Genomic DNA, 72,089 nt, shown 5'->3' with positions numbered 1-72,089 from the left:
ATATCTATATATGTATTTAATGAGAAATTCCAATATCACATTAATCTTTCAAACACTAGAACATTCACCAGCTGTCTGGTTAAATTTATTATAAAATATCAGGTAGATTTATATTGTTTAGTACTTAGTGTTCTTGAAACATAGTTCATCAATAATATTAAATTCATTTTTTAAGTCTCTTGTTTAATTGAGATTAGTTCAGTTTTCGTTGTACGATGTATAAATCAATTTTAATTATTACAGAATGGTTTTTGGTAGAATTGTAAAATTATTTACAAGAATAAGCTGTATTATCATTTTGTTCAACGATATTATTCGTTTCGAATTAAACAGTAAATTTTGTTGTTCCTTTAAATTAACTTAAATTAATTAATTAAATTAAATTCTTCTTTATATTAACGTACATGCGATTTTTAATTTATTATTTAAATCTTGTACGGAAATTAGATGGTGCTGACCTGAATCTAGCTTCCTTCCTAACTGTATTTCGACTGGGAATTCTTTCATATCTCTGAATCATATTTCTCAACACTCTTTAATAGTCATAATAAAAAAAGGAAGGAAATTTTAATAATTTTCTAAATAGAAGCAAATTGTGCCGTTTATACGCGTTTATAGCATACGTTTAGATTAATTTGGCCGAGCATTATAACGGAACTAAAGCAACAGTGGAAACGTTAACCCAGCACTATTATTTTTGTGCCACTTTTTGTAGAATCTATCGGCCTGTAAAATTTCCTGCCTCATATTAATAGAAACTTACAAATTTTAATCAATATTTAAGCTTTGGCCGAAATTATACGGTGACTGGTACAGTATCTAAACGACTGATCTTCAGCGTCATTAGCCTGCAGTCTACGAATTTTTATATCGGAATCACGATCTCGCTTCAACAGAGAAAAAGATGATTAACGTTTTACCAAAGTCTCTAGAAAAAAATTTTGTTATGTGCTGCGGTCTCCGAATTTTTATGTCTGCATCACGATCTCGTTTTAACAGATATAACGATAATCAACGTTCTAACAAAATTCCTAGTGTAAAATTGAAACAAAAAATCACATATACCAATTAAGGACTATTTCATGTTTTCTTTAAACTTAAGAAATTTATTACGACTAGCGCAACATTTATTATCAATACAATACAGAATACGAAATTGATATGAAATTTGTCAATGATACAGCATAAAATGTATTGTATTGTATTGTATTTCGTTACACGTGCTGCGGTCTCCGAATTTTTATGTCTGCATCACGATCTCGCTTTACTATACAGATGATTAAAATGTTTTATCACAATTCCTAACAAAAAATGGAAACAAAGTATCACACATTTTACATTACGACTACCTCAATTTTTCTTTAAATATAGAACGTACGATTGATATAAAATTTGCAATATGGTATAGGATGCGAAAATCGTTTATTGTACCGAGATCTGTGCCTGTTACAATCGTTTCATATATGTAGCCGCTTGTTGCATTTTGTTTCTATTTTATTTCGTTCCCTAAAGCTAAATCTTACTTCCCTATTTGTTTGAGTACATCTATATCTTCATTTACCATACAGCTCACTGTATATATGTCACTCTTTGATGTGTTCTTCTTGTTCGTTCTTCTTTGGTTTCTCCATTCGTTTATGCAGAAAGCTTTCAGCTTCGCGTTTCCCTTTATGAAGTTAGCTAGTCCCCATATTTGTTTTTCTGTTTTTACTGTTATTATTCCTGTCTATTTCTTATTTTTCAATGTGATTGGTCTGGTTTCTGTATATATTGCGCAGTCTCTTAGTACGTGCTGTCTAAAATATTTTCTATTTCCCCGATCCTTGATTTGTAAATTCTTTCCTATTTTATATTCCATTCCTTGTCATATCGTCACATTTCAACCTAACTTGTCAGTTAATCTTGGTTAGACAATAATTCTTTCCATCGACAGTGATGTATTTAAGGTAGCTTTTTGGTTGCTGTTTTATTCCCATTTCTTCTTTCTTCTTCATTGGACCACTTTTCAAATTTATTAATCATCACAAAGCGTATCTATAACATTCTAAAAATCACTATCTTCCAGAAAATCCGAAGAAGTTTGTTGCTCTGTTTTCATCGTCTTCTCATACTTCTCTCTATCTACTTTCTATCACGATTTACTGCGTCTTCTATTCCCTGGAATGAATTGGTAATTTTATATCTGATTTACCGTAATCTACACCGCAGCTGGGTGGTCCAGTTTCTCTTCTACGATAAAAAATATAAAATCGATATGAGATTTCTCAATAATATAACACAGAAAAAACACAATCGGTTAGGGAATCTTTAGAAGCAATCTTTGTCCCCTCGAGACCAAGTGGCTCGCAGAAAGTCCATCTATAAAATTCGACGAGTATCGCATAGCATATTCATGCGGTGTTGATCGATCGAACAGCTTTGCATACGTAATCTGCAAGTTTGTAATTCGCGCGAACCTCTTTCTTTTCGGCACGTATGATGTATATTGCGTGGGCATGTCCCGCGAAATAATTCAGCTGCCGTAGGCGTCAGGCGAAATGTAATTTATAACTTCCGAGTGTATCCGTCCGCGCAGCCGAAGCGTAATCCTCGCGTCAACGAGCGGCAGACAACGCGGATGTAGAACAACATCTTGCTGTCATAAAGATAGCTAGCCGTATTGATGCAACCGGCTGTTGCTTTAGAGTTCGTTCTCTCTACTTTCATCCCCTCTGTCTTTTGCATTTCGCGTTACAACTGATATCGCCGACGTAAATGTCCGCCCTCGCGCAATGACGTTTTCCCATTTTACTGCGCCTCGCAAGCGTATCGCTGCAGTTCTAGCGGTTGTTTCCGTCTCAGTGTTTCCGAACGACACGCTCGATGGTTAATCTAATCCGCGCTATCGATCCATTAGTTCGTTTGCAGCGAAATTTATTGCCGCAAATCGTTTCTCGCTTAAACCGAAACTGTCAGCTGCGTTATATCCTGCGCGAACTGTACGTCGGAATATATATAGGTTCATAAACGTATCCGGACGTTTGTGGCTACGTTTTATGATTATACACTGCTTGACGTAAGTGTTCAGACACTTGGTCATGTTAATTGAGATTGAATATCTTTCACTGATTTTATTTTTTTATTTCGTTGTGTATCTGTGTTAATTCATTCGTGTCGTGTGCGTCTTATACAGGGTGGCTGGTAATTGGCGGTACAAATGGAAAGGGGGTGATTCTACGCGAAAGAAGAAGTCGAAAATATAGAATAAAAATTTTTTTTTCTTTTTTTTTAAATTTCTCCATCGAGATAACGATCTACACTGAGATCCGTTACAACGAGACGTGATAAAGTGCCCGCGTACCGAGCGAAAATTCAAAGTCGATTTTCTCGAAAGCAAAGCCTCAAACGAAAAATTTTTATTGTATATTTTCGACTTCTTTTTTCGCGTAGAATCACCCCCTTTATGCTTGTATCACCAGTTACCAACCACCCTGTATAATACGAAATACCAAACAAAGTAAAATGTATTATGCTTCTGCAATTACTGTAACGAGTAGCAGGTGTTCTAACATGTAAAACGTGTGTTATAGGAGAAAAATCTGAAAATGCGTATAGAAATTGCAAGGCATCTGGTACAAGCGTATACTGCGCAGAAATTACAAAAATGTTTAAACGATCAATTATGTGCATTATGTTAATAAATCTGAGAATGTGTGTACGTAGAAATTACAAGATATTTAGTACATTTCGCGGAAATTACAAAAATATTTAAGCAGGCAATTATATCCATTACATTGTTGAATCTCAATGTTCTTTTAAATTTAGACCACAGTTAATACATATTATACGCTTAAAATGACCATTCATGCTGTATACTAGATTTTTACTAAATATTTTATTACTTAACTTACAAATATTTTATTGTCTAAATTGTTTACTAAACATATTGGTTTCAAATTTAACCAATATGATCATCATGTACAGTAGCGTCTCATTACATTCTTATTGAAACTCCAAAATATTATTAAAATTTCAAAATTTATCAATGTTCAATAGAATACATGTACAATATGCAATAAATGTTTTCTATGTATACTTATATTTCTTTCTTTTTTTTTATTATTTAATTTGTACTTTACAATTTGTCCAACTGGACATTCGGTAAATTTTTCTAGCTTTATTGCTAATTAACGTGTGGATGGCTGCCCCCAATGGGATACCATCTTCCAGTTTTTTTTTTTAATTATTTAATTTGTTCTTTACAATTCGTCCAGCATTACTTATGTGTATACATATAAGTATATATACTATATATTAGTATTACATACAAGTATTATAGCATATATAGTAATTGCACATACGTAAAGAGAATTCGTAGATATTACAATGGCTTTTGTAAATTATTTTCTAGTTACTGATATGTTAACCAACACCGTGCAATATTTCTGATTGATAGATACATATGTTTGTCCATTGGTGACATGTTTCTCTTGTTTAAAAATTAGTCGCTACCACCTATTCGCTTTTGCTGCGTTCTACCTCTGCCATGTAAATTCTAAGCATTTTAATTATGGTCGCCGATGACCATTATACGATGCGACAGTTAATAAAGTAATAGTAATAATAAATTACTTTATGTTGTCGCGAAATCGGTGGAAATTGAACGCAGGCGAATCAATTTGTGCGCCAATTATATTGTTTGCATATTCGACTTTCCATTTACATCACGACAACGATGTTTACCGTTTTCGATTTCATACGGTGTGCACGCAGCTCTGAAAAGTATTACGTTGGAAACACCTGTGCAAAATTACTCGATGGACACTGTAATTATCCAGGGAACAAACAAGGATAAACCTACGAAACCTCTCTTTGCTCGTCGTTAATCACACCTTGCCCTTATCCGTAATTATTCATATCCTGTGCGTGAAATTCCTCCCTGCCAACGTGTTTTCGTTTTATTCAGTAAACCGAGAGCATGTTCATTTCGCAACGAAGGAATTTCGTATCTTCTAGCGAAAAAGACGTCGTCCCAGAGTCTCGGCGTGCACGTTCCGTGCGGTATCGTCGGCCGGTGTTCGCATTCCGGCGTAATTGCGATTAGAAAGGCTTGACGAGGGTTCGAGCAGCGCTCGAGAGGATTAAAAAGTTGTCGCCGGGAATGAAAAGGGGCAAGGATGAGCGTAGGCCGCAGAATGAAAACTGACAGCGGAACGGGCCGTGTAGGACCGCGGCGCAATTTTCCGCGGTTCGCCGCCGTGGACCGCGCCATTATCCTGAAAGCTTGATATATCGCATGGCATAATTACGGGTAATTAGCTGTTACGCGCAATTGGTAATAATGGCCCATGCTCGCCGTCATTCCGCTCTTTTCAGATGTACGCGCGGTAAAATATCGACACTTTCGAGGAACATTGCGCACCGATTTTGCCTGCTTTTTATCTCGTTGATCCGACAAATTAGGACTTGGATAAATTAGCATAATTAGAACAGGAATAATAACGTGGAGTTTTCGGCGAAATGAAATTTTTAAATCGCACGAGTATTTTCATCCTCGAGGTAGACACTGTACGTTCATAGTTGCGATAAAACGACGAAACGACGATGATTATCGAATGTTAAAATATTTTTCCTGCGTTTGAACGAATCTAAGAAGTTTAATATTTCTCAATTGAACTTATAATCTGGTTACCTTTATCGTCTAATCTAAGTAATATTACTCATTGAAGGAAATTCATTGTTTTTGATAAAGTAGTAATAAAACGAGGACAATTATCAAGCGAAAAGTAAAAATAGTTGAAGGTACGATGAAATATCTTTTTTTAAAACCTGTTCGTTTGAATAGATTTAGGAACTTAAATATTTCTTTATTGGATTTCAACTTATCGTGTAGTCCGAAATAATTAATTGGAAGAAGAATTGTTTTATTTATTCAGCCGTAATTACAGGAACAACAGAAAAGAAATTGGCAATAAACGTTGGCGTGCCGTATCAACTGCAGTACTCGATAATATTGCCAATTACCAGTGCTTTCTAGAGTTGCCAACTTTTCGCGAACCAAACGCTCGAAAACTTTTGCTCCATAGTTACGCTACTGTTCTTGCTAATTGTTTTAACGGGTTTCACGAAGAAACTTTCCTGTCGTTACAGACATTGTCGAAGATCGCACGCGCCAGAAAACATTTCGAACAAGCAACATCTTCAACCGAGAAAATATACTTTTCTGTGAAAGATCGCAACCAGCTTCGAGCGTATCAGGTCAAAGTAATTCTGCAATGATTATTCAGCTCGTTTAACGCGTACCTTGTATTATGGCCGGCTTGAAATCGATATTCGCGATTGAATTTAATTCACCAAGAAATTATTTCCAACCTTTAACGATCGATAAATAAACGCATAAATAAATTCATAACGGATAGTAATTAGTGTTAACCGTTGTTGCTATTTCTACGCGTGCATATATAATTACTGATCATTACAAATAATTAAATTTGGTTTACAAATGTGCAGATGCAAGCTGAGGCACGTTGATGAATTTATGAGGATATAGTAATTCAAAAGCGTGAATGGAATGATTCAGGAATACGGAAAAAGAATGTAACGTGTATTGTAATAATTTGTAATAGATAACATCTCGGTTCTATTTTAATGAAATGTTTTCCTTTCCTTGTTAGAATATTATTAAAACAGTTCAAAATTATTCTGTCGTTCGAAATTTTATCGTTAGATCGAGACAGATAGAGATCGTAGAAGCTTAGGTAGATGTATACAAGATCCATATACATATTCAATATCACAATACAAATTTCAGCTTTATGATAATAAGAATTTTTTCCTCTTTACGTTCACCGCGATTCTCGATCATTGCTTTGGCCAGTTTTACCACTCGAATTATTCATTTTCTTATCGTATTTGTTATTTAGTTTATCTTTAGTAGATCTTAGGTATGTAAACTTGTCTGAATTTGGACCGTGAAGAACACCGTGTAACTCGAACGATCAGTTTATCGTATTTCTTGCGTAGATGTCATAAATAATATTTATAAATTGTTATATCAGTATTTTGTATAAATTCGACATTTTGATCGATTTTAATCGTATCTTGAATAATTTGAAGCAATTACTATCTTCTGTGTAAAATACGTAATTATTCTGTATATACCAGGTGTACAATTTACGGCACAATAATCCTCAGAGTACAGAGTAAACGAATTACCAATTCAATACAAATTATTTGTACATTACCTATAAAGAAATAAAACAAATCTCTCGATATTTATTTTTACGAGTATCTTAGTTTTGTATATCATTACTACTGCTGATAATTACTTCATAATAGCAATAATAAGGATCCAGCAACTTTTCTCAGGGAGAACATGAGTAAACGATAAACATTACTTTCTTGAAGGAGGGAGAACCAGCGGTGAATGTGAAGGAAAATGTTATCGGTAATCGATATGCAATTAAAGTGTCTCCCTTCGTATTCAAAGAGCCATACAATTTAAAACAATTTATCCTTCCTGTGCTATTATATCGTTTACTGTGATTCAGAAGAAATACTATCCTCGTAATATATGTATCTCTTAAATGAATAATCATACGTTTGCTACATCTGGAATCATAAAGTTTCACGCAACTCTATTTCGGGAAACGAGGAATATAAGACGATATTTGTTAGTTGACACAGTTTCCTTGATTTTTATGTAATTTCTATTCAACGAAAATAGATAGTCTCCTTTTATCAAATTCCTGTAATCGTTCAATGACTGCGAGCACATCGTAAACATCAGGCTCATCTAGAATATATAATTTACAATATTTCTTTAGAATATTTTAATGCAAATAATTATTAGTTTCATTAATGTTTACTAATTTTTATGGTATAAGATATAAAGAAAAAGCTCTGTTCAATTCGTACATGTTTTAAAATCTTCTTATGGAAACATTTATTTGTGCAGTGTAAAAACTACATTGTACTTTTATTGATTTATTATTGGAAAGTTTTAGATTTATTTTGCATTTTAATCTCTATCCGCGCGAAATGCAATGAAAAATACTACGAACATATATTCGACACAGTTGCATGTTAAATATATTTTACGAGAGAATCCACGAGTAACATTTCCATTCCCAAGATTGCTATTTTATTGCTACTAATTAAAGCTGTGGCAGGTAGAAAAACCTGAAAGACGGGTCATCTGATTTAAACGGTATTTAAATTAGTTTGAAGTTCGCTTTAAAAATACTCCGGTGTCCAAAGCTCAATTGCGAAAATCGACGCAACAGCGAGCGAATTAAGATCGATCGCACTTTCGCAATTTCGGCATTCCTATCGATTTAGAGTGGCGGCGACTTATCGGCTGGTATTTAGGTCAGCTCAGGTAATTAGATGACATCAGGCACGTGCGTAATCTGCTTATGAGTGAATGTACACAATACGTCTTGCAACACAGTGTCAGCTGAGTTTCGTGTCATCTATGGCGTTTATTGCATTATTCGAACGCCTCCTTAGTTGCAAAAATATATTATGTATTTCACGGTCCACCTTTACCGTTATATCTTGCTCCAATTCGTATTCCTTTTTCAGCCGTATTAATTGTAGCGTGGAAAACAGCAATCCATTATTTCCGACCGGAGCTATTTGCGACGTTATTGTAGCGGCCAAGTATTCTTTCTCTAATACATGTATTCTAATTAATTAAAAATGCCTTAGGAAGTCGGAAGTTGCTCGATTTTTTTCTACGCTTTAATGATGCATTTTAGTAATCAATTATTTTTTACTTAGCGGTAAGAGAACGAAGTTTCTGTTTCTAATAACGTATAGGAATTATTAGAAGTTCGAAAAAGAAAGGAGAGCAACACCGATGTGCGAGTAGAGGAAAATGTGGTAGGAGTGGTTAACAAATTTTTCTGATGAAAAGAAGGATCAAAGGATAAAAGAGATTTTGGATAGCGCAAGAAATCGTCATAATTAGGTGTAAAAATACTACATAATTAGGTAAAAAATAATTTGCTTCGGAGGGAAATAACTTTTCCAAAGATATGCAAATACTTGATTTTACCAATGAATTGAATTTTATTATATGATCTTGATTTTTTAAACGTGTGTAGTATTAAAATATACTACTTTTCCATTTTTATAATTTCTTCCCAGTTATCGAATAATATTTTCTTATTGTTTGGACCGTAAGTGTGCTCTAATATTAATTGCAAACGTTATACATACAGTAAAGCTTAGACAGAATTTGTTAATAATAATCTTCTCTGCTAGTCCACGTTTCTTCTGATAGAAAAATAAAGAAATGTATGGTTTTGAAATAAGTTCATCATCTGACTTTCCTTAATTCTTCTTGAAAAGCGAAGATGAAGTTGACAGATTTGTATACAACATATTTAAAGTAAGAAAATATTCTTCAAAAGTATCTCATAATTTCTTTCAAGTATGACACGATATTATCGTCTTATAGAGATTGTACCAAGTTCGATTATTTATTTTCAGAATAAGTATACGTCTTTTTAATTATTTCTCTCTACATTGTAGTATATCTATTGTTACATCATCTATTAAATGTATTACTGTTCACACTGTACATTTGGAATATTTTGTTATAATAGAAATATGCATATATTTGCACGATAAGTTCGTACATAATTCTCAATCAATTAGAAACTCAATTCTCGTCGAAAATTGCTAACAATTACTTTCGCATTTATCCGATGAAATTCTAAAGTATCGAAGAGATACTAAACGTCGTGTCAAACATGTCTACTCTTACAGTATCTGTTTTCTAGCACATTTGTCGTACTTACGTGCATCATCAACTTTCTTCTCTTGCATGTTACAAATAACATCGATTCGAATGATACTGTTCCGAATGATACATGGCGATGTTTTCTTTCACTCTCTCTATTTTCTTTTCCATTTTCTTCTTCCTCGTCCGACGAGTTTCTGCTTTTCTTTATTTCGTTCAATCACTATTTGTCTGTCTGTTCTCCCGTCTGCCGGATCGTTTCTTTCTCGTTTCACTTTTTATCCCCCCTCGACTCTCTCTCTCTCTCTCTCTTTACACGTGTCATCTTTATTTTCTCTTTTATTTAACGCTTCCATACCCGCGGCATAGACGAACGAAACGCAATACGAATTCTGTACTACGTGTAAAAATACTGAAATCGCGTTCTCCTCGTATTGCACTGTAATAATTACGATGAACCGAGCGAGCTTTTGCTACCCAGTTTTCAGTAGCGCCATTCTTTTTTCTTTTTTCGCTCCTCCGCTCTCCCTCTTATCTTTTACGAGGATCAATTTTTATTATCCCGTTTACGTTTTATTTCTCTTTATTCCCTTTTCGTACATTTTCTGCAAATAAATTGAAAAGGACGAACGTTCTGCAACTATAACATATACATAGAATATTTAGACTGCAGCATATATTACTAGAATTTTTATTATTTCGAAAGATAATTTTTTTTTACATAACTTCTCTCAGATAATTTTCAAGCGAGTTTGTTCTTACGTAAAATTTCTGCTAGCGAGTATCATCAAGTTCGCTGAAATTGACATCCGTGTCTGTAACTGTTTTGTATGTTTGCGTGAGCAACGATGGCTAAGCGACAGCATGTCCGATAATGATTAATATTATTTTTCTTTTTTCAAGTTTCGTTTATAAGCTCCACAATATTAAAGTTCATATCTCGATAGCGAGATTGTAGTGTTTTAAAAACGTCTAAATATTAGCGAGATTATGTAATAGAAAATGAAAATATCCATTTACCTTTACAGGTCACCTTTACAGGACGTTTTAAAGCCATTACAAAGTGAAACAGATAAAAGCATAGCGTATGCATCATATTTTATTCATCATACGTATTACGACTTTTGTCCAAATATTTTTCCGTGTCACAACAAATAAGAGAATAATTAAGAATGACAGAGTTAGGTGGTGCGTGTGGTCTCAAATAATATAAGAAAAACATTATTCGTTTTTTTAGACGCCGAATATTTATAATCAAATCCATTTGCAAAATTCTGGAGAATATTTTCCATTTGGTAAACCTAAAATGCCAGGGATAGATGTAAAGAATTTCAGAAAAATCGGTGGAATTGCGACGATCTAAATTAATGATACTCAAAGCGGTAGTGATATTTTAGGGCCGAAAGTGTCGCGATAAAGTGAATTCTTGAAGGACGTGGCTATAATACGACGCTGGAGGAAAATGTTACACGCAAGACTAGAGGATCATGTTCGCTGCGATGCTACCGCGCTCGTGTTTTAAGCGACAGTAATATAAATTTATCTCGTTAGTGTCACCATCGGAATTCGCTTACGCGTTCATTTCCCACGGACTCGTGTTAAATACAAACCTATTAAATGATTTACCTCTCCTCCCTTCTCTCTATCTTTGCGCTTGGTTGCTTGTTAATGCACACGTCATCACGCGCTACGTAAAAGCTAACACGGCAAGAATGTAGGCGCTTTCTTTTCTGCGATGAGAAATATTCACTGATTATTTTCATCAAGTTGATTATACAGGCAACTGAGACAAGTGATATTTGAATTTGGTTGAAAATAGAAAGGAATTCAAGAAAGAGAGACTATGCTTATATACATACAATTTAACCTTTTCTTCTAGAATTTTCTTTAATTTTTTTCCAGTATTTCGGATACTGTATTTTATCCTAATTTTTAATAATATTGCATCCGATATTGTATGTAACCAAGTACTTAGTATTGTAATAGCTATCTTTAGACGTAGACCATTAACGGTATTCTGAAATGGTCACCGGTAAATCAGTTTCAATGTTCTTAGATAGAAGTTTACTCACTCACAGCTTTTATCGATAATTTGATCAACAAGCTCCCTTATATCAGTAAATTGGCTTGCAGCTTTCTGGTATTATCTTCTTTCAAGCAATCGTCCGCCATCGGTTCCGGAAATATTGTTTATTTCTCTGTAAGACGCTCCTCCTCTCGAACTAGAGTGGTTCAGTGGTAATATAATATAACTCAAATCAAACACAGACTTTCGCAGTTACCTATGATTGGAGAAAACTGGAAAATTCATATAATGAAGGGTCCTTCGATTATATTGGAAATCGTGACTCTGTGTTTTCAGCGCATCTACGCATTAAACGCGTTCGATTATGCATACGCATAATACATACGTTTTTGCATGTACATAAATTATCGTAGAACAGCAATTATTGTCAACAATTTCTCTTCATCGTTCTTTGCTAATTATGTTCATCGAACGCAACGAATAGTAAATTAAGTTATGAAACAGTCGATTTGATTTCGAAGAAATTGCCTAATCATTTTAGAGTCATTGAATTGAATCACGTTTTGAAAATTCTATGGCTGTGGATATATCGAGCAGAAGCTAACTTTGTATGTAACAGATATTACAATTATTATGTTACATGTACTTACACAGGGTGGGCCTGAAAGTATCGTACCAGTCATTTGAAATTACAAATGGAGAAATAGAATTCGTTTACTTAAAGTTTTGTGTAACGTTAAACATCTTCGATTCGCGTGTTGCGTTTATTCCTCAGATAAATTAAAATTGAAACAAAATTCCTTACATATATTTTCTCAAGTTGATAAACTGAAAAATTTAACCAACAATAAATATTAACTAACAATAAGCAAGCAATTTTTCAAGAATGATATATCTAGGTACACAGATGTACCTAGTACGTTGCGTTTAATATCCAATACACACGCATAGATTCAAATCTGCTATGAATTTTTGAAAAATTATAATGGAATTTTGATCGTTCAAAATTTTTAGAAAAATTAATTGTTCGATTAATTTCTGTAGTTTCCACGGAAGCATAAATACTCAAAATGCGAAATATAAAATATAAAATATCTACGTACAAATGAAAACTAATTACATGTTACTTTATTTCTGTTTTAGGTAAGCTGACCGTTTCGGCAATTGCACAGCTGAACCTTATTCGTGATATTTTTCCCGCCACTGGGCGTTCTGTAAGTTGCAGCAACTATTACGACTAATTAAAGTTTATTATCATCTGTGCAGTTTCGTTGTAGAAATACGAACTCTGATTCGTAACAAGGAGTTATAACTGTTCTAGAGAAAACTAACAGTATACACTAATGGTGCTCTGCACGGTTCACTATATGCTTACTTTTACGAATTTCTGATAAACATTAGCGACTCTAATCACGTCACATTTGAAATTCAATCCTTTCTTCCTCCTTTAACTCGCTCAACAGTCCTTAATGGCCTGTAATTATTCGAACCTGGTATTACGTATCAGATATTGTTATGTATGAGAAGACAATCTTCGCATCTTTTTTCAATAGAAACTTATATGAATAACAAGTCATTTAGATTTTTTATACAGGTGCATTAGAGATAAAATTATGACTTTTAATTTAGGAGTCAGGAATTTGAATACTTTGTCTAATCACCTTGATAATGATAAGCAATACATTAACCTTTATAAAATCGAGTCATAAGTCTTCATAACATGTTTATATTATTTCGACCGATACTTCTTTATGCTTTTAAATGTCTATTCACAATGTCAATTATCGTGACAAAAAAGAAATAAAATAAAATTTTGACTGTTTTTTTTTAATGATCTTTTACATATACTTACGGAATTTCTGGATTAGACAATGCTAAGCTTGCAATTTTTATAGTTTGTTAAATGTAGTGTACAAGCACTTGGTGAATCATATGTCCACTAAAATTAGGAAAACGAAAGTGCTGCTTTATATAGCGATAAACAAAACATGAGGACAGTGCATTCTCTGAAAAATGTGCTCAACGTACAGTGTTTGTATGTAAGGCACATCGTGAACATGTTTCATGCGTATAGAAGCAATTATATAACATTGAAATTACATTACAGCAATTTAATATTCAGATATCAAACTATAATAATGAAACAAATCAAGCTTTATCGTTATATGATCGATTTTAATATCAAATACATAATCTTGGGTTAATTGAACTCAAATCTAACTATCCGTGTAATTTTACAAATTTCATGCAAGGATTAATTGTGAATTAAAAAGGACGAAATGGATTGCGATACAATTCTAAACATTATTCGACTGCGAATGTTTATGTAAATATATATATTATATTCGCGAACATTCCTAAGAAAGTGGAACGCAAATAAAAACCTCTTTTATCTTTTAAATATTCTAACAAATAATCAACTTTACTATTTTGTACACTTTTCTAATCTGTACATTTTTGTACATTTCAACTTTTCATAAATGCAGAAAAATATCCAAGTCTGCTGATGCAGCAATATTCACGGCTTGCCAAATCAAAGTTGTCGAAATTTCTTGGAATTTTAAGGAGGAATGGCTTATCTGGTGAAATGATTATACCTTTGAATCAGGACAACGTATACATACGTCCTGTACATTTCCATTAAATTCTAACGTCGTGTACATGCGTTCCGTATATTTCTATTGAATCCAAGGAAAGTTTATTCGCAGTTTCGTCTCGTAGTTATTTATTCTACTCATTTATCTAGCAACCGGGCCTTGGTGTCGATACTGAAACTGCAGGCTGACTGGCGAGTTCTAAATTATATTAAATCAATCGATATCGACGCGAGAAAATCGTTTGATATTTTTTATTCTTACGGAAATTTCCCGAATTCGAAGAGTTAAGAGTAGCATCGCTGTTTAGCATTAAATGGTCGGTTTTAGACAAAGTCTATCCGCTCTCGGTCTTTCACTCGGAAGAATGTAAATGAGGCAGACATTATTAAAGTCGCCACGCTGAAAATGCAGTCCAGCCTATACTATACCACTTTTATTAATATCGTTAAACTGTCCGCGTTGAGAGCGCGCCCACCCTACCCCATTCTTTTCTCCGTTCGCAGTTTCCATTGAAACTGTGGCGCACTTCTGTCTATCTAAAGGCAACTGAACTGTTTTTATAGACCTCTTCGAACATTCAGAAATTATTCCTTCTCCGTAGGAAATGTATTCCGCTCTTTAGTTCGCCTTAGTTTTCTATCAAGTTAACTTAATCGGTCGGTAAAACGAAAGATCTTAAAATATTCATTCGGGAAATTCCTCACGATCGTAGGAAATTATATTAGTTATTCAGGACTGTGCTTAGCAAGATCGTTTAACGTCTCAAGCGATTGCAAGTTAGATAACTGATAACAATAGACACAAATGTTGGTAACATATATAAATAAAAACGAATGAACTATGTAACATGTGATCAAATATTTTCTATCCTTTCGCGAAAAGATACATATCGTACGAAATTTCTATTATTTGTTTCAAGTCTTATCGATGATATATCAAAATTGAGAATACGATTCGTCAAAGTTTTATTTACTAGACTTAACACTAGAACTACCACACCAGTCAAATTGAATGGTTTTACAATTTTATTTTGAAATTCCTACTTCATGTTATATTTTCTTTCCGCAATGATGTAATCACTTTCTCAACGATAACTAAAAGAATAATATAATGAATTTTATTTTGCTTTTTATATCAAAATAATTTTGTATCAAGGCTACTTATACCAATATCAGTCAAAATGACCGCTACTTGTCAAAGTGTAAAAGGATGCTGCAATCTGTTCATCGAATCCCAATTAACCAGTTTCCTCGTTTTGTACAACTTGCCGCACGTTTTTAAAATTTTTACTGCGCATCATCCATATAATGATGTCAGTTATCAGGAAAATTCCAGATGGATCGCTAGAGTGTTAGATGCTAACACTAGAAATGCCATACCAATCAAAATGACTGGATCTACAATTTTATAAATGTGTCAACCCTCGTTTAGGGATCCCAGATGGATTAATAATACCACAAATCTACTACACAACATTGAATTGCTTCTGTAAGAAAGTAATAAATCAATAAACATAAAAATATTCTATTATTACGTATCTTTTAAAGACCAGTCATTTTCACTGGTTTTCGTAGAAATAGCTTCGTGTTAACTATCGGTAGTTTTAGTATTAATCACAATAATCTCTTTATCAGTTCGTTCGAAAGCTTCTCTGTTCAGATTTCTTGGCCATTCTATCGCATTGTCAATGGATCAATTCGACCGCATACGTATCAGCTGTGACGTTAATTTCGTCATAAAAGAATCCATCGGTGCGACAAATCCCTGAATAATTTAGTCATAGATGTTCTGCTTACTCTTACAAAAAGAAAATTTGTCTTTTCTCACTATTCCATTCATAATACAGAATTTCCTAATTATCAGAGATTTTTTACTTTCCCTTCTGTAGACAGCCGAGTTATTTGATACACTTAAAACTTGAGAACAATACTCCGTAATCCGTTGATGTAGCAGCAAGTCAAGTAATTAAACATTTAATTTGGAAACTTCTTTCTCGTCGTCGTTAACACACAGGTAGAAAGTGCTCTTTCTAATTTTCTGCGGAATGGAGCATCGTGAATTCCAATTACAACTGACATGCTCGTATCATTCAGTATCTTTATCCTTTTTTGGCGTTCGTCGTGAACACTCGTCTAACTGCGCATTACCGCGCTTTCCCTTTTTCCAGCAAGTTGAAAGCATTAGGCCATCTAATAATCAAATTCTATATTTCCCCTACAAAATTCAGCGCAGCTAGTTCTTTTACTTCTTTGACTTTTCTATAGATTTAAACAATGAAATTAGAAAACTCTGATTGACCGATCATTCCTGTCATGATTCACGCTTCTTATTACTAAATTATATCCGCATATTCGAGATACGTATTGAGATTTATCATATTCGCACAAATATGTGCTATAGTTTATACTGAATTTTGAGCTTTAATTATATTTGATATATTATTATACACATTATATTATTTCTTTTTTTTTTTTGGAATGTAAGTATAGCAATTGATAATTTCTTGAGAATTTAACTGTAATACTGTTACCATATCGTTTGTCAAATATTATTTAATGCGTTTGAAATTCAATAGCACGACTTTTGGACATTTCTAGCTACAAGAAGTTTCGTTAATTGTTTAACGCGTTCTCGTACGTATCTAACAGGTCAACCGTGAACATCAGGAAAACTAAATCCTTTCCATTTCACTTGAATTGTAAGCCATTCTTCTTTCATGTGTATACCGTGTAATCAAATACCGCGAAACATATTGTATTAATGCTCTGCATTACAAACAGTACATTACTATTCCGTATCTTCTCGTACAGTTTTCATTTTCTTTTCACCGGAAGGAAATTTACTTTTCTTTATTTAGTTCTCTGAAGGCAGGTTCGTTAATACCTGACTACGTAGTACAGAAGAATAATGGCTTGTGAGATGATATCGAACAGTGAAATCATTTTAACTCGACTCAAAATGTCTGCAATTATTTATTTTGGCCTTGAACACACGTTAACTTTAATCCCAAACCAACTTTACATTTCACAATTTCTTCTACTGATGCTTCTACTGAATGCTTCTACTGATCATAGCTAATTAGAACCGTTTCATGGAAGCCTTAAAATTTTATACCATTTCCATAATATCTAATCGCCATACTGATATTATCATTAGCACGATTTCTTTAGTTAATAAATTGACTAAAGATCGTTGCTACGTAATATTAAACTTCTTCTCTTATTATATTAACATTATTCGTTGCTAATATTAAATTTCTTGTTGCATAAACTTGAGTTCCGCATTATATTAATCATACGTAAATTCCATAAATCAATATATTTCTACACATACACGTACGTTTCTTCTGTATGACAAATAAGAATGATCCTTGAATCTCTCTCTCTCTCTCTCTCCATTCGTCTTTGTGCAGTCAATTATTCGCTGCATGGTGGAAAAATTCCTCGCAAGCTGAAAAGATCGAATGAGACGAAGCACTGGCCGGATAACAATCTACCTATGTTCATCATAAATTCAATTTGTTCGCTCGACGATGTTTGTATTCCCAGGGAATGGGGCCTACTGTGTTTAAAAATACATAGTACGCTGAATATTATTCCCATTTGTAATACCCAGCTGGCATCCGGCAACTTCCTCTTTTGTGCAGAGAATGTTTCCGACTCCTCCCAATGAAAGGTCTGACCATAAAGTATACCGCATAGTTTGGATTCCAATGTAGCAATAATGATCAAGCAGAATGGTCTCTGTGCGAACGTTGTACACACATTTAACGTCGCGATCCTCTCTTTTCCATTCTCCTTAATCTCGATTCGTCATTCGGTTTCTGTCTGGCTTTCGTTCGATCGTGACTCTCTTTTCCTTTCACCGTATTTATGCTCCGATGAACTGTGTCGCTCGTAAACAAGACTTCCTAGTCTCGAACCACATTAATTCGCTACTCATCGCAGCGAGTACCGTAGCCCGTTTTCCGTTAGCGCTTTAATAATTCGCGGATAACCGTGTACCGCCATTCTTCTATTCATTCGTACTGCTGCAAGTGGTTAATTGCTTGTCGTCCCGATAATAATGCTTCCCCCTTTGCCCGTTTAATCATTCAACCTCTGTTCCGTCCACCAAACAATACCGATCGATCGCATTTACCATTTTTCCACAGTAATCTGCCGTTAACGTACCATTGAGAAAATCATTAACCGAAAGGAAAGCATTTGTTGGATTATTTACCGCGACGGAATTTCAATACGGAATATTGTTACTTGCACAGGATAAGAAGCTGCGATTAGACCACGGATTTCTCCTCATTTATGGAGGATTTGAACGTGCAAAAATGCATCGAATGCATATAATGTGCAAAAGTATATATATAAATATCCAAAATATTTATTATAATACTTTGCAGATGAAAGAATCCCAATACTTTGTAGATGAAAGAATCATTTAGCATCTGCTTTGTCAGTTATGTGGATGAAAATATAAAACCGCACACAAATGCACGATCTAGTTTTGATCAACGTGCTGTGTTTGCTCGTGCATGAAAGTACTCATTTCCTTGCAAAACGTGCAGTTTTCCTCAGTTTTCTGTCTAACAGCCAATAAGCAATGCATTATTGATTCGAATGAAAGTTGTTGCTTCGGTTATAGCGATTATTCGGAATTATGGTCGTCGATAGATGTTGCAATTGGAAATTACGGTACATTGTTTGTAGGAGATATATAGTTTGGAATGTATGTGGGCAAAATTCTGTGCTTCGAATCTTCAACATATACCTGGCTGGTTGAAACATGTAAAAACGAGTGTTTAAACGTAATTTTCCTAAAACAATGTGTTTATTACCCAAATTTGTAAGCATCCATAGCGTTTTTGTTGTTACAGTCTGTGGTAGAATTAAGGAAAAATTTGTTCTTTCCCAAGTTCTCAAAAAAAAGCGCAGAAGATAGAAAGTCGGTGGTTAGACGTCAAAATTCTGCCACTTTTTAAATATAGCAAAGTCCAATTTAATACAGAATCTTTTTCATCCTTTCACTTCGGACGAAGAAAATGGCTGGAATCACAGAAGCGGGAATGTGTCTGAGAATATACGTTACTGTCAGTAATCGTCATTTCTCTTAAAAAAAATTCGATCAATTTTTATATCTATATTCATATTGTGATATTTGAATTCACGAATACTACACAATGATTCGCACGAGTACTTACAATGTAAGTGAACATTTACAATAGGAAACTTTCGTGAACACGTTATACAAAATTTCCTGGAACTCCATTAGCACTGTAATAAGACACGACTATCGTGATTAAAGTTGCTAAAGTTTGAAACAAATTCAAATATGTACATAAAAGTTACGAGACATTTGTTGCAAACATTCATTTCAAAGGCCAAAGTTACAAAACTTTAATATAACACGACTAGCCGTCTTATACATAATAATGTGAGCCAAAGGTAGTCTCACTAATGTTCAAACGAATTGAAACACATCTCCCTAACTCATACGAAATATATGTTTCTAACAAATACCCTACAACTTTTATGAACACTTTTGAATTTACTCCAAGCTCCAGCAAAAAAACCAATATTATATAATCGTGCTACTAATGAAATCTTGTAATATTTTGCATAATGCACCTATCCATAAGACGTTCAACTATTTCTGTAATTATTCACACATATACTTTCGTCGATCACTGTATGTTAATTAATAGAAACAGAAATGTCGAATAAGGATTTACAGTAGGTTTATAACTTCTTGTAATATTTTGCATAATGCACTCATCCATAAGACGTTCAACTATTTCTGTAATTATTCACACACATACTTTCGTCGATCACTGTATATTAATTAATAGAAACAGAAATGTCGAATAAGGATTTACAGTAGGTTTATAACTTCTTGTAATATTTTGCATAATGCACTCATCTATAAGACGTTCAACTATTTCTGTAATTATTCACACACATACTTTCGTCGATCACTGTATGTTAATTAATAGAAACAGAAATGTCGAATAAGGATTTACAGTAGGTTTATAACTTCTTGTAATATTTTGCATAATGCACTCATCCATAAGACGTTCAACTATTTCTGTAATTATTCACACACATACTTTCGTCGATCACTGTATATTAATTAATAGAAACAGAAATGTCGAATAAGGATTTACAGTAGGTTTATAACTTCTTGTAATATTTTGCATAATGCACTCATCTATAAGACGTTCAACTATTTCTGTAATTATTCACACACATACTTTCGTCGATCACTGTATGTTAATTAATAGAAACAGAAATGTCGAATAAGGATTTACAGTAGGTTTATAATTTCTTGTAATATTTTGCATAATGCACCTATCCATAAGACGTTCAACTATTTCTGTAATTATTCACACACATACTTTTGTCGATCACTGTATGTTAATTAATAGAAACAGAAATGTCGAATAAGGATTTACAGTAGGCTTGTAACTTATGAGAGCTGAATTCGCTAGAGATGACCAAGAAGAAGCCGCTCATCGGACATTATTACACCTAAGTGATATCACCTGAACTCTGTACGTTCAGTATGTCGATTCGTTTGAAACGACATTTCTTCTTTGGAACTTTTAAACCGGACTACCAGTAACGTACGTATACAGTTTTTCCTACAAATAAACAGCATGTTCGGATCTGGCCAATTGCTCATTACGAGGCAGAAATACTATTCGACTCGACTTTATTCTCCAACGGGATAGAAGAGAATACGAAAAACGAGCAAGAGACTCGACATAGCGGCAAATCATAAAGTAATCGACCAAGCGGCGTATAACACATCAGGATCGCTAATGCTAGTCTGCTAAAACATTATACATATTCTATTCGTCTTCCACTAAACGACGCCACTGTTCATTTGGCCATAAACGTTTATGGTTTCTCGTTTTCACGGACCTCTTACTCGTTCCCGGATCTCTCATCTCGCTTTGTCGGTGACTTCAGATAAAAATGAGGGAACAGCGAGTTGTTTATTTCAAGGAAAAACTGTACTTCGTATTACATAGTATAGTAGACTAACCTCGCAAGGTATCAAAATTCTCGACCATCTTGTGTATTCATGTATTCGGCTGTCTCATGGGTACACGGGCAGCCGGGTAATTTTTGTATACTCAGTTGTCTCGCGGGTACTCGGGGATCTCAGATGTTCGGTTGAAATCGCTAGTAGCCTAATCTTGGACGATATCAAAAAACTCTCTCAACTATGTTTCATGTATTTGGGTGTCCCGTGAGATACCCCGATAACCGAGTAATTTTTGTATATCTGGTCGTCTCACGGGTATCTGAATATCTCCGAGGTTTAGTTGAAATCGCTAGCCCTAGTCTACAGCACATTTAGCACATTTCTGAAAAAAGAAAACAAAACAGTCTTTAAATTACAGCGTTCTGTAAATTTCAAAAGCCCAATGTGCTTTCTGTGTGCAACATTACATCGCCTTATGACTGACGAAATATCTGCAACGTGTGTGTACTTTGTACCAAGACAGAGATCGACAGAGATTTTACTGTCGATCCAACCTTCGTCAGATTATGCTACAGACTCTCGTCGGAAGCTTCCATACAATCGCATAGGTTCACTAAAAAAGCGTGCTCAGGATACTCAATCAAGAGTTACTTTCGCTCAAATGGAAACGATTGTCCAGTGGATAGGTCAGTTAACCGTAATACTAGTCAAAAACTAACGCTATCTAAGATGGATTGGATCGCGTGAGCGTGCAACGAGTTTTTCGCGTTGAATGAAGACTGTAGACGCGTATAAAAGCTGTGTCTTCCTGGATGGATTATTCCCCCTTACGCTGTGTATTTGTAACATTCAAGGTATCATTTGAGCGTACCTTGCGCAAGGCGGAAACGCACAAAGGAGAGTACTCGATAATTTATCTAAAAGCCGGAGGCGCGCAAGAAAAATTTGTCGATAAAGATTGAATTAGAAGCTAGGAAAGTTTTTTCTCTGAATTCTCTCGCCTCGAAAGAGAAGATAATGGCACTGGATAATAACCTGGTTAGCAGCGTAGACCCTCGTGAATTAAACGTTCCACGCTTGTTTCTTTAGGCGTGGCAAATATTTTAAATGGACTTCTTTTCCACCGCAGATTGCATAAGTGCAATTATCTGGCCTAATTCGGATGGAAAAATATATTCCAGTAGCTCTGTCATTTTAAACGTTAAGATTTCGTTTCGCATTTTTCTTCGTTGATTTTATATAGTGTCATAATTGTCTATTACAATTACAATTCACTCATTTCCAATTATTTTTTCTTCGGTACTAAGCAACACGCATAAGCAATGATTCATGCGAGACCTGCAAAATCTAAAGACTGCCAGCTGAACTGTAAAAGGAAGCAAATTTTTCCACTGCTAATTGATCGACCGATTAATTTCGAATTAATTTCTTGCGAAATTTATTTTCCTTAATTACCTCGCTTTTCTATCAAACCAACGATGTAATAATGTATCATAGCGAGAATGTTTGTAACATGAAGATCAGTCGCTGTCAATCAATCACCATGATTTATTGTGCGTTCTAACAGTTGATCAATATGTAACGAAATGGTTAATAAAAAAATGATAAGTAATCGTGAAAGCTTTATTGTTATGAAAGTCTAGATGAATTTCTAATTTCAAAATGCATAGTATCATGAATGATATATTGCATTAATCAGGCGTAGAATCATAAAATGACGTTAAATCTGGGAGAATTAATTCTCTGCCAAGGTACATACATTAAAGTAGAAAATCAAAGCACCAGATGATCTATGGTCATGTTAGCACTGCATATGCATGTTTCACATCTACGTAATCATATTGCAACTAATATTGATTTTACTTAACATTACACGTATTTGAAATAATTCAACATCAACGAACATAACTGATTATACAAGATAAAGCTGTTGCATACGCGTAACGTTCCTACATCAATCCTATTATTCGATAATTCTGTTTGATCTAATCTATCGCTCGCAACTGTTGAGAGATTGAAGTGGAAGCGTAGCAATGAAAATTGTAGATAATTCTGAATAGATAGATCGAGTATTTTTATGCATTTTTATATGCTTTGCCAACATAACGTAACAAAAGTGGAATGGAAATTTGTTTTATTTATTAAATATGGGAAAAATTCGAGAAATTTGACGATAAAAACATAACTGAAATATAAAAGATACAGTAGCTTCTCGTTAGAATATTCAGTAGGTGAAATAAATCTTTGTTTAGCTTCCACTTTTTTCTATTTCTGTTCACGAAATATGAATTTGCATGAAAGTCCGCAGTCTAATTATAATAACTACTGTACTTTGAATATTTTACATGTTTTTGCATATTACGTGCACTGCGTGCATCTTTTCACATTCTAGTTTCCCATAAATGCATAAAAATTCGCATTCTAATAATGGTAAGCCTGGGGTTTTGTGTCATCCAAATTTAAAGGGACGACAATTTCCTACAAAACGTATCAGTTGTCTAAATGCACTTACGCTGTCGCTTAAAAAATACCTGTACACTTACCTATTCCCGATAGAATATAAATTAGTTGCAAGATTACAAGTAGAAAAACCGAGGTCGATTTTATGCTTTATTAGAGCTGTCGCGTAATATCATGGCACGATAAAATTTGTTTTTCAAAGCTAATATGCAATAAAGAGATTGGCATCTATAAACATCAAGCATTATGGAACGGTAAAATTTGTTTTCAAAAGTTAATATATGCAGTAAAAAGATTGGCGTCTATAAGCGTCAAGCATTATGAAGCAGCTTTTATATTTATGGAGATCAATATACTCAGCTCGTCTGCTTGTCAAGCTACAGATAAGATAGCGAAGGATTGACAGACTATCAGTAATACTCAAAACTGTTTGATACTTGGACAAATCGCGTTCATTTTAATGTACCGTAGATAAGGTCTTAAATAAACAATTTCAATTTTGTATAATATATAGCTCTTGATTCCACAATGACAAGATGCTGACAGTAATTACTGCTTTTGATCATTAACCTTTTCATTCGTTGATTCATTCCTTCGTCTATTCTCAATGACAGTCAGCTATCGTTAATAATAATTATTAAAATATCTTTTTGGTTAATCTCAATTTCGTGTAATGTACAGCTCTTGATTCCACAATGAAAAGATGCTGGTAGTAATTAGTGCTTTTGATTATTAATCTTTTCATTCCTTGATTCATTCGTTCATCTATTCTCAGTGACAATCAGCTGTCGTTAATAATAATTATTAAAATATCTTTTTGGTTAATCTCAATTTCGTGTAATGTACAGCTCTTGATTCCACAATGACAAGATGCTGGTAGTAATTACTGCTTTTGATTATTAACCTTTTCATTCGTTGATTCATTCCTTCGTCTATTCTCAGTGACAATCAGCTGTCGTTAATAATAATTATTAAAATATCTTTTTGGTTAATCTCAATTTCGTGTAATGTACAGCTCTTGATTCCACAATGACAAGATGCTGGTAGTAATTACTGCTTTTGATTCTTAACCTTTTCATTCGTTCATTCATTCCTTCGTCTATTCTCAATGACAGTCAGCTGTCGTTAATAATAATTATTAAAATATCTTTTTGGTTAATCTCAATTTTGTATAATATACAGCTCTTGATTCTACAATGAGAAGATGCTGACAGTAATTACTGCTTTTGATTATTAATCTTTTCATTCGTTCATATATTCTCAATGACAATCAGCTGTCGTTAATAATAATTATTAAAATTTTGGTTAACCGTTGTGAACGACAATGTACTGTCTACCTGTGTAATAGTCTATAATATAGTCTATAGTCTATATAGTCTGTGTAATAGCGTAATAGTCTGACAGTGTAATAGTCTACGTTTTGATGCCGCTACGAGCCTCGAATTTTAATAACTCAACGCTCTAACGAGAAAGAAACAAGAAAGATTCGTAGCGTTTTAAGGGAACGTCGAACATGAAATCGGGAGGAAAATTTACTCGAACATGAACTATCTTTTAACATTAGAAACGAGAGTCAGGCTTAACGTTAATTGAGAATTGAATTCGACAAACAAGCTCATTCAGCATGATTCGAAAATAGCAAGCTACAGCGGTGAATAGATGGCACAGGGTAGAAAAAAAGTAGGCTACCCTGAGAGCATTAGATCTGTTGGAGATTATCGATCGACGGTCTCGTGTTGCAGAAGATTGAAGGAAGGAAATTCCCAGTTGAAAGCGGAAACTGAACCGAGGAGTCTCGACCTAAGAGTTTTTCCGCGTCAAACACGACCCACGAGGATCGATCGAAACGAAGCGGACGATTCGAAAGCCTCGGCAATTGTCTTTCGAAGTCGTTTAACAAACTCGTCCTTACTTGTCGCCGAGTCCATCGGTACTCCACTTCTTTCTTCAATCGACTCGTCGACGGCGCGAGAAAAACTCGAACCTTCGTGGATTAGCTGAGTTGGTCCATAAAGGCGAGCAAGCTTCGAGTCAGCAGTTGCTGCCGGCGCTACGGTGACTCGGAACATCTTCAACTCGCAGCTGGATGACGTCGTTTTTTTTCCCCGGCCGTGAGAAAGAACCGCGATAGCTTGAATCTCGTTTCGCCACCTAACGACATTTCGAACGGATTAATTAATTTTCTAAATATGACTGCGATTTCCGCGTTTTAATTGGCCCAGTCGGTTATCAAAGCGAGGATCGAGAAATTGGTCTGCAGAAGAATGAAGTTACGTTAGACGATGGTTTGGCAATTCTTTAGAACTCGAAGGAGAACGCATTTGAAATTCATATGAAACGAAAGAATATTTACTGTGAAATTATTGCTCAAAATGGGAGTTTTTAATGGAATAAGTTGGGAAGAACAATGGAGATCTTTTTCTTTTTTGAAGATAAAACTGTAACATAAATTCGTCCTGTTCTTACCTTTATTTAGAAATAAAGAAAACGGCACAAATATATGTCACAATCTAACATTAGATTTAAAATAATTAAGTATTACGATAGTATATACACATATATGTATGTCAATGTACTCGGCTGACCTCATAAAATATAACGATTAATCCAATTTATCAAAAGAGACGATTAATCGATTGTGTTTCTATAAAATCCTTAAATTCTATCTGGATCAAAATTGTAATTATAATTGTATAGCCACATTGTATATGAACAAAAATTTAATAATAACACGAATAATGATATGAATCAAAATCGATTAAAATTTGTCGATGCGACTATAAACAAAAGATATTGATCTTGTCTTATCAAATTGATAAGGTAATTAATATAATATCGGATGTATTCTTACAATCTAACATTTGGAACTAAATAATTCTTCAAGAAGAAGATACTTTACTAACAGAAGAGTGTTAGAATATCTCCCAATTAGATATATCGTTCCAGTTTGATATAATCTTTCCAATCTTATATAATCTTTTGTTTCGATAAACGTATCAAGATTTATGAATTGCTATCGCTTAATAATAATTGTACTTGGTGTACAACGAACATTACAAGCGATTAAGTTCGATTGTTACAGAGAGCTGGTTGTCGAAGAACTGGAATTATTTGTAGCCCGTCTAGCAGTATATGTCGCAACTGTTAAAGAAGAAAAGAAACGGGTAACCGTAGCGGTGTTCGTGCAAAGAGAAAAATAGCCCTCTCGTGCAATTACTAATTAACCGTTTAGCGAGTGGCGAGCGTTGTGAGCGGAAGTGCACGAGATAGCAAACGGTGCAAGAGACTGAGGAAAGTAGAGGCAATAGCAACCCTGTAACGACCTTTTGTCTTAATGTTTCTCTACGATGTCAGCGGCTGCTTTCAACCAACTCGCTTCCTCCTCTTTCTTTCCTTTTCCATCGCTTCTCGCTTTCTTCGACTCTCAGCGACCGCATCCCTCCGCTCTTCGTCTTTCGTTCTACCCCGGTTACGCGGCCGATCTTCAGCTATCTCCGAGGAAACACCTCGCGGCCGAGAGATTTATGGCGGCCACGGAAGAAATTCTATAGCGTTTACTTGTTCCTCGAATCTTATCGAGATTCGAGATTTCCGCGAGGCTCGTGCATCGCAGCAATAAACGTGTTGCCGATGGGAGTACGTATTAATTGCCGTCACTTTGCCCCGTTGGCAGAATCAACGGGCGACTCGTGAAACCAGAAATGTTGCGTTAGGTAATCTCGTATCGTAATTCATCGTGGAAAGTTCGATTCAGTTGGCAACTCGTGGCTTGCAACATGATTTTCCATCGCTGGTAAGATTGATTTCGCAAACCGCCGCAGACGCGTAACCACGTTTTTGAATACTTACGGTCATTTGATCTAACAAAATTTGATCCTCGACGGTTGGAACTCGCTCTGAAATTGGATAATTTATCGCTAATTGGGCTGCAATTTAATATCTATGCAATTCGAGATCTTTTCTTTTCGTATAGTAGTGGAAGTTGGCGATTTCTAGCCGACGCCTCCTCGTTTCTGACATTTTCAGTTTCTTATCGCGCTTTTATTCTACCTTACGTATATCGTTTCATTAAATAGGAATAAACCTTACGTAACAATTATGAAATACAGAGTGTTCCAGATCTTTGCAAACCTTATCAGGGTATTCCGTGGATATAAACGAGGAACGAACGTTATAACTTGCTTGAAGCTTTATTAAACAGTTATGACGATGTTTTGCATTTTGATATCGCCTCTGATTTTACGCCATTCTCGCCTTTATTTATGAATAACTTGAAGTTTAGAGAAATGATATTCGATTCAAATTCAATTTCGTATCGCAATTAGTTTTATGTCGAGAAAAACGATGAACATTTTAAAACGGCTAATGACTTGATTTTTATCGTGAACCTGCTCTTGTCTTATAGCAGAGTAGCCGCACGTTTGTCATCATCGCCTTCGTATTTCGTGCGTTTGCTATAATTTTTTCATAGAACTTTAAACGATCTATATTTGTATAACATTTTTCTTTCATTTAAAATCGTAGAGTATTTTAACAAAGTTTGGCCAAAGGAACCTAGAACACCGTACGTGATATTCGATATCATACAAATAATCATAATGTAAACGTTAATCGTAATTGTAATAATTTAATGCAGGCAAATGTAATATTGGTCAACGGGAAACTACAATATAATCGTTACGTTCTAATTAATGTACGCAAATCGTGTTATATTTACACGATAAAATTATAATATTGTTATAGTAATTTTACTCATCGAACGTAGTTGTATTTTATATATTCTTTCCTAAAGCATTGTTTCTTTGTTAAGTGAGTGACTTGCTATGTCTCTTGTGAATTATTGTCTCATATTATTACGTCAGTGGAAGGATGAGGTCTAGAGACGTCGAAGAACTATAAATTTTGCCAAATGGACCAAGTTTTCATTGCGTAAGGATCTGGAATATTATTATTGCTCAAATAAATGCATCTCAATTGGCTGTTGAATGTCATAAAACATTCGGCTATTGAAATTTAAAATACACGATATTCCAACTTTTACCCTGCTGCGTTCTTTCGGCCATTTTTGACCCAATTATGTTTTCGTAATGTTAAGAAGTACCTACAAATTGAAGGAAATATAAAAAAAATATTATATCTTAGATGATCAAAGATGTTAAAAAATGAGAAAAATCCTTCTTGTTTGCTAAAATTGGAGCGAGATTGGAACATAAAAATTCGAGAATCGTAGCTGAATCAAGAGGATTTTTTTACTGATCTACTTACTGGTAAAATATTACTCGAGATTCTTGGAATGTACGTATTATAATTTCCATTTATTCGTTCAGAGCAGGCGGATGCGAAGCGAAAAAGTCGATTTGCGGTTGTATCAACGACCGTTAACATTTTGTTTAGCGAGTTATTCCATTTTTCACATGAAGTTCTTGCGATAGAGATTCCGCTAATATCAATGCTTATTCGCTTTCGAGAACATCGCAATTTGTTCCACCGTAATCCTGGTATTAAGCAAATGGAGATTAAACGAGAGACGAGGTATATCTGTAGACTTTCCTTTGCGTTTGTTCCGTGTCAAAAGTCAATCATAAAAGATTTATGACAGCATAAGATTAAGATGTTAATGTCTATCTACATATTTTCTCATCTTATTAAAATATCGTTGCGCCTTTCTATTATAAGACAATTTATTTACATGTTAAATATAGCTACGTGTTTATTATATTATATGAGTTTGCACATCGCTTTTATGGAGATTTTAAGTATCAAACTAATGGCGACGTATCTTTCAAATATAAATTGTAGTTTTACTTTCTGCGTTACGATATTACTTACACAACAAATTGCAAATTACTCACAGACATTATACTATATTACATAGACATAAGTAGTAAGTGGAATAATCGTACGATGGATATGTAAAATATTTTTTTCATAAGTCACATGTTGCCTCGATTTTTCACAATTTTCTTGGAACACTGTTCCTTTTTTTTTTTTTTTTTTGCTACAAAATTATCACATTTTGAAATGAATTTTTCAAACTTTTTCGTGTGGTAGGCAAGATTTCTTTGAGGGAAGCCAGATAGAATTTAAAATTATAATCTGAATTCTTGAATACGTAGATCTCAACCTTTCTCAGAAATGAACATTTAAACGAAAAATTGTAATCTGGATCCTTCGTGTCATTTATAACGACGAATGAAAGAAACTGATATATTAAGAATTTTAGTAACTTTTGTACTAAAAATTGTTTACCATATTGCCTATGTCATTTATTCTATGGTATATATTTATTTATTTATTATACGTATGTATTTAATTAATTCTTATCTCTTGGCTTTGAACGACTTCCAACCATCAGACTAGCGACCATAGTATAAAATCTTTACAATACAACAGGATTTTTCTTTAACGTTTTAACATTTATTTCTCTAGCTCTTATTATAATTAACTTAATCTACCTTACTCAAGCATATTCATTTCTTATGAAATGTAAATCCATTAAACGAGATTACGATGCCTTGGCATATTTCTTATTTAATAAACTTTCTTTTGTCCATCACTGTATCTCGCCTGTTCGTATTTCTGTAATTAACCAGTCTTGCCGTATCCTCCGTGAGCCGAAGGTTAATTGGAACATTAGTTAATCGAGCAGCGTTTAGCAGTGTTATTTTTCGCTCCATCGCAACGCAACGATCAACTGCTGCAGTTAAAGGCGGCTTAGTACATCGTAAAGACTAACATGTTAATCAAGTTACATTTTTTGTTCGCGCCATAATGTAGCTTTGAGTATACGCTAGGTTATAAGTTCGTACTATGGAATTACGGTGGAAGACATGCACAGTAATAGTTTCAGGAAGCGGTGCTTGCGTGTCGGTTTGCTTCGATGCTGATGCCTCATCGTCTGTTGTATCATACGATGCGTTTAATCCCGTGTATGATGCGCCTCTATTCCTAAGCATTCTACATAAGTACATTCTACATCGATTTCACATAGGATCTTAAACTTCTCGCATTGGTGTCGAAAAGTCGCGTTAGAAACTTCACAACATAAAATACGCTCTGAAGATAAGTATTTTTTTTTTTATTTAAATTCCTCGCTGGAATATTATTATCGAGTATAAACAGTATGTAGATTAATTACATCCGTAGATCGAGATCTTTTGCAACTGATATTGTTTAGATTAAGTTTCGAACGAATGAATTTTATTATACATAGTCTATAAATAATTTCCGCGTTATTATACAGGGTGGTTGGTAACTGGTGGTACAAGCGGAAAGGGGGTGATTCTAGGCGAAAAAATAAGTCGAAAATATAGAATAAAAATTTTTCGTTTGAGGCTTTGTTCTCGAGAAAATCGACTTTGAATTTTCGCTCGGTACGCGTGCACTTTATCGCGTCTCGTTATAACGGATCTCACTGTAGATCGTTGTCTCTATTGACGTTATTTTTTTAATTTTTAAAATTTTAAAATTTTTAAACTTTTATTCTATATTTTCGACTTCTTTTTTCGCGTAGAATCACCCCCTTTCCTCTTGTACCACCAGTTACCAACCACCCTGTATATAAATGTATTAAATATATTTATTATAATTACCAGATATAAAGATATTATCATAGCGCTACAAGTATTTCCACTTCTTTTAATTTCGTAACATCGTAGTATTTACGTGGAAGAAGAAACATTGACACAAAAGTTATTATGTCATACGTACGTTAACATATTATATTAATGTACATTTGCATTTTATGTTTTCAAGTGTGATTTCTTCTGAAGCAATTGCCCGCATGATTACTCGGCAGAGTATTTTTCGAATCTCATTGTAGACTGTAATTAAAAGATTAATAAGTTTTTCTAGAACGAAATGTTTCATAAATTTCTTATCCGATGAATTAAAATAATCGCTGATTCTCCGAGTCCTTGTCACTAACGTAGAACACAAATATGTTTGTGTGCAAAATTCATGTCTAATGACTTTCTAAACTCGATAAATTTATTTATAAGGTTCATCCAATACAAAAACCATACCAGTGACTATGGTTTTAAAAGCAGGAATTAGATTAAAGGACTAGAAGAATTAAATTAAGAACGTGAAAAAATTTCATCTGCATATAGAGGACGTTCCACCTAACTCTGTCAAATTTTAATGTCACCTTTGGAGGGCTTTTTAATGCCATCGCAAGGTGAGTTTGGTGTTTGAAACATTTTTTCTATCACCACAAATAAGAGAGTAAACCACTATGATAGAGTTAGGTAGGGCACCCTGTACATTTCTTCTATTATTTTCAAACAAATGATGAAAATCTGTACACATAAAATATCAAGACGACGTCATTCGATATACCTCGGAATTGTAAAAATACAATTTTCCTTCCACAGATTAATTGTAAAGTAAATTAAGCAAATAGACTGACAAGAAGTTGCAAATGAAGCGTTGTACTAATTCAACGGCGGTGCATAATCAAGAAGAAAGTGTGAAAATTGTAATGTCAAATTCTCGAATATTCTTAAAAATATTTCGCCATGTACCCGAGTAATCGATATTTGACTAACACCGAGTTCAGCTGAAGCTGATCCTCGGAATACCGAGTATATCCGTATCTGTTCTGTATGCGGAATTCCTCGCTGATCTTTCATGCGACATATCCGCTCCACGTCGTAAGACGATTTACGTTCGTACGGATAAACTCAAAGACTTTGTTCCAAAAGAGATGGTTGTGTTGGGCCATCCCGCTGCGGGCGCATCGCTTCGTACTTTTTCCTTTTTTAAACGAGAGATCGAGAAAGGATCCGGTTATATAATACTTCTTTTCCTTCCTTTGTGCGAGTTATGCTCCAGTTCAATCGATAGTACGTGTTTTGCAACTTTGATAGTGTCTCGTGCACGCTCGTGCAAGAATCTGATCTTCCAACGCAAACACCTGATCATAGACAGATTTTCTAAATATCTTGCGTTTGTTAGCTCCAATCTTTCATTGTGCAAGCTATTTTAACGAGTTTTAATGCAGCAGATTTCTTTCTTGAGAATCTCATTTTCCATTCTTTACAGGGGAACTATTTTTAAATTCAATTAATCCCGTGTAAACCAAAATTGTCGTTTCATTTGATTTTCATCGAACGTATTTGTAATTCTAAGAACATTGCTTGGCATAGTATCAAAAAGATTAGAGGATATCAAAATATTGCTTGCTTAACAGTTGTATCTTAGGCTTCACAAAATTTGTCAACTATGTTTTTGAACCTGACAGATTATTTCTACTTTTGGCTGTGTGCTTTATGTTGAAATATTTTTTTTTTTTTTTTTTAGTAGTAAAATGATATTGAAATAAAAAGATGAAGAAAAATATGCTTATTATGTTTCTTTCTGTAATCTTCGTATATCTGTAGAAACATGTATACAATATTATAGAAATATTATCAAATAGAATAAATTTACGATATCTATAATATCTATAGATATACACTAATATATGCAAATAAATTATTTCACGTGCTAGAACGAAATAATGAATTAAAAATGAAGCATCTATGAATAGCAATGGAAGAAAGTAATAAAGATAACGATAAGTACATATTATATGAATATGTATATTAGCCCTAATATTGTAGATTATAATGATAGCATTTCCTGTACAAGTACGGACATTTAAAGTACCTACTTTACCTTATCTCGAAAACTAACTTTTCTTAATAAGTCTATTTTTACATCTTCTTTAAACAGTAACTCTACATGCTACGTAATATATTTTAATAATCAAGAGTAATTGATCAATGTTTGCTACATATTTGTAGTACATATACAGATATACGTAGATGTGATCGATTTATATAATGTATCTATCATAAAATTATTACAATGTTATATAAAACATGTGAGATCGCGAACTCTGATTTTAGTAACGAAAAAGATTATTTACTTTCTTTAACAAAATGCTCAATACGAAATTGAGCGCATGCCAATAATGATCTTGTCATACTCTGTTCGAACTTGAGATACATTTTGACATTAAGAAAATACAATAAAATTACGTCGAAGATGAAAAACTCAACGCTGCTATGATTCTCGAATTTCCTTACTTTAATTCATTTCAGAAACAAAAGATTTGCAATATCTTAAGAAAGCGTTTAATATGTAGAAAATTGAGCGAGGAATCGCGCATGCCAATAATGATCTTGGCGTACTTTGCTCGAACTTGAGATACATTTTGACGTTAAGAAAATACAATAAAATTACGTCGAAGATGAAAAACTCAACCCTGCTATGATTCTCGAATTTCCATACTTTAATTCATTTCAGAAACAACAAATTTGCAATATCTTAAGAAAGCGTTTAATATCTAGAAAATTGAGCGAGGAATTATACATACGAATAACGACTTGCTCATATTTTGCTCAAACTCGAGATATCTTCTTACCATTAGAAATACACAATTGTGTCGAAAACCACAAGAATAACTCAGCTAACGGGTAGAATCAAATTTTCAAAGCACGAGTTTCAGATCGTCTCGACCATCGAAAACATTCGAAGAAAATGACGTGATTTCGCACTTGTCGGTTACATAACATCCATTAATTGACGTACTCGGAATTGTGAAAGAACGTTCAAGGGTACCTGTCGGCCAACTTACTGCACTGCACTGGGTTTACGGTAGTCGCATTCCGCCGCGTGTCTAATAATGTTCAGTGAAAGTTGCCAGTATGCATGGTCGCCCATGTTTACAAGAGTGCGCATGCAGACATGCTTGCAGTTGCGCTGCCGTTCTCTCGCTTGACGCTGCCTATACGCCGATATACTATTTTACGATTGGCACGAGGAACGCGGTGAATATTTGCTTTCGCGTTTTTGCTCGCGTTTCGTAAGTCTTTAATTTGCTGGCAGCCTGGTTCTCGCTGCTACGCCGCTGAACGAAATTTATTTCCATTGCTAGAGGTGAATCGTGAGTTCTCTTTTAGTTGAGTTATTTACGAAGGAACAACCTCTGTTACGGTGTAATAGTGACATGTATCGTTTAAGGCGTTTTATTCGTTGTAGGGGCGAAATTGTTCAGGCGAAATGAAATTCCTCGCCCTTAAAATGAAATATCGGTGTTTTCGATAGTAAAGTGCTGTTTTTATATCGAACATCGAAGCCCATTCTCAAGGATAATTTGGCGGATGAAAAAAGCATTTGTTAAGATTTACCAAGAACACCGAGTTATTCAACAGGATAGCGTAGTACAAATTGTAAAGTATCACGCCGCACCTCCGTGGTATCATTAATAACCTCGTAGATGACGCGATATTGGAGCTTAACTTAAAAGAAATTGATCTACCAATAGGTTTGAGAATTTTATATTAACCTACCAGGCACCGAGCAATAATAATTTATCATGCCATTACAAACATATCAATTTCTTTAAATATTATAAAATCGTAGAATCTAAGTGGACGAAATAGTGACGAAAAAGAATCCTTGGAACCTTTCCATAGACACAGTAATAAGAGAACAGAATTCGATAATACAAATCGATTGAAAAATATTGCAAATTAAATGTTGCGTTATCTCAACGCCTTTGGCGGGTTAAAAACAATGAAATTTTATAAAGAATAATAGTAAATTATAAATATTTTATACTCGTGTTCCAACGTACTCGCGTATCCAATTAATTATTATATTATATAATATAATTAACTTATTTTATATAATAATTATATTTTAATTTATATATTAAAAATAATATTGTAAAATAATATGTTATACAATAAATATTAATAAATATTATATTATATTACTATACTAATCGATTATCATATAATTTAATTCAAATTATGTATCTAAGTCACATAAATTTCAATCGATTTTGACATTGCCTACTATGAAGTCCAATATTCATAGCATCGCTTTACTCGCATTTAAGATACTATTATAAGTTGTTCAATGCACTACGTTATTTAAAGCTAGTTATTAAACAATGAATCAATTATTATGTCTAGACCATGATCGTTTATGCGGATCCATATTTTTACGCAGACGAACAAAGGAACAGAACCTACGCGAAAATGTCCATCAGTTGCTAAACACCGTGTGACGGATGCTAATTACGTGCATACTGTATATTTTTGCTCTTTTAAATTTCCCACAAATACACAATAGTCCACAGTCCAATTATAACGATTATCACGACCAGTTACAAAAAAAAGAAGAAAAAAAAAACAGAAAAGAAACAAAAGAACGAGGGAATTTCAATGCCTCGAATAAACGTAACGATTTCATTAAATTCATCGGTGCTTATATCGTCGCTGGCGATTAAAGACTTAACAAACTGATCGGTCGCAAACGCGCAAATCGAATCGATTTAATTACGTAGGTACCGAACGAAGCAATTAACGCGCGAGTAATTTCAATAGCCAGGGTAATCAGCTTCTCTGAGCGTCGGCCACGTGCAAATGTTAGCGCCCACGTGACGCACGTTTATTATGCAATCATCCCCCTTGATATCTTGCACCTGTATTGCAGGACACGCGGAAACGAAAGTACGATATCGCATTCAGCTTTATCCGAGCCTGTTATCGATGGATTTTGCCTGAACGCTGTGCTTGAAAGATGAAAGTGTAACGATAATGTAACGCAAAGGCTGCTATCTGCCGTCGTTCCTGGTAACGTGAATTTTTGCGGTTGAACACAAGGTGCACCGCATAGCAGCGTATTGTTTCGAATGGTCATTGGTTAGTGGTTTCATCGATAGCTAACGTGACATATATCATCAGACTAAATCGAATAATATGATCTTCTGCGTGGATGGCTTGCGGTGAATGTGGCGAGTAACTTCGCTGAAAATCATGGGAACCGAGCATCGCGTCGTTTGCCTCTTCGATCGCTCCGTAAAACTGTACCGATGCGGTATAAATTATATCCTGTACATAAATTTACAAATTTTTCTTTCAACTCTTTACCATCTAACCATTTATCTTGCAAAGTTTCTTCCCGAAATGTCAATCGTCTTTTATCTTCTTTCGCCATTCACGAAGTATGTCTGAAACGTAATGAGACTGGTTACATGTCATTTAATGAAAAAATATACATGCTCTTCGTCAAAATATTGACTGTGCAAACGAATAATCGAAATTTCACGGTGAAACTCAAAGCTTGTTTAATCGCGTGATTATTATCGTGTGAGAAATTATTACCTCGTCGATTATTGTACCGCGATATCTCTGGGATCAAGATACATACGCAAAGATCGGAATCAGTGCTAGTTAACTCGTGATAAAACCTTTTTGTGGGTTTTCTTCTCCCGAGATAACTCGTTTGATTACTTCATTACCGCAGGGGATTAATGTCGATATTGTTTTCTATATTTTCTATGCGAATTATAATTCCCTGCAACTGCGTGAAATGTTCAACATGGAATATATTATCTACGAAAGTATTTGCAAAACGATATTGAACTACGTGTACAGATAGAAAAATAGTTACATTCGATATAAAATGACATAAATTATTATGGCTATATGCATGATTTTTTCACAAAGTATAGAACATAAATACTAGAAACGAAATAATAATTAGAACATGTTATAGAATACATGTTCAAGCTTTTATATTCATTCTGTGGGATGAATTATGCACGTAATTTAAAGCAATAAAAGTTTATTGTTTCATAAATTTCATGTTCGTAAAAGTCTTCAATGTACCATAAATTTCATGCAGTGTACATTTTAAATATATATGTGATATTTGTACCGTACCATTCTTCTACCGACTTTTCCTGGGTTCAACATTTATACAGATTTGAAACACATGTTTTCCTGCAATGTTTATTGTTGTAACATTTTTCATACCGTAGACAATCCCGTAAATACACATTTTTCTTCGTTTCATTTATATTAGTAGATTGGGTACAAAATATACGAGGAAGATTACATTTGACAAGTTTAATATCATTGTCATTTATCACATGACTATTGCAAATGGAGAACATTATGCTAAACAAAGTTTGATAGTTTTAGAAGTTTGACTCAAAGGGGTTCTTTAACATGGCTGAATGTTAAGTACTCACAAAAACATAAAAAATGTATGTAAATGTAAAAAATGAAATCGTCAAAAATCGTTTTCAACGTTTCTTATCATTATTCAATTTGTTTTGCTCTTTTGCCGTTTCACTATACGATAGAAGTACAGTTCTCGCTTTTCTTTGATATAATAGATGAAAGTTTATAAGGAAGCTTTGGCACGTTATAAAATAATAAAATCCTTGCCGATGTAAATCCGTTATTATTACTTATAAATATAAATTCGTACATACATATGCGATATTCGATAAAGATATTAACGATATTACGTAAAATAAGCATAAAGATCGTTGAAGGATAATACCGTGAAATTAATCTTACACAGTTTGTCTAATTTCCGTCTAACTTTGGAAAACATGTTAAATCAAGTCAAATAAGGAACATCGATTTACTTTGCCCGTCTTCAAAATAAACGAAAATTAAAAACGTCGACTCACGTGTTCCATCATCAAACGTCGATAATGGACTATTACAACTTTTTCCGTTTTTTTTTATTTTTTTATTTGAAAGCAGTTTACGATCAATTCTGATTGAGAATTATAAATAAATTATTCTGGCGTGGTACTATAACGCGAGTAATAAATGACTATCTTATGTTTGATTCTAGCTGAATCTAATATTTAAATCTAGAGGGTAATGTCTTTTTAGCAAGTAATTGAGTAATTAGTGGGTTTTGGTAGTTGTTAATTCTTATGTTATATCTACTACTGAATTTGGATATTTCTTCTTTAACTGTGGGTATTTTAAGGTCGCGAATCTTGGATTTAAAGAAAGTTTGGAAATCTGTGCGGAAGAGTGACAACTGTACTATATTTCTTAAAAATATTTGAACGCTTGGACATGGACAGTAGTTGTATCAAAATGACTTGACAAAATTATGACATCTTTAGGTTTTAACCATTGCTTATCAGTTTCCCCTGTAATATGTTGTGCTAGTGGAACGTGTATAAATGTTGTTCAAAATGTTGATTTCTACGTCGTATTTAAAAATAATCGAAATCGAGAACGCGTCAGCTTTCTAAATAATCAGCATATTTTCTTACAATCAATGATAAGATTACGTTTACAGCACTGTAGATACACACTGACTAAGATTTATCAGTAGTCACTTGAATTGAAGCGTAAAATTAATTTGGCGGAACAGAGGTGTACATTGTACGTGCAGAGAGGCAATCGAACGTATCGATGTCATGTTTCAGCGTATCGCTGTTTGAACACTTCTAAACGCAACCGGAACGTGAATCATTTGTTTCTGAAAAGCGATAAGAATCATTTGCTTTGGATGGGCGTGCGATTAATCAAACGCCCGACATTGTCAGTAGTCGAAATGTCCGAAATGTTACACAGTTACACACATATATAGACACGTTCTATCAATTTAAGGCTTAGATTTTACAGCTCGTCGATCCAGCGAATTTCTCAGACTGTAATTTCAAGTGCACTTTGGCATTTCACAAGTCCATACAAGATACATACATAAAGACATCGTTATCAGCGTATAAAGCTGCGTCGTCAATACCATTGGCAGCGTGTATCAATCGCCGACTATTCTCGAATAGATTGCCAGACAGACCGATAACGACGATGGCCGCGTGAGCAGACCGATCGATAGCTTTGCTAACGAAGATGTATCTTTAATCGTTTCTCACGACCGTCTGCGTCCAGTTATTTTTTTTTTTTTTTATTAATTATGATCGGCGGGGAAGCGTGTCAAACCGATTTTTGCGCCGTGTCTTGCGAAAGTACGTTGCAATCGATACATTGAGCATTTAACACGGAAGTTATGCTTCCATAATCGATGAGTGAAATAAGGTAATCGAATAACGGGACTGCGTTTAATCGGCGGTAAATTAAATAGTTTTACGTCATTTTCATCTTTTATTCCTATTCGCGCGGCATGAAACATACATTTGTATGTGTATGCAGGGCCGGCGCAAGGTAGGTTCAGCGCTTTCGCCGGAACCCGGCCCCGCGTTTCGAGAGGCCCCATGGTCTACGAAAATTATCTGCGATCATCGATAAGCAAATAGAAAGTGAAGTAACAAATTCAATCGATTTTGATAATGTTATCAAAGATTTGGCGACAAAAAAAGCGAGAAAAATTATCTAATATTATTATTGGATTGTATTATTTAATATTCACCTTATAAAAAATATATAATATGTAACAGCATTTGTACATAAATAATTCCTCGTTGTAAAATTTAAGTGTAGAATTTGAATGTGTATCAGGCCCCGCAAAAAGTAACGCCGGCCCTGTGTATATGTATATAGGTATATATAAGTATATATTTTAGATATTAAGTAGTATAATGGAGAATTTAATTTCCGAAGTAAATCTTGTTACAATATAGCACAGGGAAGGGATCATGCTCGGTTTTAGTATATTTTAGTGCAGAAACACGAATATTGATTACGACATGGTATAGCCTTATTTTTATATTCTTTTGCATCTATTCACTGTTTAATAACATCGTAATAGTAAAAATAAGATTAGGTATTTTTAACAAAAGAAGAAGAAGCGTGAGACACAGGGTATCTACGGTATTATTAGTACAGCAAGTTTTACAAAATAGATACAAAGTACGATGGATACGACAGAGAAATAACTGTATTTTAAAGTGATAAATTTCAATTTTATTTATTTAAACTATGCTATAAATTTATTATATTGTATACTATTACAAACAGTATATAATGAACGAATGCTGACGTACAGAAGATCGATTAAGTGCGAGAAATTATTTCAAACACTTGCGTTGGTTCTAGAAATTTATACAAATTCGCACAAGATTATAATATTACTTTTAACAAAAAGCTATATCTATTATACGTCGAATACGCTGTAGGAAACAGGAGCACGATGTTTCTTGTATCAGGTTGTCCGAAAAATGTCTTTTTTTCGCAAACGTGTCTTTTACAACAATGCACAATTCATACAAACGTGAAATCAAGTCTGTGAAATGTCGCGATGTTTATCTCAACAGAACAAAATGGATCGTACGTAATTCGACAAAATAATATAAAACAAAAAACGTTGTGCGTTTATTATTTCCTCATAAAACGAAAGAAACTTTTCGGAACTTAATATTAGGTTGTCCGGAAAGTGTCTTTCTTTTACAGACACGTGTTTTCCGAGGACGCATCTTGATACAAACATGAAACCTAATCTGTCGTGACGTTGTAATCTTTATCTTGATAGAAGAAAATGGATCAGACATGATTCGATAAAATAATATAAAACGGAAAATGTGCATCCATTATTTCCTTATAAAACGAAAGAAACTTTTCAGACGACCTAATAGATTATAGATCATTATAGATTTTTTTTTTGATTTAGTTGTTTATATTCACAATTTGTCCAATTTGGACATTTGGTAGAATTAATCACTATAGATGAACTAATTGTCCCAAAATATAATTCTTTCTATGCATTCGTTAGAATGTTTTTAAGTTCCTCTCAATAAATGGAACATCAATTTTTAACAATTAATAAACACGAACAAAATATAGATGAAATATATAACTGTTTCAACTCAAATATTTTTCAATTTGTTTTGCTCTTTTGATGTTTCGCTGTACGATAGAAGTACAGTTCTCGTTTTTCTTTGATATAATAGATGAAAGTTCATAAGGAAGCTTTGGCACGTTATAAAATAATAAAATCCTTGCCGATGTAAATCCGTTATTATTACTTATAAATATAAATTCGTACATACATATGCGATATTCGACAAGGATATTAACGATATTACGTAAAATAAGCATAAAGATCGTTGAAGGGTAATACCGTGAAATTAATCTTACACAGTTTGTCTAATTTCTGTCTAACTTTGGAAAACATGTTAAATCAAGTCAAATAAGGAACGCCGATTTACATTGCCCGTCTTCAAAATAAAAGAAAATGAAAAACGTCGACTCACGTGTTCCATCAACAAACGTCGATAATGGACTATTACAACTTTTTCCGTTTTTCTTCCTTTTTTTATTTGGATGAATTTTATAATCAATTCTCATTGAGAATTATAAGTAAATTATTCTAACGTGGTACTATGTCGTGTCTAATGAATAATAATGTTTAATATAAATATAAATAATAATGTGTATATATATAAATAAATAATAAATGTTTATCGCGGTATTACAACTTGATGAGGTTGCCGCAAGTAGTAAATTTCGCATAGAAGTTGATTCGGTTCGAGAAAAATACGGCTGTCAATCCTTGTCAACCGAAGTATTGATTCATCAGGAAGAGATTTGATGAATTCACCTGCCGCGAGATCTCGTTCCAAATTTAGACGAAGAAGAACGAAATGTTCGCAGATTCATTCTTAGCCGACATATTTTGAGTTAGATACTAATTACATAATTCATGGAATCGGAGGAACGCGGGGTATTTACGGAGTAACAACCGATGGAATTGCATAGCGATGCAAAGCAAGCCGGGCTATAGGAGAAACAGGAGATTCCAGAGAAGATCGTTTAAATAGCTCAAGGATCTGTCGTGAGAAATTATTATCATCACATTCGTTTTTAATTCTTTCGAACAAAGTAGTTACAAATGTATCCAGTGAATAATTGACAGGTATTTATAACGTGTGTAAGTAGCGTGAATAATACACTCGGTGTAAATAGCATAAATATTTCACATTTTCTCCAGTCATTACTTTACAATCCTTCCTGTTATTTGTCTATCTCTATTTGCTGGATTTTGATTGCTATATAATACATGGCAAACACCTTTTCATTCCATTTCTAATATATTCTCCAAATGTTTAAAAAATATATGAAAAATCTTGTGTATATATTATTATTATTATTCATATTTTGCAAAGAAATTACTTGTAGTTTCCTACGTCTGTCTTATAATATATAATTATATATAATTTAAATATGTAATAAGGAATGTAATAAAACAGGTGTAGAAGTAGTTTTTTTATTTACTAAAGTTAGAAGGAAGTACCGAAACACTTCCTTTTTTATACATTTTTTTATTTTATTTATTGTAAATACCCTCCATTCTTGTTTGTCGTAGCAGAAGACCTTTACATCTTTACATTTGAAAGACCTTTCTTTGTTATTTATTGATATTGATAATAGTTAATAATTCATACAAAAGCTTGCATTAATAATAAATACGCTTGCAATATGCACGCTATACGTCAATCGAATTCAACTGGATAAAAGGAAAAGTTTATGTCAGTATCGGCCGAATGCGTAAAATGAAATATGATGCTATATCTTATTTTTTCTTCTCAAAAAGCACATGTAATTTGACTTTGCATTCTTACGCATTCGTGAGAAATTAAAGAATGCACGTACACTACAAAAATATAAAAGATGTCCAAAATGAAGCAATTGCTTCATTTGACGGATGAAATAAATTTTCGTATTAAGACAAATAAATTCCCGGTCTACGTATATGGCTAATTTGTTACTCGCTCGCCTCAAATTATCGCCAGAAGAAGCGGACATAATATTTAAGACGCAGTTCGATCGACTGTATCGAGACCGGCGCGTATTATGTTACTTAATTGCATTAGTCAAGTCGAAATACTTGGAATTGCGATTGTACGGGGTGCTTACGGAAGGGAAACGTGCAACAAGTGTGACTGCTTCATCACTCTCAGCGTGCGTGGGTAGGCGTGAGAAACTGCGCGCAGCTCGATCGAGAAAGAGAGAAAACGCGAAGGAGAGAGAAGCTGAGAGCCGGAGCAAATGTTGCAAAGGTCGCATTTCTCAGATTTCCCCGAGTTCCCGGTGACCTGCAACCGAGAAGTTAGGCTCGCGCAAACAAAGGAAAGGGGAGAGTTACGCCCACGCAGCGCGCGACCGCGATTCTCCCTTGCCTCTACTTCGTATTAACTTTCCACCGGTTTAGAAACTTAGGCTTCACGAAAATATTCCAACACTCGCAGATATCTTTTATGAATTTATTATATGTGTTATTTCAACGCAAACATCGGCAACGTCGGTCCGACACTTAGCACCGCAGCTGGAAGAGATACACGTAAGCAAAAGGAAGTCAGATTGATCGGAGATTCGAAGACACAAACTGGCTGATAGATGGAACATCAAAATTATCGCTAGGAAACTAAATTCTTATGTACAGAATGATATTAATATGGACGTACAAATGGAACTTTGGGGATGTGCTAGTAAAGCCAGCATTGCAGTTTTATAGAGAGTCTGGTGAAAAATCCTCCGTTCAATGGCACAATGGTACGTATCGAATAAAACTCTCCTCCATGATGATCTGCACATGCTCTTCATAGCAAACGCTATACAAAAAGGAAGCATAAAGCGTAACAGCGAACTAGAAACGCGATTCAACCCTCTAGCGCAACCACAATAGCAAGACTTTCGAAGATTAAAGGACTACTGGCTACTTGACCTCAGACGAAGAAACACGAGTCTTTTCATTGGCAGAATCCTCATCACGTCATGTTAACTATACTTCGGCATATCTGTCAAAAGGCTTCTCTTCCTCATAGCTTATATTCTCGTTGCTGGATACAAGAAGTAGCAATGTCATTTATCGTACTTATAAAGCTAAGGTATTGGTATTTCCTTTCCAAATAACATTGACACGAAAGTTCCAGCTGTTTGACATTTCTTTTCTGATGCAAAAAGAGAGAATTAATGCTCGTGCTATTTGTTCTTTTTAGCTTGACTTTGGTATCTTTCGCAGAAGGTTTATTTTATCAAAAATGTTGACATTGGCATGTACAAATGTCGTCATAGTCATTTCTAGATAGAATTGGAAATTGTCGTTTTTTATATGGAATATATAACTGTTTACAAAATCAATATCACCGGGTTTAACTTATTTTTGCAAAAATATAACATTGGTATCTTCTGCCTCAGCCATAGATATTTCTATATATAACAAAAATTGTACGTGTTATTCGAAACGTTTTGAAATTTCATTTGCATTGGTAGAAGTCTCTACCACTGTTATTATTCTGGCAAAATTCGAAACAAATCTGAATATATCTAAACCTGAGTCTTTCGTTGCTTTAAAGACGTCCATTTTCCCTTGCGCTTGATAATACAAGCGGAACATGATTTGCATAATTGTTCTAGTTTCTTATTTAATCATTGCTATTATTCTGATCTCGTGAACTATTTTATTAGAATCTGAATCATACGCGCTTGTCGATGTTGCGCAACGTATAAGAATATTATGCCTTCGCACTGAGTCATCATCAATTATTATTACGCAAAAGCTATTTCAGTACAATTTGTTCCGTGTCTATACAGCGGTTAAGTTTTAAAAATTAATTAGTATCATGTCCCAATATATTTGTTTCTTGGAAAACCGTATTATTAGCTGTCATTTGCATTTATTTTATAGGTCTCGATACATAGATGTTATTTGACCCGATTGCAATGCTATCGATTATCGTGTAACAATTCTGCGAAACGAGGGAGCTTCTATAAATACATTTATCGTAACGAATGAAAAAATAAATTAAAGAATCGATTCAGAAATGGATGTTATCCAATTAATATCGTTGAACACCATTGACTAGAAGAGATTGCGTCCACTCTATGTGTATACGTTCTTATTTTTCAATATGTTTTCATATTCCTTAATCACTTTGGTCGGAAATAAAATGGACAAACAAAAATGATTAAACTAAATAAAAGATCAAATAAAATCTTATTGTTCCAGGAAGATTTTCGAAGATGATAAAATTACTGAATTATAGAGTTATAATTATAGAAATAAAGCGAACAAAACTATTAGAGCACACAAGATAAATAAATAAAATAAAATTGTATTATTTCGGAAAGATTTTTGAATACGATAAGATCACTGAATTATAGAAGCTACGTTCGTCGATGATTTTAGCCAGAAATAAAATAAAAAAATGGACACTGTTAGGTTAAAGAAACGATAAAATAAAATTATATCGTTCTAGGAAGATTTTTGTACGTGATCAAATTATTGTATAAAATTAACCTTCTATCTGTAATTAGAGTAACGAGATGCTAACTTCAAGTACTTCGGCACGACTGGTATAAATTAAGCTGTTCCACGATAGATGGTATTCGTGTTTACGAAGTGGTAGAAAATTTCATAGCTGATTTTTTTCACAGGCGTTAAGAAACTCCGGTTACTTTTATGTCCAAGATTACATCGACTCGCAAACTAAGGTGCGCCGGAACGAAATGATTATATCTTCTGTGACGTTTATGAGGATCACGAAACGGCTTTAAACGAACACGTAGCATGATGCATTGTCGTGTTAGCAATGCAGCTCTAACAGTAAGTCTCGACCTGGCAGATGTTTCTTCGGGTCATTGCATTATAATCTGATGTATCCAGTACAAAAGCGAATGGCGGGCCTTTTGACTTACGCGATCAACGCTCGACATTTTATTGCTTTGCGTCTGCACGATGTTTACGACGTTGTTTCTGTTAGCCGCGTCGTATAGTATTTCACACTTATTCCGCATAGTACGTACCATGCGAGTAGACTTTCGAGAAACTAAATGGAAATTAATTTCCATGCAAATGGATTGTTATCTTTGAATCATTCTCGTCGAGAATTCTGTCAAGAATTTCTCATGTTTATAATATGTTATACGAATATTCGATATATTTAGACAGATCGATCTTGGCCATGAAAATCAGGAACAAACGTTCCTTCGTCGTATCGTTCTGCTCATCATGAGAATCAGTTTCTGTTGGAAGCGACGAGCTGCGTCAATTAATTTAAAAAGACGTAGTCGACCTTCAATCTACAAAAAGAAAACTACTTCGTGTGTCTCGCTACGAAGAATCTAGTTTACGTCTGTTTTCAAGAACGATTTGTTTTCCTTTTTCTTAAGCGACGAGAATAAAAAAAAGAAGAAGAAGAAGAAAGGTCGTGATAAATGACTTTCAGATTAGCAAATTTTATTCGACAGCTCATTTTTCGTGTGTCTATGGCTACACATATTGAAACATAAATACTCTTCTTCATCAGTATATTCCAGCATCGTGGCTGTATTTGTGAAAATCACAAACAATAAGTATAAATACATAGCATATTTAACAAATTCGATATTTCTCTGTTTGATATGCGCTGAAACAAATGCAGGGAAAATTCGATGCTGCGCAGGTAAGGTAAATATAGAAATTAAGAATATAATGGATAAATTCAAAATAAAATGTTTTTAAATTAGGAATGAAATTAATTCTGTTCAATTCGTTATAAAATTTGTTACAAATTGGTCAAAAGAATAAATTAACTTGATCATAATTTAAAGAATAAATTTCTTACAATTATATTGTTATCAAACTGTTCTAAATTGGACGATTGATAAAATTTCTGTAGCGGCATATGAGTTAGAGGACAATTCAACTCATATTTTTATTTTGTCTCGGGACATTGACATCGCCTTGACGCACGAAACATAACGATAAATAAACTCCGAGCAAAATAATGTCGCCGCTACGTGAGACCGTCGAACGAAGACGAATTTGAATTTTCCGACTGCTCCCCGACCAGTACAAACAAGCAGACGCGATCACAAGGAAAGAAGTTACAGTCAGTTGTCGATCAGTTATCAACGAATTATCAGCGATCTAATTAACGAGTCACTAGCGATCCTATTTTACGACTTATATTATTGAACGAACATCCCAGCGAATATTGTCCGTACATTAATTTATTTAATCATTTTAAATATATTCGACGGTTTCAATAACGAACAAGTTCTCGTTACCGTTTACACAATCCTTTACACAAGTCCTCAATAAATTGGACGTGAGTTGAACACGACTAAACAACCTCTACATTTCCAAGATGATATCTCTCTAGGGTTTCAACGGAGGGTAATACTCCATAACTACAATTTTGTTTGAAAAAGAAGTAATTCCTGTTCTAAACAAGACATATAATAAAAAACATCGTAGTTACTCCTCATTGTAGATGAAATAAGCCTCGTAGGAGGTTTCAGACGTTTAACAAGAATAAAGTTAAATTTCTATTGAATTCTTAGTCTTCTGCGTAAAGCAATTGTTTTTATCTGCAATGTAAAGGCAAATTCAAAGTGAATCAAGCCTATCTTTCGCAATTTTCAAGTTCCATTAAGCTTTAAAAAATTCAAACGTCCGCGATACGAGCCCTGCTAGCGTACGAAGCACACTGTCACTAGTGGCACTCCCGTGTAATCCGCTTCTGTCATATAGCCGCTATAACGATCGATGGAACCGCCTTGATTGACGTTCAAAATCTAATATCTGAAATGTGTCAGAGGGAAGAGGCCTAGAAGTGTATCAGCGATTGCCCTTGAGAGTTAGGAACTTTATATATGGGATGCTGGAACAGCGACAGACGCCCACGAGGTCAGTAATAATTGACTTTCGCGTCATTTTCTTCGTACGAAGCGATGATACGTGCTGCGGCCTTTGTCTTCGGCGAATTTCATCGAATACCACGTTAATTTGGTTTCCAGCGAAGTAGCTGATTTCTGATACTGTGTCAGATGTGATGTAATAGGTACGCTACTACGGTGTATAAGTATAGGGACACATCCAAAGGAGCATGTTAGAAAATGTCCATTCTTCAGATATTCTTGCAGCACGTTTAGGAGCATTCCTCAAGGAAGAGAAAGTATCACAGTGGCATTTACGCAAAATGGGATGGGAAAGTTGATAAAAATGGGCGCGAAGATGAGAAAGTCTTCGTCTTCTTCGGATACTGATCCGTCCACAAAATAATTCTCTGGAAGTTCTGCTGGTAACTCGATTGAAGAACGGTATTCTTGCGTTTATACTGTCTTCATCTTTCGTACGTAAATTTCATAAATTGAAGTTAAAATGTCTGATAAATTAATAGTTTCTCGACATAAATTGGTTAATACTTGATGCTTTTTTTTGGATTGACTAATGTATTCAAAAATACAGGATCTCGTTTCAAAAAGCATCGGTGACCATCGTATTAATAAAAATATCAAGTTATGTCCGTCTCGAAACCATTCAACTTCTGCTGAAACATTTTTCAATGTTATCAAAAAACAAGCGAGATAATCCAGGTGATAAAGTTAGGCGAAACATTCTGACGATACTTTTACTTTTACAACCTACATATTTTTCTGAGTTTCATAATTTCCATGATCTTCGTAAATAAGCGTAAATTGAAGACGGCTGAGCAACGCGTAACGATTTTGTTCCTCTATATTTCTACGCGTCAAGTGTTCCTTACTTCGTAATTATTTCGCGATTTATAATTATTCAAGCGCAGCGATTTCTATCGTACGCATAAAAAGATGCGACAGAAATTTATTTTATACGATCCCCAGCTGGCAATGTAAAAACTTACAAAACCTTTTCATTCTTCCTCCTGTACAATGCCGAAGTCGTTTTTAACTAATAAATCGAATGTCAAAGAGTATAGGGAGTACAATGGGAAATTTTTTGCTGTGTCCGAATCATCCTTAGCGATTAAAGCGAAACGATAGCAACTAGAGAGAAGGAGAGAGAGAAAGAGAGGGAGAGAGAAGTGTAAAGACGACGATTCACGATGAGTAGCATTAAAAGGAATCCCAGGGCAAAAGAGACCTCCTCTGTAAGGTCGTATCCCACGTAATCGACACGTTACCCTTCCGGCGATGTGCTTTTTCTCTTTTTTATAGCCAGCTTTCGTTCTTTTATACCTTAGCATGGCGGACCAGTCTTTCCATATGTGCCGCGGATCTACTTTAAATTCATCCGTTCGCCAACACATTCGAGATTCCTGGACATATGGTATGGACATATTGTACGCGTCTTTTCTTTTCCACCTGCCTTTCGGTGTACACATTAAAAGCTATACGCTGGAAATCATATAGACATTTACTTCTTTTTAGCAAATATAATTTAGTTACAAGAACACAGGCAAAAAGATTGAAGGCGATTTTATATTTTATTAGAGCTGGAACCACAGGGTGTTATGACACGATAAAACTTGTTTTTAGAAGTTAATATGCAGTAAAAAAAAAAAAAAAGAAAAAATTGTGGTATCTGAGAATGCCAGGCATTATGATATAGTTTTGTCATTTATGGACTTCGTTACCTTCGGCTTATCTACGTACTTGTTAACGTGCAGATAAGATAGAGAAGGTTCCTTGAAATGGAAAGATTATTCTGAGCAATAAACTCTAGCGATAAATATTTTAAACATCCTAACACAAGTCGTGTATTTAATTTTAATACATTGATAGTATTTAAAATAGATCATTCATATTTCATATGGTATGTATCTACTAATTTCAAAATAAGATCGTAAATATTACTTTCTATCCTTGGCTCGCTGTTCATTCATTTGTTTTACTGATACTCATGCATCGTTTATACAAATTGAGCAAGGTGATGTATAGCTATGAGCAATAGATGAAAAACTATGTAGTAATCTTCAAGCGACCACTGTATTCCTTAATTTTTCTAGTTCTAGTAGTTTTCAAGTCTATATACCTTACGTTACTTTAAACGAACGTTTACCTTTCTGCTGTTAGTTATTTTTCTTCTTTTCTCCAAGGATATTTCAGATTGTTTGCTTTGAAAATAACTATAGCGACGCTTCTGAAAATCGAAAATCCAGATGATACATATAGTTGATTCAGTAGTAATTTAAATTTATGTATAGTAAAAATTACATTAAATTAATGTATATGAAATATCCCTTGTAGTAACAAAATTTTAATACATTTGTATTTTTTAAAACGCTATGTATTGAGTTAAAACAACTTCCACATAATATTACGCATTCTTTACTTCAACAAATTTTTCTTATTACACATTTGTCAATTCTATATATACCGAGATCTACACAAATGTGTTGTTATTTCTATACTCAGAGGTAAGATCAGGATAGTTATTATTTTATTGAATAGATAAATCTATCACACCGTTCTGAGCCAAAAAAAACCTTCACTGCACGCGCTTACAAAATCTAGGGATAAAAACAAAAAGGCATCTTAAGCCTATCGATTAAATCTACCGATTGTAGCTAGGATCATCCTCTAGTTACTATTTCTTATAACTAACGCATCTGCATATGGATGGCGAGCACGAATTCACGTTGTCATTTTCAACAAAATGTTAATTTTATAGCTTTTCTAATTTCCTATTCCATCTACGTGCGTTGGAAAAAGTGATCGACAAGTCTAAAAGCGAAGAAATGCAAGGATGATAAAATTTAATATTCTAATCGATTTTGTCTATTTAGTTGAAGTAACGGGTGGTTATTTTTATTCTTCGAAACTGCATATTTCTTAATTTATATAAAATCAAATAGCTGCCCATTTACCTCTATTTATATTAAATAACGAATACTGATAGGTCGATGTAGCTTCAATCCGAATGTGATGGTATTTCCTTTACTGTTTGGCAAAGACTATTTTCGATCACAATTTTGATATGGCATTTCCCTGACTTGATTTATTCGCATCCCATGTGCACGTACATTTTCCGAAATGCTAAGTGCTTTATGCTCGCAACAGCTTCGAATTTTCGAAATTTAATCCCGTAAAAACGTGGCACAAATATCTCGATTATTCAGGATTGTTAAATAATAAATTTTTGACAGTTTTATTCCAACGCTTCTTTTTTACATTCAACGCGTATTATCGCGAGTTTTCCAAAATGTGTTGAAGCAAAATTGGATAGCATTCGTTTACTAATTTCAAATTTTGGAACGACAACGTTCGTACGGATACGATATTGTAGCGATATATAAAATATAATATTAGAAAGTTGCAAAATATGGAAAATTGCATCACGGGACTTTTCATTTCGCATAAATTATGCAACAGGTTGTCCATTCTGTTCCGGTATTTGAGAAATGTACAAATGTACGATGAAATATAAGCTTTGGACAAGTATAAGCTTGCTCAAATATAGGCTTTGAAATATGTTTCCTATTATTTCATGTAGCGCAAAATGCCAAACACGTAAACATTCCATTTTCGAGAATTATTGCGCAGTTATTTTATCCGATTTATTTCTTGTTCTTTCGCCGAAGTATTTTTCATTATTCAATACTCTCCACAACTAGGAATGACTGTTACATCAATATCACTTCATCTTTTCCTTTTCATGTCGCAAATTTGTAATACGCGATTCGATCAATATATTGCACGTTTAGCCAATATATTTTGTTTGATCGATTTATCGCGCGATTCAAACATTTGTTCTATAAAATGTACATGTTCTCTGCAAACTTTCACGTGGAATAATACTTTTAGCAGTATTTTATCCTTCGTTATGTTCCTACAGATTCTATCTCACCTTTTACCTTTTTAATTCTCCATTAGTTAATCAGTTTCCATTTTTCTTTTTATCAAAGTATCGAATTAGTAATATCGCAGCTTGTAATAGTCACCTTTTCTCGAAATTGGAAGTTGTTTACCTGTTCGTCTAGTCTTTAGTTTCATCTGTAAAAAGCAAGACACATTTACAAATTAAATTATTACATTCGACCATAGGGAAATTTATCGAGTACTATGAAACTTGATCGTTCTTTAATTCTTTGAATTAATATTTTACAAGTGACGTGTACGGTTTAATAATCCTACGTTATGCGCGGTAATTGTGCAAAAGTGAATACATTAAACGAACTCATCAATAATGCAGAACTCAGTTCAGATGTATAATCAGATGAGATAGATAGCGGTAATAAGCTCTGTAGGCATAAAGAACAACTCCAATAGTATTGAATATTACCTTGAGTCTTTGAGTAGCTTTTATTCACATATAATTGACAGTTATCATATATTTGCTTAAACTCGGACAGATTGCAGAAACGCGTTAATTAGGAAAATTTACGTCACATTTATATTAATTTTCGGTCGAAGTATTTCTTTGTTTAAACTATTACAACCAGGCGAAATATCGTGGCGAACGTACACACACGTACACGCGCAAAAATGTTAGATTTAAATGAGAAGATTTCTAAATAAACTAAGAAACTTTTTAACACCGAAATAATTTGTCGAGCAAAGCTTCTATCGTTGTTCATTCCACGCGGGTAAAATACTTCGTATAATAAATCCTAAAAAAAGAATAAAAAGATATTAGTAAGAATTCGTAGAATTTGATCAAATTCTTTTGAATCGAAGCAAAGGAAGATAAGCAGTGTCAGTGTTTTCCTTTCGCTTCTTACGGCTGAGAAATTCGATCGAAGGAAAAGAAATGTAATATCGCTTTTGTTTGTACTAGATTTTCAAAAATTTCTACTTCCAACACCGTAGTCGAGCGGAATACAAATCGAGGTAAAAGGGATTTCGAACGAGTCGAATAAATTTTCGGGCCGCCTACTGTCCTGGGAGAAGGGTGGAACTTGATTGGAAGCCGATTAGGATTTATAAGGTTGCTCGAAGGAGTACGTTAGCTTTGCTCCTCTAAAACGATGTAGGTAGATCGAAAGGGGAAGGAAAATGGGATCAGCCGGAAGTAAGCACGAGAAGCTGGAATAAACGATGAAAGGACAAGTGAACAGCCGAAAGAAGAGATGTACAGTGGTGAATGAAAGAACATTTATAAAATAAATGTGAAGATAAGGAATACGAAAAGACAGTATAATTTTACAAAATCCGTTTATGTTCAATAGGACTTATAATACTTATAAATTATACCTATCTATAATAAGTATTAACTTATTGTAAATAAACAGCCATGTCACTGCGCCACGCCAGAAAAATTACTGAAAATTCTCAACGCGAGAATTGATTGTAATTTCAACAATAAATAAAAAAAAAAATGTTCAATAGGAGCAATGGGTAAATGTATGTAATATACAGGGTGGTTGGTAACTGGTGGTACAAGCGGAAAGGTGGTGATTCTACGCGAAAAAAGAAGTCGAAAATATAGAATAAAAATTGTTCGTTTGAGGCTTTGTTTTCGAGAAAATCGACTTTGAATTTTCGCTCGGTACGCGTGCTCTTTATCACATCTCGTTATAACGGACCTCACTGTAGATCGTTGTCTCGATGGAAAAATTAAAAAAAAAATTAAACAAAAATTTTATACCACAGAATAGACGACTGTTATCAACATGGTATTCTTTGAACAAAATCAAAATTCTCATTTCAATAAAATGCATCAATTTTAAACTGATTTTTCTTCGCCACTGTAAATTGTATTGAGAAAGTGAAAAGTACGTTCAAAGTGCGAAAGTTTAACGCTCGAGTATTAATTAGCTGTGAATTTATAGCACGTTTCAAAAATCGATTCGACGCTGATTCGTCTTCAGTCGGTTTTCTTTACTTTGCTCAAATTATCGGAAAGGACAGATGTTTTATTATTCGAGCAACCTCATCGATTCTCTTGCAGTGAGATTCTTTTAAATACGTTATTTTATCTTGCATCGGTTCAGAAGAAAACCAGGAAGGTCGTGAAGAAAGTTACAGAAACAACAAATTTGCGTGTGTCTCGCGGCACTCGTTTAGGTATCGCGTCTTGCAAAATGCTATGCATCAGCACGCGAGATCGTCGAGATAACGTTGATGTTGACGAAATCAAGGATGTCGAGCCGTGTTTCCGGATGTTCGAACGAATGGATTACACCACGAAACAGATTCTGGTTGTAAATGTCAGACGTTTCACGCTCGATAATCCTCAAATATTTTATTTATCATTTATTTAAGTTATACTAACCTTAGTTGCTTCTATCTTTGCAATAAAAATATTAATTTTCTATGAAAAGATTCACTGTATTGTCTATGTAGATTATTTTTATTTAAACCTATGGTTCCCAGAATGATAGCTTTATTGTATAATATGTAGTTCAAGGTAGGACGATGATTTTATAATATAAATATCAACTGCGTACATCGAATCGCGAGAGACCATTAAAAAACACGTTCTTAACGTCCATTGGAATGTTAGATGTTGCATAAACTATCCTCGGCTGCTTTCTCAAAATAAACTTGTTAGTGGCAGGGGTGGGTGTTTCTGTCCTGTGTTCCAATGTTGGCGGGTGACATATTTAGTGCCTATACCACCGTGATTTATTCGAAGGATAAAGGAACGACGCCACGCTTTCTACAATAGAATGGAACCGAAAAGGAAAACGAGCGAGTAAAATTAATAAAAGAACAGAAAATTCTATTTCGAATTTCAGAAAGAGACTACCTTGGTTAAGTGCTTCGCTTAAATTTATGAATTTTTAAGGTGAATTATTAACAGTTCTATTTATAAAGCTTCCACAAGATCACAGGTTAGCTTGACAAATAGAGATCGCTGATGCGAATAAAAATATGTTCAACGAAACGGTTCAAAAGGAAGTTAATTTAGCTTTCATTAGATGCGTATAAAATATAAATTCACGGTGGCTATAAAAATGTATAAATTATAGAACATGCTGGCATTTTTTAATATTTGTGTGTAACACTGTTAAAATCAAGTTGGAACTCGAGTTGGAAAATTCAGTTGCAGCAAAATCTGAACGTCTAAATATTTTCTTTGCTTTTATGATACTAGCGAATGTTTCATTTAGAATGGCATCGAGAAAAGTTTTTCATTGTTATTTGTATAGTTTTTAATAGTCATAGCGTAAGATAATTTAATGTGATGGCACTTGGAGCAAAATCAAAACATCGTCGTTTGCATTTATATAAAGCAAGAAGATACATAATTTATAAATCCATAAATCATCTGCTACTTACCATTTAATAGTGAGCGTTTACATATTTAGATGATTAATTTAAAGCTTCCGAAATACACACTGGCAACATTCACTTATCACGCCCTTCCTTTATAAGCTCGATTCATAAATAATTGTATACAGGGTGTTCACGGGTTTACTGGCCGCTGTTTTTCTCGTAGACGATATGTACGAGGAAAAAGCGAGAGAGAAAATAGATGGTTCAAAGTGAACTACTAATGTCTTTCACAAGCGCAAGAGTAGACGTGTATTTTGCAATTGCGCTATTTTTTTAAACAGAAACCCTCCTCCTTTTTTCACGTACATCTCTACCTCTAGTCACTCTACATAAAAGGTGTTAGGGTAACATAATCGAAAAGCGATCAGTTTGAAGGATAGCTGAACTTTAATTTCGTAGAATATCGCACGAAAAACAAAGAAGGGCGTAACGCGGTTCCTTTCGTATTTATATTTTCTTTGTTTTACGTACAATATGCTTTCTGGCCTAGTAAATTCTTGCTGGATTTCAATATTTTTTCAATTTCATTCCTATTACCGCACCTATATTCCTATATTCGAGTAAAAAGTCGGGATCGCAGACAGCTTGACAGCTTTGTACGTATTTTTGTGAATTGTTTTATTGTTTAAAGAAATATCGTACAGATCGATCCCGTACGATTGTTCCGCCTTTGAATTCCGTTTTCGATGAGAAGCCACTCCGGCTAAAAATTGGAAGGCCTTATCTGACGAACATACTGCACAGTGCTTAAATGACATGTTGCGAAATTGTCACGTATGAAACGAGCAACGCTGAATTATTTAAAGAATTCTCTAAACGTTATCCTGTCTTCTGCCATAAATCCTTTTATCGGCATCAATTTATGCTACCGGCCAACGTGTATTGCGACACCTCGTTATCCGATGATATAAAGGCGAGGCTGATATCTGGATAAAATCTCTGGTAAAAGCAAGCCAGCAAAGCGAATAGAGTATATAGCATGCGGTGTATATTTCCAGATGTGGAAGGAGGTCGACCGTGCGGTAGCCGATTAGGATTTATAATGTGGCTCGTGCGGACATACTTAGCCTCGTGTATTCTCAAGGCCTGATAGGTGGCACGGAGGGATTTGTAATTCCCATAAAGGTGTACCGTGTAAAACGGGCCTATGATGCAACGCCCTTGCTACCCAACCTGCGATCTACTTCGCTACTTCAGTAGCGTATCGGTTACCTATTGCACCCTTCGTTGCAACTTAATAGCGCGAATATGTTCCCACAGCGTGTTGCCTTCCGAATAATTAATTGCCGATCCTGGGCCTTGCTAAGAAACCAAGTTGCCTGCTCTCGGTTCCAATTGGATTTTTTAAAGGTCAACCTTTGCCTGTTCGCGGCGAATCCTATTTCGTTTCCGACATCGAGTTTCGACAGGGAAAGAACAGTTGATATTTTTGTAATTACACAGGTTGTTTCTTCGTTGTTTTCAGAAGGTACAAAAAGATGTAGGAGGAGCAAGTTGTTTGTTTAGAAGGACGAATATCGCGATTCGTTTTTGTTGCCTTCATAAGCAACTACTCGACGTATAGTTTCGGAGCACGTTTATTCGAATGAAACGAAAGATTGTTTCGTTTGGTAGCTAAACGATGAAATTGCTGGAAGAAAAATTAGTCGCTCTATGGGAGTAAATTAAAGCGTGATTAATGTATCTTTTCCACAATCGCTTTTCATATTTGAATAGCGCTCGAGCTGCTCATCTTTCTAAAACGAAGAAGTAAGTCTAAATTGTTTAAGACGAGATCCGAAGCCCCTTATCTTTTCAAATACGCTGTGAGGGAAGAACTAATCCTAAATTGACGTCATACAGTTTAGAACCAGATCTTCAGCTTCTTATCTTTTCTAAGCTCTACGTATATGCTGAAAACGCTATTTAGATTCTTAAAGCCTGTAGAGTGCAACATCTGACCGATTTTATAACCTCATTATATGTATCTACGGCGAGATAGTAAATTCACGTAAACGACGCTTACAGCCAGTTATAGAACGTTAAAATAACCGTGGAAACGCGGGACCAGTCGGCGGGGTGTTAATATTCATCACGACATCGCACCCAGCTGCGTATATCGCGTTCACAATCAGAAGCTACAGTGGCGCGAGCGCGATTAAAGCAAATTTGTAATTCGCATTTCAAATTAACGATACGGAGTTAATTAAAATATAGAGCAGCCGTGCGTGTTCCATATCATTTGTACATTCGCGAGATCGTCACTCTGAAAGAAACGCGCATAATTCGGCCCCCGTACAACCACGTTCATAACTTTATAAACGTTAGCACATCTCGCGATTTCGTACAAAACGCGATAATTGCTTCGAAGCAACTATTCGATTACTCGAATATATGCTAATTCAACTACAACTTTGCATTTATATAAGATGAAGATCCAGGAGTTTCTGAAGATTATTCATGAGAGCTACAAAAGACACGACACGTGCAGAATAATAGGAGACGTTGGAAAAACGGAACAAAGTGGTCGAATCTTTTCAAATTCTAGCGTCAAAGCAATTTGATCGACGTTTATCTTACAGCAATATATTTATTAATTACACAGCCGGTCAGCCTCAAGATGGACTTGGCTACTTTGTAGCTTTTTATTTCACTCACATCTAACACATTCTTCCAGCGTACGATCCGTCTTATCGTCTTTCTTATCGCTAATTCTTACTGCACTGTATTTGCTGATCTCTTCGTTTCCTGTGGCTTTCGCCCTTGTTACGATGGCTTCTCTATCGCACTATATTGCATTTCGTTGCCTCCAGCTTTCGGCTCTTTCCGGTTCCAGCTTCATCCATCTATTGCCTACTTGCTTTCTCAATCTTTCTATTTCTCTTATCCATTTTATTATGTTTATCTTTTGTAATTTCATCTATCTTCTCTACTTTATGATCTCTATGATCTTTTAACGTCATTGAACAAATGTTGAACAACTTGGATAAATGCCAACAAATATGTAACAGGGAAATTAGTATGTCATAGAAATGTTAGGATTGGAAGCAGCGACCGAGGGACGCGGAGGATGTAAATACTTACGATGTTAATAGAACCAGTAATACTTAAATAGTAAATGGATATAGTAACATACAGGGTGTACGATAAGATGCAGAAGCCAATTCAGGAATGAGCAGGAGACACTAAAACGATAGAAAGGATTCATATGAACACGTGTCCTATCACACCTTGCTTTATAGTCTTTTTTCTGTTTCGATAATCCACAACCACTTAATTTTATAGAAGGTGCTCGAAATCGATCTGTATGCAAGCTGTATGCTAGCAGTCGTCGTGTCGAAGAATTTTGCAATCTTTCAGCAATTTCAGGTGTATGTCGAATAACACAGACCGAGGCTAGTCATTTCAAGGACTTTCCACGAAGGTAAGCAGTTGCGGATTATTGGAACACTAAAACAGCTATGAAACAAGGTCAGATGGAAACAAGGTCAAACAGAAACAAGGCCAGTTCACACGAACTTTTTTCATTGTTTTTCTGCCTCCTGTCCACTCTCCTCAAGTGGGTCTCACGTGTTACCATACATTTTGTATATCGTCAATACTTCAAGCTTCTCAACTAAAAGGATCAATATGTATTGTTAATGCAATATTGTCAATATTTATTAACGATGTCACATAGGACACACGTTCGCACGAACTTGTCTTACTCTTTTTTTTTTTTTTTATTCTTCTTGTCCACTGCTCAAGTGGATCTCACATGCTATGATACACCCTGTATAAGCAGCAGTGTACACATGGTAATAGCTGTGGCCATTGTTGGTGGACGGCTCGTGTGAATTTAATGTATGTACGTCTACGTCACTGTTGGCTTAACTCTAGCGTATCTACATGTCTGCTGCGTAGCCTCGACAAGTGGCATACGGTGTACGCACGTTTACGGCAGTAGAATTGGTTGGCTAACGTAAGATCCGTAACTCGTCAGCAGATAACGTAACATGTTACCTAATCGCACTCACGCCGCTTGCGCTAAAAACACTTCCGAGGGTCGGCTTTATCATACGAACGCCATCGCCGAGTTACTTTTAATTTCATTCTTTAAATAGTGGAATACATATTCTATAAATGAACGTTTCCCACAGATGTGCTAATTGCCACAGTCATAAATATTATGCGAGCATGTTGGTTCGGGTATCATAAATTACGCAAGAAAAATATGGCAAGTCCACGTCCGTTGATTTTCTTACGTTTATGTCATCTTATGACCAGAGAAAAGTATTTTGATATGATGCGGTTGGAAAAGGATAAAGAATAATTCAGTAAATTCAAAGATACTAAGATATCGAAGACAGACAATAAACTACCATGTAAAAAAAAACGAATATCATTAATTATGTAATGTTAGCTTAACTTGATGAATGTTAATCATTGTTTTAATACTCGTTCAGTCGTTTAAATGAAAAAGTTCAAACGAGCAAATAATTTTCATGCGCAACTGGTTGACGACATATTGAATTTTACAATTGTTAGAATGCAACTTTGTCGTGTCTTCGGGTATCAATTACATGTTTCATACGCAATACACTGCTGGCTATTAGGATACATAGAGGACACTCTAACGATTTTCCTTAAGGGGGTATTCTGGTCTAGAAATTTTAAAAAATCAAACAATTTTTTTCATATTTCCAAAGTTTAGACATTCCAGAATATGCCCTTAAAAGGATTTTTCAAAATTTCAATTATTTTATGTGTTACAGCCATTTTTATGACGTGGCATCTGCTCCGGTCTGACCGAAACAAATGAATAGTAGACGGTAGACGTTGTCCGAGTAAACTTGTCTCAAAACTTTAAACGCGTTTTTCTCGAAACTACTTTTTTCAAGTTGGCGTGCACGATATCTCAAGTTCTAATGAACCGATCTATTTTAAATTTGGTCTGAATATTCCTTATATACTCCTCTATCGTCCGGATCACGCTCAGCTCAAAATCTTTAATATTACTATTTTTTAAACGTTCGGAATTGTCAAAAAAACGTGCGAAATAAGAAATTTTTTTCAAACGGCCGTCATTTTGTGAAAAAATGTTGTATTGACTTTTCCAAGGTACAGACGATAGCGGCATCCATACTAATTAAAAATCCGTTCGCATTTTTTGTCTCGGATGACCAGAAGGGTTGATATCATGCACGCCACGACACCCCATTTTTTTGGCAGCACCCACTTTGCCAGCTCATAACTTTTTAAATATTGAGTTTTTTTTCAGTGAATTTTTTACGTAATCTCGAAATATCAATAAACAAATGCTAAAAAGAAGGATAGCAAAAATATTTTTTGTTTCGCTCGTACAGAGCTTCAAAAATCGCCCGAAATTTATGCCTCTAGACCAGAATACCCCCTTAAATTGAAATGTAACCGTGGCTTTTTTCATTAAAGAAAAAAATTATGCCACGTATATCGATCGATTTGCTAGCGATCTAAAAATTAACACGAGAGTACAGATAATGGAACATGTGTATAATGGAATGCGTTCGCGTAGAAGTTAATGATGAGACTCGAAAGGATTTTTCTCGCCGCGGTCTGGTTCACTCTGTCACAGTATTTCAGTTTCTCTAACGATGATTCATATTAATTGGCAGGTGTCGGAAGCGTTCAGTGTACGTTACTCATTTCAACATGAAATATACGGCAGACATTCGCTATTACTTTGAAGCGAAAGCCTCGTTTCCCTTTCCACACCGCGCCGTGTCGTTAGAAACCGCAAAATACGATAATAAGTTACCGTCGTCGGGTTGACCAGCTGACGGAAAATGAATATTATGCCAGCGCAGGTGCCGTTGACATTCGCGTCAGCCAATGAGAAAATTTCTGACATATAAACGATGTAATTTTAATCCTGGCATAATACTTCTGATTGTTCCACGTGCGTCACCAACTTTTCAACTTTCGAGGCCAGAACAAAACGTGCCGAGAGGAGGGAATTTTTGTCGATTCGATGGCACGTCACAGATTTTTATAAATTGATTTTGGTTTTTCAGAATGTTGCTTATAGGTCGAACGTTTTATACGTTTCTTGTATTAACGCGAAGTATTGAATTTAGACGTCTGATTAATTTATCGTGTAAGTTCGCATACAGATCCTGCTATTTTACAATCAATTAGCCGGAATTTCGCGAGTAAAAGGAATCGCCAGAAGTTTTGTATTCAAAATGCGACGAAAACCGACGAAAAGTATCTGCCGTTTTAAAAGTCAAATCGATTATCGTCACAGGCATTGCATGTTCTTCTTTAACAGACAGTCAACTCTGAATAAAAATTATACGAAAGTTACGCAGGTTGCCAAGAATCATTTGAAATTCAAATATCGTGTCACAGGATGAAAGTAGGAAAATTTATGATTTCACTTGGCACGTATGGCCGCTACTTCGAGATAGCGGAACTCGGGAAATTCTTACAGCGTTCAACAACAGTTAATTCTTCTCGGCGTAAATCACAATCGGGCCGAGTTATACAGAAAGCTGACAACCCTCAATGATCTCCAATCCAGTGAATTTGATTTAAAAGATCTTAATTTTTAAAAGAAAGTAGTTTTGCCTCTATCGAGTATATTTCGATTTCTTCTTGTCACTTCACGATATTATTTAATGGCTTGTATAACAGTAAATAGTATAATTAATATGTGATTTGGAAATTTTCTGTAAAATAATTGCAAGCAGGCTTGGTAATTTTAATAATTGTATAATGTAAGAGTTGTTCTACGAGTTGGTAATTTTTTGCAAAATAAACATTACGAAATCATGCTATGTTTAACTAATTTTTTGTCATTTAGAGGGTTGCTAGGTTTCTGCATAACTCGGTCCAATTAACGCGAAATGTGACGCGTTATGGAGCGTAGCCGCAGAAACAATATTTCGTAATACCAATGTCACTCGCAGTTTCGCTATTGATCGAACGCGTGGCTTCGATAATCAGATACGATTCAGATTTAAACAGGTTGCCAAGATGCTCGATGACTAGTCCAGTCATTTACAGTCGACGAACCACCTGTTGTAATGTATGCGTGTTTAGTCTAAAAGCAAGGAGTTGTCCAGACGCGTGCACAGAATGCGTTACGCAAGTTCGATATGAGTTAGGCTTATTTCATTGGCCTTTGCTGTGTCAGTTAGTGAGAGACAAGATGCGATCTTGTACCTAGAATATTGCGAGACCTGTTACATGGAGTTCGCCTTTCTCATTTGAAAGTCGATCTAGGGGCAAGACACAAGCAAGACTTCTTTTCTTATTTATTTATTTTACTACGCGTCAGCCACAGAGTTGGGTTATTCGCGACCCAGACTATAGAACGACATTTACAGATTTGTAGAAGGTTGATATTCTTTTAGAAATATCACTGGCAAATAAGAAATTGTTTGTTTTGTGTACTGAAACCATAGAATTGAGAATAATTTAATTTGTACGATCAAATAATTCAAATATAATTAAATATGATAAGAATCTAGAACGGAGGTAATTCAATTTTGCCAAATTTCTCGTTCTTTGATGAAACACATCGTAAAAACGATATAACCTTGTCATTGAAATTATATCAATATTATATACATTAATATATTAGCGTAGTTATTTTACACAACATTCTTGACGTTTTACGTTTTCACCGATGCTGATTGTTGGCATAAAATTATCTTTTCTCCATCTACGATTGGTCACAACTTTGTAATATTCGATAAATGTAACAGATCGGGTTTTATTCTAGGACAGTACAATGATTGGGCTTCGAATATTTACGAAAATTCATATCTTCATGAAGATAATTAAAAATATAGAATTTAGGTAGAGAATTTTTTACTTATCGATATAATACTTATTATTTACTTACTTAACAAATACTATACTTAGATATTTTATATGTTTTTGATATATGAAGGTCTGCAGGTTAATACATACTCGTGGCATTATGATATGTTCATAGAAACAGTAAGCAATCTTATTGAAGTGTGCCATACCCTTGGCAACATAGCATAGTTATTATTCAGAACAGGAATGCTCGAGGGAATCATTTTACTTGGAAGTTGAATCGAGAATGAACAACGGTAGACACCATTTATGTGTGATAATGATATAGGAATTTCGCAGAAGAACAAGTATGATAATATCGTTGTATTGATCCTAATCTGTGTAACATGACTTGTTAAATGCGAATATTTATCGATTTGATTGATTTAGATAATCAAACATAATATTATATATTTTTTGCATCTACAGATTTACGATTAGCCTAAGAGAAAGAAATCAGATAATATTAATACTAATTGTACGTGTGCTATTTTAAAATGAATATTATATTTTCTGCTCTTGTCTTAATGATGAAACTCTGTAGCGGAAGGAAACCAGTTTTAACGTATTATTATGTTTAACAAGTCATCGACCATGAAAGGATAAGCAATTAAGTAAATTAGGTCCATTATACTCGTTCAATGTGGAAATTTAAATATTTTGATTGAGAACGTCGTAGAAATTCTGTCTCTCAATTTATCAGAATATTACGTTTCTGAGAAATAGTGAATTATTCGCGTATAATTTGAAAACTAATCTATTAGGTTGCCCGAGAACGGTCTTTCTTTTACAGACACGTCTTTTACAACGATGCATCTTTATACAAACATGAAACCTAATCTGTCGAACGTTGTGATCATACAAAAATGGATCATACGTAATTCGATAAAATAATATGAAACGGAAAATGTTGTGCATCCATTATTTCCTTAGAAAACGAAAGAAACTTTTCGAACGACCTAATACAATTTAATGCCATTTGTGTAAAAATCTCTTACAATTGCTTGACAATACTTGATAACAAAAGAATCTGCATTATCAAATATTTTCAATGCTAATGTTTGAACAATTTTATTTCATGTAAGCGTAAATTATATATTTATATAGAAATATATATTAATATTATATAGAAATATTATATTATATAGAATATTATAAATAATATATATATAGAATAATATAAATATTATAATATATAATATTATATATGATAATATATATATAGAATAATATAAATATTATATTATATAGAATATTATATTATATATTAATATTATATAGAAATATATATTATATTTCGTATATAAATATTCCATTTACTAAATATTATTAATTTTATTATTAATTTATATTATTATATTAATATTAGATATCATTACTTAAACGTATAGAAATATTATATATTTCTTATCTTTTTTATCTATTATATATTTCTATACGTTTAAGCAATACTATTTAATATTAATATAATCATATTATATATTACGTTTAAGCGATTAAATAGGTTCTCGAGTACTTTCTGAATGCCAAAAACCCCCTTTACATCGGCATTATCACATTGAAATATATTTTACAAAAATAGCCCAAGGATATTCATCAATCTTGCGATTATTAATTCACTGTGGCTGTATTGATTCATAATCTTCCTCGGAATAATACGATATCGCCATTGTGACCGGCATAATATCGAAAACTGTGTTGAGCTGGCTTGTCGAAACGTCGATCGGCTGAGCTACGGCGATTGTGCGTGACAGCACGGCGCATGTATCCGAAGGTACATCGTTATGGGAGAAGGTAGCCGTTGTTGTTGGCCAGGATAAATTGGCGGACGTCTCCTTTGAAACAACTCTCGTGGGTCCACGCTGTGGTGTGTTATTTCTTGGCAAAGGTGATACCAGACCGTATTCACTTCCGGTGCAAGAACCGTTGTTAAAGCACAACCGACAACTACATCCGTTGGCAAAACGAAATACCCAGGCCCATCGTTCTTTATTTCCTGTCTTTCCCCTCGTTAGAGTTTTCGTTTCGTCTCCCATTTCTCCTTTCTGCCTGGCCGTTTTATACCGAAGCTTCTTCGCTTTCTGCATATTTACTTTTTACCCTTTTACTATCGTCCCAACCTTACCTCGGTTGTTTGTGGCTGCGCAGTTTTCCATGCTCCGAGCTTCTCTTATCCGGAGAGCTTGAATTTCCTTTGCTTCTTCTTCGCTGATATGATTTTTCCACCCTCCGAAACGACTTTCTTTATGTTTATTTTCATTTACTCCTACACGTGTCGTTCTGCGCGTTTTCCTCGGTTGAAGTAAGGTAACGGGGATTTCGTACTCGAGCATCGTGGTCTGCTTTCTCGTTTTTCCAAGCTCGGTCCACTTTTGAGACCGAGACTGCGAAAGGAAGCAGACGCTGTTTATTTGCGGAGCTAGCAGCCCATATTAAATAAGCAATGCAGTTGTGATTAAATTACCCCCGGTTTTGCGTAACTTGCACTTATGATATTTCAATTTTCAAGATGCATTGCACTTTCCGTCTTTCTGTCTGTACCTTTTTCCTCGAATATGCTTGTACCACGGCTGTGTAATCATTGGAGAGGACTATTTTTGAAAAATTATCCTAACAAGTCTGTTCACGATGTATTCTGTCGTTTTAATACGTCAGTGTGTTGCAAGTTATTCCCAACACATTCATACGTCAAGCTTTTAGCGTTCGTTGCTTGTTTGGACGTAGATAGAAATTTACGTTTTCACAAATTCTGATTGTTGGCATAAGATTATCTTTTCTCCAACTACGATTAGTCACAACTTTGTAATATTCGATGAATGTAACAGATCGGGTTTTATTCTAGGACAGTATAATGATTAGGCTGCGAATATTTACGAAACGAATTAACTGATAACAGCATGAGGAAGGCAACATAAAAGAAACATGTTAATTCGTCGTACGGATGAGTTAACTTACAAAGACACGAGAAAGTCGGTATAAGAAAATGTTATTACCGAATTTACAGTATTTAAAAAGGTATGGATGAAAATTTGGCAGCATTTAAGTCTGAAGGATACGTAGACACCCGTTGAAGGGAAAGTTTACTTAATCTTTCGAATTTTTGATGAACCAGCTGTTGGTTTTCTTCGTCGTTAATCTTTTAGCAATGAGTGACCTACTTCCGTAGTGTGTAGCCTGATTTCTTCACGTGTCGTCTTACATAAGTACACGGTACGTGTCATGTTACGCTGATACTTTTAGAACTATTTTTGTAAGTAATTGTTCAACAATCGTAAGATATTCGTGATGCTACTTTAAATTAAACCATAATTACGAGATTACTTTAACTTCTTAATAATGTACTTTTATTCCGATTAAGTATCATTCTTCGAAAAACCTAAGTATTGGAAATTTGAAATAATTGACTTTTTGTTAAAAAAACGACTATCAAATTTTTCGATTCTTTCAATAAAAGTGCAGTCTATAGTAGTTACAGGCGAGACTCACGATATGATGAAATCAATATCATCGAAAATTATCTTCACAAATTCATACGGAATAAAAATTGATAAACTTTACGGCAATGGACTTTGTTAAAATTGTTTTTTACCAGAATTGTTTTTACGAAATGGGTAAATCCACTTTTGCTCGTGTTTGATAACAATACATAATAAAAAAAGTAGCAAAATAAAATTATTGACACTTTTATAGCGGCTGTAAGAAGTATTTGTACGTCATTTTATTTATTATAGAATTTACACATACTAACTAATTAGGTGCAAGTGTATTAAATTTAATAACACAATGCTGCAATGAAATAATTAGAAATAAAACCTGGGACAATTGTATGATGCGATGAATGTTTCGTTTAAACAAGTTGAAGTTGATATTGAACCAAAAATTAAGAAGTGTTTGCTTTCCTAGAAAGTAAGAAAAATGAATAAAGATCATTTGTTAATCTCGATTGATTTGTCGAACTCTAAAATGTTTATTTCTAAGATTCTTCTGCCATCTGCGTTAAGAAGTTAATAATGACACGAGGAAGAACGAAATAAATTTTAGAGTTGCTTTATTTCAATACGAAACTAGTCATTCATCCTCGTCACGCTTACGACACACTTCTTCCTTTCCCCCATTTCAATCTTCATTTTTTCCTCATTCAAACGCGCTTTCTTCCCTCGCTTTTTCATCTTCTTCGAATCGTTACTCTTCTACAGTCGCTCAGAAAAGTTTATACACACCCCTTACATACGAAATGTTATAGTAAAGACGTCAGCTCTACGAATTTTTTTCATACATTAAGGCAGACATTGTTAAAATGTAACATAATACATTCATTTTGTTCCTCACTGAGGAAAATGAGAAGTAGAAGAATATAAAATATAATGTTACAAAAACAGAACACGCCTATTATAATTTCATGAAATCATAACAACAGTAGGTTTAATATTGCGTTAATATCTTTCAGGTATATCTAAGTATAAGTAAATTCGGGACACTGTTCATTTTTAGTATCTTTGCAAACAAAACTCACCAAGTACCTAGGTACTTCTACTGCCTTCCACTTATTTCTGCTGAGACTGTACATGAATAATAATTGTATCGATATAGGGGCATAAATGATTGCATGACAAAGTTCATTTTCTATTTCTTCGGTAAATCAGGTACACGATATTCACTAAGTGCCTATCTACATCCTCTACCTTCCACTTATTTCTGTTCCCAACTACGCATGATTAATAATTGCACTAATATGTAAGTATAAGTAATTTCATGAACGAGTTCACTTTAGTACCTTTGATAAATCAGGTACACAAAATTCTCCAAGTGGCTACGTATTTGCATTACCTTTCACTTATTTCTGTTCAGACTGTACATGAATAATAATTGTATCGACATACGAGCATAAATGATTGCATGACAAAGTTCATTTTCTATTTCTTCGGTAAATCAGGTACAAGATATTCACTAAGTGCCTATCTACATCCACTACCTTCCACTTATTTCTGTTCCCGACTGTGCATGAATAATAATTGCACTAATATGTAAGTATAAGTAATTTCATGAACGAGTTCACTTTAGTACCTTTGATAAATCAGGTACACAAAATTTCCCAAGTGCCTACGTATTTGCATTACCTTCCACTTATTTCTGTTTAGATTGTACATGAATAATAATTGTATCGATATACGGGCATAAATGATTGCATGACAAAGTTCATTTTCTATTTCTTCGGTAAATCAGGTACAAGATATTCACTAAGTACCTATCTACATCCACTACCTTCCACTTAATTCTGTTCCCAACTACGCATGATTAATAATTGCACTAATATGTAAGTATAAGTAATTTCATGAACGAGTTCACTTTAGTACCTTTAATAAATCAGGTACACAAAATTCTCCAAGTGCCTACGTACTTGCATTACCTTTCGCTTATTTCTGTCTCGATTATACACGAATGATAATTCTATTGATATGGAAGTATAAATAATTCCGCCACAAAGCTTGTTTTTAGTTTCTTTGATGAATCAGGTACACAGAACCCACTAAGTACCTACTTTCTTCCACTACCTTCCACTCCAGTTATTTCTGTCTCCGACTGTAGATGTACAATACTAATCGTACTAACGTGTAAGTCTAAATAATGTCACGGCAAAGTTCATTTTCAGTTTCTCTGTTAGTCAGGTACACAAGATTCACCAAGTGCACGAAGACTTTTCTCGCTGACTGTATGTGCCCATACACGCGTCCGCGTCTTCAGCTTCCTCTCGCGTCTCGCTTCACTTCGGGCCAGGTCCGTATATTCCTGTCGTATCTTCAGCTTTCTCTGCGCACCCCAGGAGAAATCAGGCTCGCCCACGGGCCATTTCCACGGGTGTGAGCGTTCGCGGACGATCTCGGCTCCTTGACTTCCTTTGACACTGCACTGCGTCATCCGAGCTGGCCGTGCTTCGTTCCTGTATATTACGCTCCGCAGCTTGTAACGGATGACACCGGTAAATATTCTAATCGGAGCGCCGCGTCAACGGTATCTCCATCGCGTTCACCTCGATTCATCTCTCCTTTCGTCCGCCGCCAACAATAATCCATCTCCCACGGCTCGGTCTCTTGTTACTCGGTTGATTGTCGTTTCCTTTCCGCCAGCTTCCAGCTTTCTCCTGCCAGCGTGCACGGAAACGACGCGATACCGTAATCCACTGATTAATTTCGAACCTTAACGTACAAAGATCGCAGGAAGCAAGGTGATACACTTTTGCTGGTTTGTCGATTTTAAGATACTAATTCGCAATGACGGTCAAGAGATCAGATCATGGTCAATGAAAATGTAGGATTTTACCAGGCGTTCACACTGAAGCTTGATTCAAACTACTGATCGCGTGAAATCAAGCACCGATTAAGAGATTTAATTTAAATTGAATTTTGTGTATTTTAATTGAATGAGATTTTAATTGAATTATGTGTAAGGACTGATTTACGCTAGCGGTGAAAGGTACTGTCAGATTACTATTTCATCTTTTATATATATTTATATTTATATTAAACGTAAGATTTTATCAAAACATTCGCATTAGACGATCAGAAACGATCAATTGCTGTCGCAGTGTCTTTCGTTTTTATTTTTTCACTGGAAGAACAATACCGTTTTCCGAATATACTTTAATGAAAATTTAGTTAATTTTGGATGAGGATTTACATTATTACATTAGACGCTGCAGAATCGCCAGAAATGAGAATTTTTTATTTCATACTGTCATCCGGTTGATGATGATTTAAAACGTCGTAGCAAATACAATAAAATCGCTTACCTTTTCGAAATTTCTTCCCCATTTCGATCCACAACTTCATTTCGCCACATACGTCCGATATTCGTTGTGCTGAAATCATGTAGCTCGCTGTAATTTCCTACGAATTCAATTAAACGTTCGTCCCCTATATTCCTTTTCCACTGTTCACTACGGTCTTGATCGCTAGCAAACCGACGCGCCACGGTCAACAGATTTTCATTTGACTTGTCCAAACCGCCTACCGTGAATGCTATCATTGGATTACGCGTAAGCGATTTTCACCGGCTGACTTGGCGCAATCTGACTGTACCGTGATCGCTAGTGTGAATCAAGCTTTAATATGATTTTATGATTCAGAAGAAATATTTTACACTAGCGAATGAAGAAAAGTTTAAATGTAGGTAATGCAAAAGTACCGTAATTTTCCATAATTTTATAAAACAGAATTGTATTTGATAAGGACAGTGAGTAAATATTATATATATTATATATTTATTTATTATGTATTATACCTTGGATTAGGTGCAAAATGTACAATACAAAAATTGATATATCGATGTATAAATGATGTATCGATGATAAATTACTTGGCAACTTTAAACTTTCTTTTGTCCTTTGATGTAATTAGAAATGGCTCGATATTTATTTTTTAGGTGTTCGTAAGAAACGCAAATAAGAAACTGCGGGAAGTTTCGAAAATCTAGAAATTCGGAATATTTATTACTTATTTTTTCTCTGTTTCTTATTTATTTTTCTTATTTTGTTTAATACATTCCTTTCAGAAAATCAGTTTACTCTTTCTCAATACAAACGATCACGATAAATCGATAAACATAATAAGGTATTTTAGTCTAGTTATACGTACTTTAAAATATAAAAACAAACTTTGTTGGATCATTATCAATAAAACAAAAATAAATTCACATGTTCACAATATTCTCGTAAATTGTTTAAACATACAGATATATATTGTATAAACATACAGATTACTATTTATCTAGGTTTTAAGAATTATTAAGTGACAAAAAATGTCGAGTTTTGAGAGATTTCAGGAACCGAATGAACCTGTTAGATCCGACCAAAGATATATAATTGTTAAAACAAAGAATTTCGTTGTTGTAGAATTTCAATATGCCGAAATGCTTCGGACAAGCAATATCTTTAATGCTTTTTATTTACCTTACTTTTCTATTTGTCTGTGTGTCTGGGTTAGGTATGATGTATTTTGCATGTGAAATTTGTTAAATTAAAGAGAAGACGAATAAACGTCTGTTTACTCTCGAAATCAAGTAAAAAAATAATTCCGATAACAGCGGATAATAAATATAGAAGACGTTGCTCTGCATAGCGGCAGTTATCGACTGAAGAATTATATCCCTTGCTCGAGTTTATTTCCATTCTTCCGAGAACTTTGAAAGTACGTCACTCTATTTCGTAGCTACTTTCGCGGAGCGTTCATCAACAATAAATTACTCGGCGTACTGTGATAAATTATCAACGCAATTTGAAGATGTATTAGAAACTGCTCGTTTTGCGTTTTCCGCTTCCCGGAAACAGTTTCAAACTACTTTAATAAATCACGGCTAATCGTTCCTTATTACCTCGAATTAATAAGTAATAATTTCTGCAGATCGTAAGATGAAGAATTCCAACGGTTTTACGTACGCAAATAAATGTACCTCACGGCTATTTAACGTTTTATGTTGTATTTGTTGGCGAATAAGCGTACGCGTCATCTTCTAAACGATTTATCAGCCGAATGATATTGCGTGATTGTACTGTCATCGTGCCGTACGGACACTTCGGAATGAGTGTCTCATTCACAGAAGGAGAATGCAAACACGAGTATACTTTTTCCTCGACGTGTACGTAAATGTCATTGTGAACGATGTCTATATATCAGAGTTATTGTTCGCGAGATACTCAAAGAGAAGATTGTCGGAAAGCAGAAATCAGATACAGAAACGACAAAAGAAAAGGAAATGGCACTCTTTGTTGGCGTAACACTGCCTGTCCTTGTTCCGCCACGTGGACC

At 34.5% G+C, this 72,089-nt stretch overlaps 1 long non-coding RNA gene across 1 annotated transcript; it reads left to right on the top strand.

Annotated features, from left to right (window-relative positions):
- Positions 1 to 45,619: 45,619 nt before the first annotated feature.
- LOC117232409 lies at positions 45,620 to 60,406 on the top strand. Its single transcript, XR_004493125.1, has 3 exons — positions 45,620 to 45,629; positions 58,965 to 58,968; positions 60,289 to 60,406. It is a non-coding gene; the product is annotated as an uncharacterized LOC117232409 (long non-coding RNA).
- The last annotated feature ends 11,683 nt before the right edge of the window (positions 60,407 to 72,089 follow it).

This window comes from Bombus vosnesenskii, unplaced genomic scaffold (genome assembly GCF_011952255.1).
Source record: "Bombus vosnesenskii isolate JDL3184/JDL3185 unplaced genomic scaffold, Bvos_JDL3184-5_v1.1 scf7180000013287, whole genome shotgun sequence".
In the NCBI taxonomy this organism is placed as follows: Eukaryota; Metazoa; Arthropoda; class Insecta; order Hymenoptera; family Apidae; genus Bombus; species Bombus vosnesenskii.
This window is presented reverse-complemented; position numbering and strand designations above follow the sequence as displayed.